Source organism: Trichosurus vulpecula, chromosome 4 (genome assembly GCF_011100635.1).
Source record: "Trichosurus vulpecula isolate mTriVul1 chromosome 4, mTriVul1.pri, whole genome shotgun sequence".
NCBI lineage: Eukaryota > Metazoa > Chordata > Mammalia > Diprotodontia > Phalangeridae > Trichosurus > Trichosurus vulpecula.
The window spans coordinates 258,666,432-258,738,520 of NC_050576.1; the positions used below are offsets into that span (position 1 = coordinate 258,666,432).

A 72,089-nucleotide genomic window follows, 5' to 3' on the forward strand; every position below is an offset into this window, starting at 1 on the left:
ATATAATTGAAGAAAAGAATAAAGTTTTTTTTTAAAGATGATGGCTTGTGACTTGATGGATAAGTCTCAGAAAATTCCCTAAGGCCCTCAGAGGTTGCCTGGACAATGCCTTGCCTAGAATCACACAAAAAGTATTAGTTCTCTAAGGCTGCCTATCAGTCTATTACATGCTTCTCTCATGTTTGCAGTGTGTCCTTGTGTACGGGTACTATGTTTTAGTATACACAAGTACAACATTCTGTCCCCTGCTCCAGAGATGTCAAACACACAGCACACTCCAAATAGGGCCTGAGCCAGGTTAAAATGTAATTGGGAAATATTTAACAAAATAAATAAAAATACGATTTTTAAAAATTAGATCATATTACATTTTAAAATTGAGCCAATATGTGACCCACATTGGTGGCCGTTGTTTTTATTTCACACCATTGCCCTACTCTATGCTGCTCCATAAAATAGCTTTCTAAAATTCTGGGATACCCACCATAGTGTGGTATGGGGAACTCTGAGGAGCTCACTTACTCCTTGTGCCCTGACCACTCAGACCTCTCTGTCCTTGCTATTCCTTCATTCCTGAGCACCAAAGGTCAAATTCTTCCTCTTCGGCGGCACTGCACAAATGAAACTGAGGATTTCACTCTGACGAATAGCATTTCATGGATTCCGTCTGTTTAGAAAGGGACAAATTGCCTGCATTGCATGTGTTTTTATCCAGGTAATCAATATTTTTTTACCATGCCTGTCACTGAAGCGATAAGTCATTCTAATGAAAGAAAAGGACTTGACCTCTTTAGAGCTCTCCATAAAACAAACTGGGTCATTTTCTCTTCCATTGATGTAGGAGGTTTTGTAGGTACTAGCCTCCATATAAAATATCTGGTGCTTCCCCAGTTCCTTCCTTGGCCTCAGTATTACTTAAAAGCACTTCATATGGATTATAGAGACCGCTCAAATGGATTTCTCTGCCTTTGAAGGAATGAAGGGAGAAAAAAGATGTTTTTAAGTCTTTACTGTGGGTTAGGCACCATGCTAAACATTGAGGAAACAAAATATAAGAACACAAGACAGTCCCTGTTTTCAAGGAGTTAATCTATTAATAAGGGAAGATGGCCCTTACAGGGGGTGATGGCCAGGGAAGAGTGTTCTAGACAGGGAAGTCAGAGGGATAGCAAGAGGAGATTCGGGGCAATGGACTGAAATGTCCATCGTGGTATCATAGGTATAATTACTGTTTTTAGAGCCAGAGTCTGATGACTCATTCTCATGCCACGTCTCCAAAGATTCATTTGAAATATTCTCCCAGATCCCCACAGCCAGAAATGACCTCTCCCTCCTCCAAATCCTGGAGGTACTGGATCTGGCAGGCTAAAGACCTGGACTCAAATCCCTGCTGTGTCCTACTGGGTTCTCCAAATAAGACAGGATTATGGATCATAGATTTAAAACTGAAAGGAACCTTAGTGGCCACTTATTCCAATTTCTCCTTATACAGATGAGAAAACTGAGTCCAAGAAAGATAAAGAGGCTTAGGCAGGATTTGAACTCAGGTGCTCTAATGTTCTTTTTCTTTCTTTCAGGGGTTAAGTGACTTGCTCAGGGTCACACAGTGTTCGAGGTCAGATTTGAACTCAGGTCCCACCTGACTCTGGGGCTGGTGCTCTATCCGTTCTCCTTTATCTCTATCACTTGTTACCTGTGTGACCTTGGGCAAATTGTTTATGCTTTCTGGGCCTCAGTTTCCCCATCTGTGAAATGATAGCATTGAGCTCTAAGGCCACTTTTGGCTCTGATTCTATAATGCTATGATTCTCTAACCCAAAAGATCCCTTCTAGCTTTTGATGCTTGCACTTTTTTTTTGATGTTTACACTTTTTGATTCTTGCACTTTGCCATTATGCTTCATAGAATTGTGATTTGTATGTTTATATACCAAGGTCTTTGAGGGCAGGCTCAGTGCCCTGTTCATTGTTGTACCTTCTACAGAGCTTGTAAATCAGCATGAGGACAGAAAGTGCTCACTTAATGTTTGTTGAATGAACTGAGTGAGGCATCAGAACCTAGGAAAATATCATTTTCCATCCATAGGGCCACCTTGAGTCAATTAGATTATGCCTTTTTCTCTGATGCAGGGAGAGCAATTGCAACCTCATTGTTTATCAATCTGGATCCTGGATTAAACATTTATGCTGTCTATGCAGTGAGCAAAACCGCACCAAGCCTTCCACCTCTAATGAAAATTTAATCAGGATCTGATAGCAGGAGCTTACAGCAAGCCCAGAGCACCAATTGTGAGAGACCTGACTAGTCAACAGTGGGGATTAGCATATTGCAAACCGCCATCTGTGCCAGCCAAATCTCTCTGCACCAGCAAGTACCTCTTGTCCCAATTTTTAACGACTTCTTTCAATTCGACTCCTTAGTCTATAAATGGACAATGAGGTTTCCCACGAGGAGCATAGTTTCCAAGAGAAGGAATTAGATGAAATAGCCAGGAAAATTTCAGACCTCGACAAATGGAGGGAAATCTTTAGTTATCACAGGTAAGTTTTTGCATTGCTCTAAAACACGGCTGACTTTGAATGTGATACTTTTCATGTACTTCAGTAATCAACTCTTATTTTCTCTCTGTGAACATTTTCCTTTACAAGCGTTCTTTGAAAACGCATCCATGTATAATCATCTTGTGGAAAGATGTTTCTATAGACCCGAAAGGTGGTTGTTTCCTTGCTCTATGAATAGGGAGAAACTCTTCACTTGATGTTTTCTCTTTCATTTACAGGTTGGAAATCAACAGTACAACCCATCAGGTAACGCTTTTCCTCCAAAGGTGGATTTTGTTCTTCTGTGATTGTCACATCAAGCAATCACACTGAAAACACAATCCAAGCATCTCCCATGCATGCCGTATCATCTACACAATGGTAGTATAGCATGTGAAAATGCAAAATGGCAAATAGGCAGTACTAAGGATCTTTTCATATGTTCCTCTTTTTTTTTTGACAAATCATTAAGCAGTCTTCCCGCCTTTAAGAGCATTTTTTCTATCACTAAAAGCAACATGTGGCTATTATTTAGAAACGATTATATTTAAAAACCAGCCCCTCTACTGTTTGTGGAAATAATGCTATATTGTCAAGACCCAGGGCTTTAGTAATTTATGTAAAGTACTTTGCAAGCTTGCCAAATCTATAGAAATCTCAGTAGTTGTGGGTCAGTTTGAAACCAAAGTACCATCTACATTATTTGCCCTTTTCATTTTATCAGAGTTTTGAAAATAATAGAGGTATGTAATTTGATTAATATTTTAAAAATTTTCAAACATTATTCCAAGGTAGAAGCTGCAAGATGGTCTCCCTGAAGCCTGGAGAGGTTAGAAAGTTATATAAAGACTTAATTTGTGTCTTCATGCAGTTCATTCAGTTAATTCACAAACAGAAGTAACCACCAAATATTAGCATTTTCCCTGCTGCTATTTGAATTCGATATTATCTGAGAAGAGTGTGTAATTAGTATTATTATTAAAAAGTATAGTTTCTAATTCATATTTTAGCTATATCCTAAGCATAGACTAAATTGAAATATAGAAGATGATGTTTGTTTGGTAATCTTAACATAATCAGATGCAAAACTAATTTAGACAGACAGGATTTGGAGGGCACCCAAGGGAACATTCAGAAGGTAGGTAAAGAAATTTTTTAAAAAACTAAATTTCCAATTACAGTTTTGCAGCAAGATGGAAAAAGTCCATTCCTGGGAGTGTAAAGATGTTGTCATTTGATTTACAAAAATAACCCGTTTGACTCCGATGATGTATCTGAGAGATAAGGAAGCCTCCTTCTACTCCCCTTGGGAATCTAGAATAACCGGGAAGGCAGGTTTCTTTTTAAAGTGTCAGCCTGAATCAGGGAAAATTCCTTTAATGCTGCCTTTTGTTTCCTGGACACAAAATGTATATTTGTTAAGAAAAAAATGAAGGAAGGTAAATGAAGGGCCAGTGCTAAACTACACTGAGTCACTGGAGGGTGAGGTCTAGGGCAGCTGGGGAGTGAATGAGTGAAAGGAAAGCTACCTGAGCTGAGAAATTCTTGCTCTCACTGAGGGGGAGCAGGACCAGGACAGAATTTGACAGGGGTGACCCAAGCACCTCACTTTGTATGGGAGCCACCAAGATAAACTGATTGTATTGAGGGAGAAAATGTAAGAGTCCTTCGCAAAGATTTACTGAATGTTACCTTTTGAAAACATTAGAAAATGATATTTCTTTTTCCCCAACATAATTTCAAGCCAAGGTCTTAAGACTAATGTTGTTTCCATAGTTACTTTTCACCTCTGTTGACAAATCAAACTTGTACAAAGTCTTCTGAGAGAAACATTTACTTTTTTCCATTTTTTTCCAATGGGTATTCATAATATGTGGAGGGAAATAAAGTGAGCATGATGAAAAGAATGGGAAGAACATAAGGACCTGAGTTTGAATCCTGACTGTCACCTGGGTCACTTTGGGCCAGCCATTTAGTTTTCCTGGGCCATGGGTTTTTCATGTGTAAAATGAAGGATGTTGAATCAGTTGACCTTTAAGATCATCCTTTGATGACAGAAGAGTGCCTATGTCTGTGGGGGGAGGGGAGAGTACTAAACCACGTGTCCTAAGCATTGGGAAACTCATAAGAGAAGAATCAGTGCCTCTCTCCCTATCCTGGATTCATTTGTATTTATTCTGTACCTGCTTTCATATGTATTTTTATTTCCCCATTTGAACATTAAGCTCTTTGGAAGAAAGGATTATTTCATTCTTTGTATTGGTATCCCCAGAGTCTGGCAAATAGTAGGCAATCAGTCAGTGTTTGTAGGCTGATTGATTCTAAGTATAGAAAATAAACTTTCATGACACATCTCTACAAAAAAAGACAAAAGAAACTTACCTTCTCCAAAAACATGTAAGGCAAAATTGACACTAGATCTTGGGGGGTTTTTTGTTTGTTTTTTGCTTTGTTTTGGGGGTGAGAGGACATTCAAGAGAAACTTCAAGACTATCACAAACCTGCTGATTATGGCAAAGCTGGTGCAGGATCACTTCAAGACAAAGGACAAGGACAGTGCCCATCAAAGGTCCTTTATTCACTTCTTGAACCCTCTATCAACTCAAAATGGGCCTGCTTTCCTGTCTCCCTAGCAATGGCCACGGTGAGTACAGCTTGTTAATTAAACATGGAGTGAAATGTAATCTCTCCAAAACAATGAGGCTGGGGAATCTTAGCTGGTGTTATGTGAGAGTATTATCGGACATGAGGCTTCAGAAGTTGTTATTGGTAAAAGGAGAACATAATTAAAATGACTTATTTGTGATTTTTTTTTCAACATCGGTACCATGGTACTGGGAATGTTTTAATCCTTCCCTCCTAAATTCTGACAGCCTCTATATTTATATACTTTCTTAATGTGCCTTTTGCAAATACAAATAAACCACATATAATTTAATATACATACTATTGTAGACTAGGCCTTTTAGGGGAATTGAATTTTTTCAATTTTACATAAATACAAATGAGCTAGAAGGAACACATCACTCCATTTTAGAGACTCATATACTTTAGAGGTCATCCAGTCTGACTCCTTACTTTTACACATGAGGAGACTGAGACCTGGAAAAGTTAAGTGATTTGCCCAAAGTCACACAAGTGGCAATGTCAGGATTCAAACCTAGGTCCTTGGATGGCAAATCTAGCACTCTTTCTACTATACCATACATTACTTCTGAATTTGTGATCTTGAAGTTCCCTGTTGAGTTGGAGTCCCATGACCCTATTTTGACACCCATAATCAGGGTTGGGAGGGCCCATTAGTGGGTACCATTCATTCACTGCTGCCTTGAATCAAAAGTCCATTAAGGTTGATCTAGGCTCTAGGTTTTTCTTAATATGTCATGGTCATGGTGAATTAGGAGTATAAGATGCTTAGGATTATACCTATGACCCTAGACTTAGAGCTGGAGGAAACTTTAGTGATCATCTAATCTGACCCCAGACAGTAGAGAAAATGAAGACCCTCTTTTTTAATTCATTGAAGTTACTTTGGAAGGTGCCTCCATACTTTTGGAGAAAATGGAAATAATGTTGAATTTACAGTCAGAAGACCTGGGTTCAAATCTTTCTTTGACCCTTACTTCCTGTGTGTCCTTAGCCAAATCATTTCCCTCTTCACTTCAGTTGCTCATTTGTTAACTAAAGGAGTTGGACTCAGTGGCTTCTACCTCAACAAGCATAATCATATGATCTTCTTCACCCATATGAAGTCACTAATGTAACCCATGAAACTCTATGTTGAGGGATATTATTTTTTGTCTCTCTATCATATCAAAAAGAGAAGCAGCATAGCAGACTTCATCTGTTGAGAACTAGCTTGGTGCCCAAGGCAACTAACTTTCTAAAACCATAAGTTAAAGATAAGTTGTCAATCTCCATTGGTGGAAGGAATTTCCACACAGAAATAATCTCTAGCCAATCAAACCATAGGCCAGAAGCAGCCTCCTATCCCCACTGAAAGAAAACCAAGTATATCCAAGAAGCAACGATATTCAAATCCCTGTATTCCATTGATCATATGGCCTGATGGATGCCACCACCCCTCAAAAAAAAACCCTAAAAATTAGAATAGCTCTGTAATTCAATCGTCTGATAAAGATCCTTAAACTATATATGTGAACAAAATTTAGTACACAGGTGAGCTCATGTCAGTTAAACTGAATTGCATTTTGATGTTATATTTTTTTAATTTCATGAATTTTATTAACCTTTGTCAAAAAGAGATGTTAGAAAAATATGAAATGGGAAAATCTATACTGAGTGCTTCCATTTGACCACAGATGAAAAAAGGATGTCACTGGGGACTTCCCCAATGACTTTGCCTAGGTCATCGTCCCCTTTAAAAATCCAGAGACAAAAGAATCCAAAGAGGGCAGTCTGAAAGCGAGCAATGGAGTGTTCAGGAAATCCCAGACATCTAAATAATTGATTTTTTCTTTTGAAATTGTATTTGGATTTATTCCCATCTTGCAAGTCTTGTGATCTAGCCTCTCTTTAACCAGCATAGTCATTAATGGCTATAAGCTCTCTGGGGATGATGAGGATATTCTAGAGTGGCTAGGTGGGGTGAGTATGGGTGGGGGGAAGAATCTTGAAGCTTGACTAGCTCAGATATTTCAGTCAGGCAAATTGTCTGGAATTGAGACAGTCACTGGACACTCACTGGAGAATTCCCCCTTGCCTCACTTGCTGCCTTGGGCTGTACTGGATGGGTTAAGAATACACATTTTTATTGAAGGTTGGATGCACTGGTCACCTGGAGATGAACAGATCAATAAAGTATTCTTCCCTCCCAAGAATGACCCCAGTCCTTTGTCCAGGGGCAACAAGCCCCTCATTTCCCCAACATTTCCACCTCTACCACCAAGCCCCAACATTCTAGTTTATTTTGTTTCCTAGCCCTGGGAAAAATTGGGAAATAGAAGTTAAGTCTTTGGTGCCTTCCTGTTCCTCCATTTTTCTTTTCCCAAAATGCATTCTTCCCTGAACTCCCATTCAGAAGTCTAGTCTGTGTTCTATTCTGATGGGATCTTATGATAACAATGGCATTTACAGACATTTGTATTGTACTTCAAGGTTTATAGAAGCACATTTACTTACGTTGTCTTGTTGAAGGAAATTTTTTTATTTATTCTGCTTGACCCCAAAGGGAACAACTAGAGCAATTAATGGAAATTGCAAAGAGATAAATTGAGGTTCGATGTTAATAGAAAAACCTTCTAATAATAAGTGGAATGGACTGACTCCAGGAGTGGATGCTTCCCCTTTCTTAGAGGTGTTATGTAGGGGGTACAGAGAGACTGCTTGTTGGGGAAATTATAAAGAGTGAGTCCTCCTGGATATGAGTTGGACTAAAATGGTGACTGAGATCCTTTCCAACTCTTAACTTCTGTGAGCAACCCTATGGAGCAGATCTTCCTGCTGTCACCATCTCCATTTTGGTGAAGGAGACAGTGGTAGAGTGGAGTCAGAGAACTCTGGAGTCAAGAGAACTTGGATTCAAATTCTGCCTGTGACACAATTATATGAATGACTATGGCCAAGTGACTCCCTGGATCTCAGTTTCCTCATCTATAAAATGGAGGGGAAGGGTTGGACTAGATGGCCTCTTAGGTCCCTTCCAACTCTAAATCTATGACTCTTTGAAAATGAGGTTCAGAGAAGTTAAGAAATCTGTCCATGGTCACAGTTAGTAAGCAATGAAGGAGGGATTCTAACCCGGATCTCTCTTGACTTCAGATCCAACACTCATAGAACTGGTAACCATCTGACAATGTAAAAAGGGTTCCTCAAGCCTCTCCTTAAGTACCTCCAATGAGAGGAAACCTACCTCTCTCCACTACTCCACAGAGATGACTGTCAATCAGCTAGATGTCACTAATAAATATGGTGTATCCTGTAGTATACTTCTCACAAGGGTCAGATAACTGACCTTCCATGTACAAGGTGCCATCTTAGAGGCAGCCAGGTGGAATAAGTGAATGCCAGGCTGGACTTTGAGTCAGGAAGGCTTCAGTTCAAATCTTGTGTCAGGCAACTACTGGCTATGTGTCCCTGAGTAAGAGCCTGGTAAAGGCTTTCTCTACCTCAGTTTTCTCTTCCATATAAAGGGGATGATAATAGTGCATATCTCACTGGGCTGTTGTAAGGATCAAATGAGATCAAACATGCAAAGTGATTTACAAACCTTATATATATCTATAAATGCTAGCTATAAATCCTATTATTATCTCAACACCTTCAACATTCTCCAAGAGTTGGGGTTCTTAACTTTTTTGTATCCTGAACCACTGCCACAGTCTCACAAAGCCTACTGGACCCCATCTCAGAATGTTATTCAATGCATAAATAAAACATATAGGATTATATTGAGATACTTAAGAAAAATTTAAAAATCAAGTTCATGGATCTCAGGTTAAGAACCTCTGACTAAAAAGAATTATTCAAAGCATGGGGAAACTCCCATGGATCATTAAATCAATAGTAAGACCTGAAGTTCTTTCTAGCTTAGGTTCAGGTCTTGTAGAATCAGTGCTAGTAGTCTATCTCTCCGGCTTTGCCATATATTTTTGCACTAAATAAACAAACAGACAATTTACTGATTAAAAGATTCATTCCTCTCTTCCTTAGGGCCTACAAAAGATCCTGTTTGGAAATATAGTACATGTCTTTAACCAGGACTGGAAAAAGTCATATTTCCAGTTCCATGAACCTTCTTCGGACCTGTCCTATGCTTTGGAAATAGGAAAGGTAACTAACTATCAACAAACCCAATAAAAAACCATTGTCCCATAAAGTGTCCCCAGGGGTACACAGCACCCATGTAACTTCATAGAGCTTACAAATACCCTTTCTATTCTTCTAAACCTCCTTATTGGGATAGCTTTTCTTGGAACAGTAACATAATATGGCCCTATATTTTGACAAGTCCTCGTAAGATTTCAGTCAATCAATAGACATTTTTAAGTATCAGCTATGTAGCAGGGTGGAGAAGGAAATGGAAAACCATTCCACTCTCTTTGCCAAGAAAACCCAATGGACAGTATTAGAAAACAACAACAACATGTGCCAGGTATTGGGCTAAGTGCTGGGGACACAAAGAAAGACAAAGACAGTGTCTGCTCTCAAAGAACTCACAGTCTAAAGGGACAGACAACATGCAAAGCAACTGTGTACAAACAAGGGATATAGTGGATAAATCAGAAGTAATCAATGTAGGGAAAGCACCAGCATTAGGGAGCTAGGGAAAGGCTTCTTGTAGAAGGTGGGACTTCAGCGGAGACTTGAAGAAAGCCAGGAGGAGTGGATGAGGAGGGACGGCATTCCAGACACAGGGGACACAGAGTATGTAAAGATGAGTAGGCTGAAAGAAGAAAGGACTTGGGTTTTGAATACCAAAGAGCAGATCTTGTATTTGATCGTAGAGAGCCCCTAGAGTTGACTGAGTCAGGAGGATTTCAGACCTGCTCCACTATCTTCAGGGGCTTGGAGGGCTGAAATGATAAGGCTTCTCTTCAGAGAACTCAAATTTCATTTCCCAACAAGAAAGGGAAAGACGACTGGAAGAACACCTATTGCTATTCCTTTTCCTTTCCACCAGGGGCAAAGTCATGGAGTGGAGACTGTACCGGGGAGGGGAGGCCGGGAGCCAGGGCCTGGCCCTGGAGGAGCAACCCACCTCTTCAGACCCAGGCTTTGTCACTTACCAAATAAAGGGGTGCCACTAAACGGCCTCCCGGCTTCCCTCCCAGCTCTAAATTACTATGACATTTACTAAAATACTATGACATTCCAGGTGGATTTGGAGGCCTCATCTGACCCCAAGAATTAGAGGTTTGGGGTTCCATCTGTAGCAGGTTTTCCCCTTTCATTGTTAAAATTCTTATCATCTATAATAATTTGCAGATAGTGTAAGAGATAAGCAACCAATTCTCCCCTACCTGTAAATGAAGGTGATTGGACAAGAACATCTTTAAGGTCCTCTGTTCTAACAGTCTGTGATTCTTATTACTCTATGATAGAGCTGTAGATATATAGATAGCTATATACATAATTGATATCTATATACAGAGAGAGGGGAAGATACACACATCTATACATATACATAAGCATATATATGTGATTTGCTATGACAACTATCATTAGTTTGGCGTCGTATCAGTTATCTAAACTTCAGTTAGACCTGGCTGAAATTAAACATTGATATATATATGAGATATATATATATATATATATTTTTCCCCATTCAAGTTCTCCACTACCCTCCCCTCCCCCCCCCAATCTATCTACAGACTTAAGAACACCTGCTCTAAGGTCCCAGTTATGAGAGTGATCCATTTGCGCTGGTGGAGGGTGTTTCCACACCAGGAAGTCCACATACCAAAGAAATTACAGGTCAAGAAAAAAAGTAATACTAGCAAAGGGGGATGATTCCATTTTATTTGTTTTTCCCCCTCTCTCTACTCCTCCCCCCAGTCACCCACACAAACTAATTCCACTGCTTTTACCCCTACATGGCCTGATTCCACTTTATTGTCACTTTAGGGTGGGTCCAGAGCAATCCAAATGGCTGTGCAGCTGAACATCCTCAAATACCTTTTATTTACAAGGAGTGAAAAAGGCAGTGACTTTTGCAGGTAAGGAGAGAAAGAGAGAGTGGGGGCAGGGGAGGGGGAGAGGGAGAGAGAGGGAGAGAGAGAGAGAGAGAGAGAGAGCGCAACAGAGAGACAGACAGAGAGAGACAGAGACAGACAAACAGACTCAGAGAGAAACAGAGAAAGACAGAGATAGAGAGAAAGACAGAGAAACAGAGACAAAGAGCAGAGACAGAGGGAGATAGAGAGAGACAGAGAGACAGAGACAGAGAGATAGAGACACAGAGTGAGAAACAGAGACAGACAGACAGAGACAGAGAGAGAAAGAGAAAGACAGAGTCAGAGACCTCATTTCACTGGGTGAGATTCCAAGTTTGTTACTTAAGCAAGTACAACCCAGAGTGTAGGGGTGGGGCAGAATATGGTGCCTGGGAGCCATGGGCACCTCTGCCTCATATCTGGATGTTCCAGCACCATCATTCAATTCCTCTTTCCCGTCTTCATCCCTTTCTACATTCTCCAAGTGACAGATGTGCTTCTCTTAGGACATGTTTCTCTCTCAAGGAAAGGAATTCCATTTCATCCTCTTTATTCCTTCCAGCTTTAGCCTCTTATAAATAGTTTTGCATGGTCTTCATGGTCTGCCGCAGAGCATCCTATCTGTCAGCTGAGATTAAAAGCCTGTGTTGCCCTTTCCCATGTCAGGTGTGCCCCTTTGACTATGGTTGATGGGAGAGACAGAATGTAAAAAGAAATACCACAACATAGCAGTGGTGTGGCCACAGCAGGGGAACAAAGGCATAGAGAGCCCAGGCAGCTTTGTAAATGAACCGTGAGGGCTGTCACTTATCTAACTTCAGGTGATAGCCCTCGGTAAGCAGCCCCTTAGTCAATCAATCCCAATTAGCTTCCCTTTAGTGAGAACAGTCAATCAGTCACATCATCTTGATTTATCGAAAGCCTTCTCTGCACCAGCCACAAAGATTCATGCTGTATGGGGCACACTGGCACACAGCAAGACTATGATCCCACCCTCCAGAAGCATAATTACAATGTGGTTGAGGAGAAAAGATATATGCATGAAAAAAATAAATATAACCAACCATTCCAGGCAGTCTGTATGATAAAGTGACAATGAAATTAGTGCCACAGAAGTTAAGTAAAAGACAACTTCACTTCTGTCTGGAGTAATTGGAAAATCTAGTCTTATAACAATGTCTTGAAGGCTTGGTAGGTTTTGGGTAAGCACAGAGGAGGGGGAAGGCATCATGGGTGGGGACCCTTGACCCAAGGTTTCATACTTACTGTATTATAAATGAAAATGATGAATTTCTGGCTCCATACTTAACGGGCCATCCTATGCTCTGTATCTTTTTTTAAAAGTCTTTTTGATATGTTTTGTTTGTATATTACAACCTTTGCAGATTATTACAGGGGTGTGCTGGAGCCAGCTCATACCTGGCTCTCAGACTGATTATTAAATTTTCAGTGGGAGTATTTACACCTTGGAAATAAGCAAATGTTACAAATCAGGGCTTGATTTTTTATTTTATTGACTGTCCAAACCTAAGAAAGTGATGGGAAAAAGTTTTTATGATGCAGACTAAAGTTAAAAGTGTATCATGGGTACTTTTTTGTGGAACTAGTTGTGTAACATTTACCAACACATTCCTGAACTATCCTTTTTTTCAATTCAATTGAACATTTATTAAGTCTTACTATGTGCCAGATACTGTGCTAAGCACTGGGGTTACAAAAAGAGGTGAAAGACAGTCCCTGCCTTCAAGGAGCTTAAAATCTAATGCATTATCCTCACTTGGGAGAAACCCATAATAAAGTGATTTTTTTAAAATAAGTAACACTAATAATACAGTGACCTTATCTGAAAATTCACACAACATTCTACATCTGTAGTACCTCTCCTCTATTAAAAAACATTAATAAAAGTGTGTTTTGTCTCTCTTTCACTCCCCACCTCATTAGGAAAACAAACAAAAACAAACAAAAAACTCCACCAAGTTTCTTGTAGCAAATATGCATGGTCAAACAAAATAAATTCCCTCAATGGCTGTATGCAAAAATATAGCTGTCTCATTCTATACACTGATTCCACCCCTCTTTCAGGACAGGATGTTTCATCTTTCATCCTCTGGCTCTATCTGTAGTGTGATGAACAGCTTCCCCCCCCAAAAAAAAAAACCCACAATTTAAAATTGCTACAGCAAGTGGATGCCCTATTTATACCCTATTTCCTTTCTTTTATTGCAAATTAATAGAATGATGGATTTGGAGTCAGGAAGACCTAGGTTTGAATGTCACCTTAGACACTTACTAGTGGTGTGATCTTAAGCAAAATCACTTCGTCTCTTTGACCCTCTGTTTCCTCAATTGTAAAAAGGGAGGGGAGTCACTATACCTAATTCACAGGGATGTGGTGAAGACCAAGTGAAATAATGTATTGTATGTAAGGCGCTTGAAATTTCACAGTACTATATAAATGTCAGCTATAATTATTGTTTACCGTACACTCGAGGCCATAAATGTGCCACTTCTAGGATTCTTATTTGCAAGGGAAAAGAGTGCTTATAGGAATCTTTATTAATAATAAGGTTGCCTCAGACACTTACTAGCTATGTGCCCTGGGCAAGTCACTTAACCTGATTGCCTCAAAAAATAATAATATGGTTCAGGTCATCAAAAGTATATCTGAAAAAAATGTCTTCAGTGCCATCATGGACAGAAGAGTTCTCAGACTTCCTAAATTTCCCTCCCTAGTGACCGTTATCCTAGGATTCCAGCACCTCCTGCTGTCATTTGACTCTATAATCCTCAGCCAATCTGAGACTGCTTCAGATCCTGACATCTTGGACAAAGTGCATTCCTTCATTCATGCAAGTTGGAATTCCAGGCTCATTCTCGTCCAATAATGGGTTTTTGGTGCCCCAACCACACTTTCCCATTTAACCGTTAATTGTCCTGTCTCTTTCTCAGGAGAGTGCATCACATGTCAGGGATAGAGAGCATATAATCTTGGAGATGGAGAGAGATACCCCAACTCCACAAGTTTTCAAAGCCACCTTTTCTCATCACAAGCCATTCAAACAAAATAGCTAATGGCCCCAACCAAATATCTGCTTCCTGCTCAGGGAGCAGTCGGGCATTCCTTGGAATGTTTTTCACCTTTTGATTTAATTGCATTGCAGTTTATGCAAAACAAGCCATCGAGAACAGAAAGAGGCCCTCTCAGCAGCTCTGGCAGATACTCTGTGGATAGCAGGAGAAAGACAAAAAGTCGTCATCTGTGTCATCACATCAGAAACTTATTTTCACTCAACGAGGGACTTCCAAGCAGATGGCTTGACTGAGCGAGTGAGTCTAGACGGCTTTCATGCCTGTGATCACACTTCTCTTACCATACACCAGTACCAGTGAGGGTGACAAAGATGCTTCACTGAATCTGTTGGCCTGGCCATTGAGATAGAGTTTAAGCCGGCCGCAGCAAGGAGGTGGAATGATGGAGACCCAAGCCACCACAATGAACAAACCTGTAATGAACTTCTGCTTTCTGGATTCACTAGCCCTAGAGCAGTGAAAGCCATAGCTTTCAGGTCTGGCCACCTCACATTCTTACTGGCTATATTTCTGTAACGATGATCTCAACGATAGCATAGCTATCCCTACTAAAAATTCTGTTCTCTTTTTCTACTTGAGATTTTGTTCTTGTTAAAAACAAGGAATGCAGAATTCATGGATTTGAGCTACCACATCTTACAGTGTGTTTTTATTCATTCATTTGACAAGCCTTTATTATGCACATACTATCAGGCCCTGTTGATTATCTCATTACTTTTGGTCCATGCCTGTGATTTTATCTGGGCAGGGACATCTCAATGCCGAAACTTCCTCAACTCTTCAGCTATTAAGAGTTGTTTTGAGGGACTAAGAGGTTAAATGACTTTTTCATGATCACACAGGCAGTGTATGTGAGAAACAGGACTTAAGCCCGGGTGTTATTGAGTCTGAGTCAGCCCTCTGTCCATTCCACCAGGTTGCCACTCATATCAAATAGGTAGCTTATCAGTTTGCTGAAATGTGTGTGTATGTTTCTTTAATCATTATGAAGTATTAACAGAGGGTTAATATACAAGAACTAGATACTTTCCACCCATTTTTAACCTCCTATTCCTGAATACAGCTGCAGCTCTTTGAATTTTTAGAAAAGGAAGATGCCAAGAAATTCATCTATGATCATTTACAGTGGGTAAGTGAAAAGAAGATCCCTTTGTGTTGAATAGTACTTTCATTAATGTCTTATTTCTTTGATAAAGTGCATTTCCAGTGAAGCTTATTAAGAGTAGTACCATGTTGTTTTGAGAGTGCCTCAGGGAAACACTTAAGAAAGGAAAAACTATTCCCTCCCTGCCCAATTCTTTGAAGAAGACTGGGCCAAGGCCTCCTTTTCCATGGGTTCACCAAAACCTGGGGCAAGGTTTTGATGGATATCTAGGAAAAAGCACAAAAACTAGGAGACCATGACAGGGCTAGGATCTATCATGTAAATGGCATGGGGCAAGTCACTTCTGAGCATGCCATCTTTGATGTAGCAGCAAGCACCCTAGCATACCCAGGATGGCCTGCTACCCCAGGTTCTCTAATCAGCTTTGCTAGGAAAGATAATTGTTAGGGGTCAACAATATTCTTTAATTACATTCATTAGTTCAGAGGAAAAGTGAGCACCCTGAACGTCAGAGAAAATATAAGCAGAGAAATTAGACCAACAGACAGGGTTCTGACTGCCTGAATCACAGCAATATTGCTATACATTTTACATACACCACTGGAGTGAGAGATCCTTTACATCTGAGCAGTTGGGGAGTCTGAACATACCGCTTCTCAGAGTCTTGACCAGGGAATCATGAGGTCCTTCTCATAAGCAAGCCCCATAGCAAAAGCTCACCTCTCAGAATATATACTCATTTGGCTAATAGGCTCAGAGCTAGAAGGCATCACATCACTGAGTCTCATGATTCAGTGCCTAATTAGCTTAGTACCAAAAGGTGTGGAAGCCTTCCTACAAACAAGCTTCCCCTAAGCAAGCTTCCATTAATGGGCTCCACCTGAGGCCTATTAATGGTTGGGGAAGATCTTATACCCCATTAACCTTACAGCTTCCCATTCTTATCTCCTCTCTAGGACTCCCCCGCCCTCTTTTTTTCTTTTTCACATCTGTCCTGGCAGTTTTCATATAGGAATTCAGGATTCCATATGGGGAGGCAGCTCAGTGAGAAGTCATGGAAGAGATATGAGAAGGTAGAATCAAGGATAGGGAAAGGAAGAAAATTAACAGTAGCAATTTCAGATTCCTCAGGGTTAGAAGAAATTGATAATCAGAGCACAACTAGAAGTGAATTCCAGCCAAAGATTGGGGAAAGGGAACATTAGGTTTAATTGTGCAATGTGAAAATGGGAACACATTAACAAAAACATAATTAAACCATCAAAACTCTAGGCATGAAAACAGGGCCAGTTCTAGGAAAAGGAAGGGAAGTCTCATCTTCCCTTTTTAAGGAATCCCTGCACCCATTGTCCTTCCACTATCAATTGACCCTCCAGAGTCCTCTCATTTTGGTGTCTTACCCAGAGCTATTCTGTAGAGGTCATAGGTCATACTCTGCCCCCCCTAAACTTCTCCAATTAATGAAACTTATTTCTCATATATTTCATTCCCTTAGTGTCCTTTTCAGTCAAGTCACAGCCACTATAGCTGATAAATTAATTTGTAAAGTGTGGGAAGGAGGGGAACATACATTATTAAACACCTACTATGTGCAGAACACTTTACGAATATCATCTCATTTAATCCTCATGACAACCCTGTGATATAATTATTGGTATCATCCTTAGAAAACCGAGGCAGATTTGCCCAGGGTCCCCCAGCTAGTAAGTTTCTGAGGCTGGATTCGAACTCAGGTCTTCAACACCCATTGTTGTATCCCCTACATGAGCTAAATGCCTAGTGTAAATTCATGGTTCCTTTCTGCTAGCATTTCAACAGAGCCCTTGTTGAGGTCCAATAAATTGTGACCATTATAGGGTGCAGGATGGAGTGATGGGCCTGGAGTCAGGAAGGCCAGAGTTCAAATCTGCCCTTAGGTACCTAATGGGCCCTTGGAGGTGGGTGACGCCAAGTCTCTCATTTTTCAGTGACCCCTAGGGGCAAGTCAGGATTCTCTCTAGCAGTTGGTAAAGGGAATACTAGAGAACAGAAGGAACAAACATTCCTTCTTCCTCCCACTCCCTTTCTTTGAAGGTGCCCTGACATCTCTAACAAGTCCTCCTTGGCTTTTTCCCTCATCATGATGAATTTTCTGGCTTGTAGACACAAGGACCTACTGCCTATTCTCCCCAATGTTTCACACTAGGCAATGGTTTGGTTCATGTCATATGAAGAAACTCTCTGTGAAATATTAAGTTGTCACTTTAAATTTTATGAAAAATATTTCCCCAGTGAGATATTTTTTCCCTGCAACAGCACATCAATTCATATTTGTTAAATCCTTACTGTGTTCCAACACCATTCTAGGTTCTATAGAGCATGTGAAAGAAATAGAAGCCTGCCCTCAAAAAGCTTGCTATCTAATTGAGCAGTCAATCCGTAGATACACAAAACAACTAAAAAAAATATAAAAGTCAATGACTAGATTGTTTGATGAATAGAACATTATGGTGTGTAATAGCCAGGAAAGGTTTGTAGAGAAGACCTTGACCTTGAAATAAACTTCAGATTTGGATTGGTGAAAAAGAAGTTGGAAGTTAATTCCCAATAAGGGGGTGAGGGGCATGAGGAAAGGCATGGACTCCAGGATGAACATGTCTTACATCAGGCATCAGAAAGGAAACCACAGGCATAATAGCAAGCTTGACTTGAGTCACCCCAAGTACTGAACCACATCCCAGGCCATCTCAAGCTTGCTCAGGTGATTTTGGCACTGATTGAATTTACCTGTATAGCAACCATGATGGAGTGTGAACCCATATAGAGGACTCTATTTTTTTGAATTCATGACTCTGTCCATGTACAACTGTAATGTGTTAGATGGTCAATCAGTGCCAGGCACTGTACTAAAGAGATAACATGGAATCAGTTGATGGTCAGTCTTAAATGTCAAGCTAAGGTATGGACTCCATACATGATCCTATAGACAAGAAGGAGCCATTGAAAGTTCTTAAGCAGAATAGTAGCAATGTGAAAGTAGTGTTTAAAAAAAGTTAATCTGATATTTTGCATAACTGCACATGTGTAAGCTGTATCTAAGTGCTTGCCTTCTCAAGGAGGGGGCAGAAGAGGGAAGGAGGGAGGGAACTGGCAACTTGAAAATAATTTTTTAAAAATGTTAAAAATTGTTCTGATAAGTAATTGAGAAAAAATAAAATAACATTATTTTTTAAAAAGAGAAAAAACAAGTGATACAATATGAGACAAAAAGTAGTTAATCTGTCATTGGTTAGGGTAGATTGTAGAATGAATAGACCAAAGACAGGGAGGCCGCTTAAAGAGGTTATTTCTGTAATACAGGTTTGTAAAGATGGTGGCCTAGATTAGAAAGATGGCGGCAGTAATAGGGAGGAAAGATGAATCTAACAGACATGTTGAAGCAAACATAACCAGGAGGACCTGGTGACTTACTGCATCTGTGAAATTAAGAGGAAAGGCCTCAAAGACCAGGAGAATGGTAGTTGCCACTAACAGAAATGAAGAAGTAGAATATAAACTGTGGAAGTTCTCTCCTGATCTCCACTCAAGCTGGCAGTTCAGGTCCCCAAAGGGATTATATTATGTCTCCCTTAATAGTCTAAAGGCAGCAGCCTTGAGGAGATATGAGGTAGCTCATGAGCCCCTATTAGTGTGCTCATATTGTAACTCATGAGCCCCATTAATGTGCTTCTTCCGCTGATGATCAGTTGATTTCAATTAGTCAGACAGACTTAATTAGCTTTTAGAAACAGGTATTTAGTATGGTGGTACAGTATCTCTCTCCCCACTCCCAACAAGTCTGTGACACCTTGTCCCACAATTCCAGGAGAAAGCAGGTTTAAGGTTAGTGTACATGCGGTAAAGCGTACAACTCACAGGTCTGTAAGTCATTTGGCTGGCATCCTCCATAGGTATGGTGTCGTTTTTCTATTTAGTATCTTGTAGAGCATTGAATCTGCCTTTGCTCATTGAGTTCAGTTTATTCTCAGCTCCCGATTCAGACACCGTTGCCAGCTGCTGTTACACTGGGGCTTCTGGTAGGGCACCAATGAAAAGCCTGAACCTTCTGGTCCTTGAGGACTCAGGTTACAGCATTCCCTTTCCTCCCAAGTAATTTTTTCTGAGGTTTAGGCAGGAGGCTTCCATCATTAACTACTAGATGTTTAAATACTCCAATTCCAGATTAGCCTCTTGACTTTTACAAACCCCACAGGGTATGACAAATCCTCCAACCAATGGGATCAAACTTACTGTTGCACCTAGCTCAAATATTCAGGCTTTGTTCACACCAAATTCACACCTCTGAGTGATTCAATTCTCACCTGATAAAGGTACCAAAGCTAAGTGGGGTGGGGTGATTATAACCCCATCTGCATGGTAGGATAGCTGATTTAATGTAGACAATGACCTAAATCTTAACCAGATTGAATTTGACAAGAGAGCAAGCCATTTAAATAGAGATACTTTGTAGGAAGCTTTTCTTCTTTCAGATTTAAAATAAATGGTTTCCTTTGAGTAACTTTTAAAATAATGTTTTCTTTTCTTTTCTCAAATAGTTCAAAGGGGAAGGAAGCCATGGAGTTATCTTATTTCTTTACAGTTTGCTCTTTTCTAGAACATTTGAAAGGTAAAATCTATAATTGGAGAACTTTTGCTCAGATCTGTGCTATATAGTTTCTTGCCACGTAAACTTAATAACATTAATTTATTCTTGTGCTAGAAAGGACCTTGTATCTCTACATGAGAAACATCAAAAAAACATGTACTGTGCAGATTTCTTTCACAGAGAATAGCTTTATCTATGTCTCAGATATTTTTACAGAAATTCTGGTCATATTCATTCATTCAACAAGCATTTATGAATTTTTAAAAATTAATTTAAAATACAAATGAACAGAAATCTATTTTCTCTCCATCTCATCTCTACCCCACGGGGGGGAAAAAGAGCAATATTAGATCCTTTTAACAAATGTCCACAGTCAACAAAATAAATTTCCTTACTGGCAGTGGCAAATAGCTAGCTACACACACACATACACACACACACACACACACAGAGTGTGTATATACGTATATATGTATGCACACACACACACACACACACACACACACACACACACACACATACACATCATTCTGTACCGTGAGTCCATCAACTTTCTAAAAGGATATAGATTTCCTGCTTCATCATTGGTCCTCTGGAATCATGGATGATCAATGAGTTGATAGAGTTCTTATAGCTTTCCAGCGTTGTTATTGCATAAGTTATTCTGCCTCTGCTCATTTCACTCTGTATCAGTTCCTACAAGCCTTTAAAATTGTTTTTGTATGTGGACGTTATGGTATAAATTATTCTGATCCTGCTCACTTCATTCTACTTCAGTTCATACACGTCTTCTCAGATTTCTCTGAAACTTTCCCTTTTATCATTTCTTATAACACAATTGTATTCTATTACATTCACATACCACAATTTATTTAAGTATTCCCCAATTGATAAATATATATGTTTTCAGTTGTTGGGCTCTTGTTGGGTTGTTTTTTTTTCACTACAAAAAGAGTTGCTATAAATATTTTTGTACACATGGACCATCTTCCTCTCTTTTGATCTCTTTGAGTCTAGTAGGTCTAGTAGCAATGATATAGCTGGATCAAGGGGCATGAACTACTTAGTAGCTTTTTGCTTATAATTCCACATTGCTTTCTGGAATGGTTGTACCCTTTCACAGGTCTACCAACAGTTCATCAATGTGTTTGTTTTCCCTTAACCCTTCTAACAGCTGTCATTTTCTCTCTTCTGTCTGTTGAAGAAAGAAATAAAAATCAGCTGGAAACTAAATAACTTCATCTTAAAGAATTGGTGGGTCCAAAATAAATCATAGAAACAATAGACAATTTCATTAAAGATAACGGCAACAATGAGATGGCATACCAAATGTTTTGGGATGCAGCCAAAGTAGTCCCTAGGTGAATATTTAATTCTCTAAGGCTTTTTATTAACAAAAAAAGGAAAAATAGATCTATGAATTGCATGAAGTCAAAAAACTAGAAAACCAAAAGGCATTTATGAAGTATCTACTACATGTTAAGAACCATACTGGGTGCTGGGGTCACAAAAATGTTAGTTGTAGACATTAGAAAAGGTTGAATATGAGATAGTAACACAACAGATTTGTCTTGAGGTGTGAAGACCAATACGTCCCCAAAAGCTTATTTGATTTGATTTAATAAATACACGACTATATTAATATCATAGCCAACAACAAGAAATACTTAATCTCGCTTACTGTCATAGGTGCTGTGAAGGATACTAGGAAGTATAACACAGCCCCTGTCTTCTAGGAGTTTACATTCTAGTTGGGAAGTTGATTCAAATACTTGAAAAGATATATGGGATGGTGCAATAGAAATAATAATACCAACTGGCATTTATGCAGTACATGGAAGTTTGCAAAGCCTTACACACATCACCTCATTGATGCCAACCTCTAGGTAGATGCTACTCTTCTCAGCACTTTATAGATGAGAAAACTGAAGCTCAGGAGTTTGAGAAGTGATCACACAGCTATTAAATATCTGAGGTATCATTGGAACCCAGGCCTTTCTAACTCCAAGTTACAATGCTATACTGCTTCTTTTTATAAAATTAATTTTTAAAAAATTTAAAAAGATTTGAATTTGCATAGCATTTTGAATTTTTACAAAGCACTTTATATGTGTATGTGCGTATGTACGTATGTGGGCATATATATGTTATATCTGTGCTATATATACACATGTCTATCTATACATATATGTAAATATAATATGTATTGATTTTATATGTATAGCCTATATCAGCTTGCATGACACCTTGGGGAGGAGGAAGGAGAAGAAAAAATTTAGAACTCAAAATCTTATAAAAGTGAATATTAAAAACTAAAAATAAATATAGGTATATAAGTATTTATATGGGCCATGTGTGTATATGTGTGTATACATACATACATTAAAAATCTTATTTAAGCCTCACAACTACTGTGAAAAGTAGGTATAACAGGCATTTATTATCTCCCAGAAAAAAAAATACAGGATTTGGTGATAGAAGATTGGTGGGTTTGAATCTTAACTCCCTTTTCTACCTGTTCAGGCTTGAATATTCATTGAACTCTTTCAGAGTTTGGTTTCCTCATCTCCAGAATGAGAGAAGAGGTCTGGATGACTATAGCACAAAGGTCCCTTCTAGACCTATGGCACTGACTGGCTCTAGGAGTCAAAGCTGAATTCAATTTAAATCCATTTCTGACTCTTTCTGTGTGACCTTGGGTGATTCACTTAACATCCCTATACCTCAGTGACCCCAACCATAAAATGAAGGGAGTAGACTGATCAGTGTCTAAGGTCCCTTCAAACTAGAACTATAATTCAATGATACTGAATAGGCTTAGCCAAAGCTAGATATACATGGTGAGTCCTAAGGAATGTTACAGACAGGGAGTACTATAGAGTTTCAGGGTAAAGAGAGATCTCTTCCTGTTGACTCCTCCATCACCAGGTAGTTTAGAGAGGAGCTTTATTAAGGCAGGCAAGAATTTGATAGGTGGAAAGGGGAGAAGGACACCATTCAAAGTAAGGAAAATACCATAAGCAAAAGCATAGGAACCAAAAAATGAGTAAAATAGATTGGCTGGCAAGGAAAATTCTTGTAGGGTAACAATGGGAGGCATGGGCAGAGGAAAGGGTCTAGACACATTTGCTCTAATCTTGGATACTCCCCTAATGGACTGTCTCGTGTCATAGGCTTCAGGAGGACCTTGATATCAGCACAACTCATCTATTACAGCCAAGTGGTGGAGATCTCATTTGCAGGCAGGTGAGTTTAGAGGGGCTTCTTCTTCCTTATTACTTTAAAGTTTTCTACACAGTTCTCATTCTCATTTAATTCTACTATTCAATAGAGTGCAAATTCCCTGTGGGCAAGAACTATACCCCCCCCCCTGCTTTTTTTTTGCTTTGTAGCCATATTAGGTGGGTAGTATAATGCCCCACACTAGGATGTAATAAACAATTTGTAATTGTAATAGTTTGTAAATCGTAACTAATATTTGTTGAATTTTAACTAATCGTAAAGAATTGGCTGTGGAAAAACCCTTTGCTAATAGCTATTGATGCAAAGATGAAAGTAAGCTTTAGCTTTAGATAAAAAAAGCCTTAGCTTTTTTTTTCTATAACAGTTGCTCTTAAGACACAAAATGCAGCAAATTATATGGAACTTAATACTTACAATTAATGTATATTATGTATATGTATATGCATAAATCTCATAAATTTTATGGAATTTATATTTGCAATTGCAAGTCTTCTGAAAATTGTGTAGAATTTATGCTTGCAATAGCATTTTTAAAAATTTCCAAATGTTTTATTTTTCCCAATTACATGTAAAAATAATTTATATACATATATATAATATATGTGTGTACACATTTTAATTTTGAGTTCCAGATTCTCTCCCTCCCTCCCTTTCCCCCTCAATTAGAAGGCGAGCAATTTGATATAGGTTATACATGTACAGTCATGACAAACATATTTTCATATTAGTCATGTTGTGAAAGAAAACACAGACCAACAACAACAACCCAACCAAAAAAAAATGAAGTAAAAAAAACTAGGTTTCAATCTGCATTCAGACTCCATCAGTTCTTTCTCTGGCAATGGACAGCACTTTTCATTATAAGTCCTTTGAAATTGTCTTGGATCATTGTATCGCTGAGAATAGCTAAGTCATTCACAGTTGATCACTGTAACAATGCAATAGGATTTTATGCACTTAACTGAATCTCTCCACTCTCCTATAGTATGTCCTGAATTCTCACTGCCAAGGCTAGTACTATAGGGGAATGGTTGAATAAATTAAGGTAGATGGATGCAATGATATATCGTTATGCACTAAGAAAAAAAAATGAAAGGGACAGATTCAGAAAATTTTGGAAAGATTTGTGTGAACTGATGCAAAGTGGAGTGAACGGGACCAAGAGAATGATTTAGACATGACTGCAATATTGCTTAAGGGGGGGAAACGCATTTTGAAAGACTTGAGAATTCAGACCAGTGCAATGACCAATCACAACTCCAGAAATCTAAGGGTGCAGATGGCTTCCCATTTCCCAGAGAAGTGACAGAATTGTAGGTGGAGAATGAGACCTTTTCAGATACAACCAATATATAAATTTGTTTTGTTCAATTATACTTAATTGTCGCAAAGGAGGGCTTTCTTTTGAGGGAGGAGGAGGGGAATAAGGAGGGCAGCGTATTGATGCCAAAAATAAGAAAGCAAAGAAATGAGTGTTTTTTAAATGCATGGAAGAGAATAGAAGGAATCTCAGAAGGGGATACAGGCAGGCACAGGACTATGGGCACCACTGTATTAAATTTAATACATATTTTAAAAAACAAGTTGTACATAAAAATAGATTCATGGTTCCATGTATAATTATCTCTTTTCATTCTCCTTTGTATATGGAAATATTCATGTTTGTTGATACTTGTCAAGTTTATAACAACTTAAAAAAATAGCTCTATAAGCTCCCCCTACCAAAAATGTTTAAGAAAGAGTTTATAACCTAATAATACAGATGAGACAGATACATAAGTACTTATAAAGCAAAGCAAAATTTAAAAACTACAATGGAACAGTCCAAATGAAATGCTAAAATAATTTTTAAAACTCGTGTTTAAATAGCCTAATTGATTATATAGTATTATATAGTATGTAAATATAATATCTCATTTGAGTTCCCAGCCTTATCGATGAGGAGATTGAGGCAAATTAATAACAAGACCAATGATAATAATATCAGCTAGTATTAATATAATGCTTCAAAGCACTTTACAAAACGTTGTGTTATTTTGTCCTCACAACAACCCTGGGAGGTAGGTGCTACTATTAGCATGCTTATTGTCCAGATAAGGAAATGGAAGCAGAGTTGAAGTGCCTTGAACAGGATCACAAAGCTACTAAGTTTTGAGGCCACATTTAAACTCAGGTCTTCCTGACCCCAGGTTCAAAGCTTATCCACCGTACCACCTAGGTGCCTACCTAATGATAGACTTTTAATGGCAGAGGTGGAGTTTGAATTGAGGTCTCTCCTGACTTCAGCTCTAGCACTCTGTCCAGGGAGACCAGAGGCAGCTTCAGGAAGGCAGTGGCCCCTGAGTTGGCCACAGCAAAGACACCAAGATGGTAGGAGGCAGAACAGAAATATGCATGGGTAAGGAGTCTAGTCTGTCTATCAGATGAAGCTGGAAACATAGTCTAGAGCTGGCTGTGGAGTGGTTTGAATGCCAGGGTAAGAGATTTTATATTTTATATGGAAGACCATGGGGAGCCACTGAGGGTTTCCAGCTGGAAGAGGAAGATGGTCTGTGAAGAGTATGGGCCACTGGAAGAAGGATGGATTGAAGAGACAAGAACACTTCTTAGGAGGCTATTAAAATAATCCAAATGAGAAGTTGAAAGGGATTGAACTAGGGGTCAGTGGGAGTGGAAAAGAGAGGCCTGGACTTGAGAGCTATTTCAGGAGCACATACTAACTCCATGACAGATTTGACTATTTATTTGATGAGGGTGGTAAGGGAGAAAGATGAGTCAAAGATAGTGCTGTAGTTTCAAGGATGACAGGGAAGTAATGATGCCATCAATGAAAATAGAAGTGAGGGGGAGGAGCAGGTGTTGGTTTTGGGGGGTGGGGATGGAAGAAGAGTGAACGGTTGAAATAGTAAAGATACTACATCCTTCATATTAGTGCTAACAACATTCTCTGGGAGGATTTGAGTGACCAAAAGTTAAGATGAGCTTGGAAGGAGGCTTGGGAGAAGTGAAAGGACAAGAGATCAGAGAAGGGCATCTCAGAGTTCTTGATTTTGAAGATGGAGTAGCTTTGAGTGATGCTTTAAGGCATTTCAGTCAACTCTGAGAACAGGCTGTTAGAAGAATGAACAACTTGGATATTAAAATCTCTGAGGTTGCTGGCAGAGAAAGCCTTCCTGGAAAAACTGTAAATCAGGTGAGGAGTCACTGAGACAGGTGGTTCACAGTAACAAGGACCAAAGATCTGAAACTCAAAAGCAAAGAGGTTGTAGAGTGATGGTATTTGAGTATTGGAAATGATGACTGGGGTCAAGAAAGTATGCTTCCTCCTCTTCCTCCTGGCCTCCTAAGCCAAGGATAACTAGCTAAATGAGTGGCCATCCATGGAGACGGTTGCCAGAGACATATAATGCTCAAGAAATGGCATTTCAGGTAATAAGAGGAAAGAAAAGGGGAGCTGTAGAGGAAAAGGAGAAGATGTAGCATTAGCAGGAACTTACCAATGGAATAGAGATCCCAAAGGGAAGAGCCATAGGAAGGGTTGCAAGGAAGAGGATAAGTATTAGGTAGCAGAAGGTTGGAGTAAGCAGAGTTGAGTGTATGGATAGGAAGAGATAACAGTAACAAGGAATTTGTGCCTAGTGGGATGTGCCTACATGGCAAGGATTAGGGGAGTTAGACACTAGAAAAGATGCAGGGAGGGCATATAGTTTAGAAAGGACTCTGACCCCATAACTAATTAGAACCTGGGGTAACTAAGTGGAGACCTAAGGCTGGGGAAGAGGGGCATTTATGTTACCTTAGTTATATGAAAGAGAGAGTACCAAGTAGGCAGAGATAATTAATGGAGGAACTTATAGAATTAATTAAGCTTGTCCTCTCAGTCTAATGGTTCCCACACCACCTCTATCATAAGAAGGAAAGTAGCAAGGTGCTGGAGGAAACATAATGGATTTCAAGTAAAAGGACCTGAATCCTGGTTTAGCACTTAATTCCTGTGTGATCTGGGCAAATCACTTTTCTCTGGGCCTCAGTCCCTCTTCTGTAAAATGAGGGGTTTAGATTAGATGGTGTCTAAAATTCTTTCTAGCTCTAAGTCCATGATACCCCAAGATACACGAGTTATTTTGAAAGTATTATAATAGCATACAATATATGATGTGGATGGAGATAACTGAGTTAAGTTCTTTTCCAATACAATAAATATGTTAAAGTTCATACTATGTGTAAGGGAATGTTTTCCTGGTTCTCTTAATGCTTTTAGTAGCCTGTATGGAAATCTCTAAGGCAGGTGGCCCAGTGGATAGAGTACTGGGTCTGGAGTTAGGAAGATCTAGGTTCAAATCCAACTTCAGACACTTACTAGCTATGTGACACTGGGTAAATTATACAACCCTGTTTGCCTCAGTTTCATCATCTGCAAAGTGAGCTGGAGAAAGAAATGGCAAATCACTGCAGTACCTTTACCAAGAAAACTTCAAATGAGGTCACAAAGAGTCAACAGGATTAAAATGAATAAACACCAACAAAACGGAAATCCCTTAGTGAGATCTTCTAGAACTCCTTGGGAACCACAAGAGTGTTTGCTTTTGTAGAGGCTAATCCTTACATGTTTTGAGTTACAACCACAGAAGCCAAAGTTATCGGAAGCAAATAAAGGTCTCCATCCTGCTGCTATCTACAAATGACAATCTATGGCATGTTTCTGTCTAGGCAGTTCTAAATCTCATATTAACAGGACGAGCAAGTCCTCATGTCTTCAACGGGAACCAGCAAGGAAGTTCTCAAGATCTGCTGCATGGAGTCTTAGCCCGCAGTGAGGTAGGCTATTTACAATGGAAGAAGGACAGCTGGGAGCAGAAAAGGCTCTCACAGGTGAGAGGGGCTTTTGGGGGTCCTTAAGCTTAATTTGAGTCGACAGCATCATAGGGCAAAACAAAAAGAGTTCATGAATTTGGGGCTGCATCAAGAGAGCCATCACTTCCAGGCAGAGATGTGCTAGAGCCCCCTGGAACTAGTTCCAGAAAGCTGATTGTTAAATTTTGAGCATGAGTATTATACCTCAGAAACTGGCAAATGTTACAGATCAGGGTTAGATTTATTATTTTGCTGATTTGCTATTCTTAAGAAAGGGTTAATGATGCAGATTCAACTTAAAAGTGTGTCTTGCATATTTTTGAGAGTTAGTTGTTAAACATTTAACAACACACCCTTGCTTCCAAAGATAAGGAGGTCATAGGTCCATTCATTCTCTGTCCTGGTCAGATAACATGTAGAATATTGTGTTCAGTTCTGGCCCCACATTCTAGTGAAAGACAATGAGGAGCTAGAACACAATCAAACAAGGGTAACCAAAAGAGAGAAAAACCTCCAATTCTTTCTACACAAGGGCTGGTTGAAAGAACTGAGGATGGAGAGCCAAAAGAGAGAGGATGAGGGGGGACATAGAGGTAGGGGCCATGATTAGTCTTTTTAAAAATAATATTTTATTTTATTCCCTTATAAAAACTTATAAAAACAAATTTTGAACTTCATCTTTTAAAATTTTAATTTTCAAATTCTCTCCCTCCTTCCCCTCCCTGCTCCCTGAGATGGTAAGCAATTTAATATAGGTTGTACATGTGCAATCATGCAAAACATATTTCCTTATTAGTCATGTTGTGAAAGAAAACACAACCAAAAAATGAAAAAATAAACAAAATGAAAAATAGAATGCTTTGATCTACATTCAGACTTTGTCAGTTCTTTTTCTGGAGAAGGATAGCATTTTTCATTATAAGTCTTTCAGCATTGTCTTAGATCATTGTATTGCTGAGAACGGCTAAGTCATTCACAGTTGTTCATCGTATAATATTGATGTTACTGAGTACAATGTTAACCTGGTTCTACTCACTTCACTTTGCATCAGTTAATGTAAGTCTTTCAAGGTTTTTCTGAAATCATTCTACTCATCATTTCTTATAGCACAAAAGTATTCCATTACAAGATGACCAGTCTTACAACATTTGAAGGGTTGTTTGTTGAAGAGGGATTAGGTTTATTATGTTTGGTCACATAGGAAAGAACCAAGAGCAAAAGATGAAAGGTGAAAAGAGGTAAAAAGGTTTGAAAAACTGGCTAATAATTAGGTCGATTCAAAAGTGGAGTCAGGAAGTACCTCAAGAAACAGTGAGTACCTCGTCCTTGGATGCCTACAAGCAGAGTCTGGGTGACTATTCATCAGCAAGGATGGATCTTGGATTTTTTTCAGGTGTGTGTTAGACTACATGGTGGCTGATGCTCACCTTATATAGCTCACCAAACAATTTCAACATTCTGTGACTCTGACAGTTTATTTGGCTTTCTCAAATATACAGGTGTCCCTAAAGTCTGGATACATAGGCAATGTGGAGTTATTGCATTGAGTTCATGTGAATCTTGCAAAGCACATCAACCTTTGCATCACAAATGATGGAAATCATTTTGAAGATGTTATTTGTTAATATTCCAATTAAACAAAATGTTGTTGAAAATTTCATTCATTTCATTTCTTGAAAATATGCATTTTTACCTATGTGTCCAGAGTTTAAGAACACTCTGTATAACCCAAACACTGATACTTTGGTACTAGTCTATCATTCCCCAAGGTGTATGATAGCTCGTATTTATGTAACACACTTCTTCAAAAAGATCTTTGTGGTTCAGCAGACAAAAATGTGTGCCTAGCTACTAGCCTATTTTTTTTAAGTCAGGGCTTTTAAAAAATCACCAAAATATGTAGCCTCCTCAGAATTCCTCATTCATCCAACTTCCTCTCCAAAGAGCTTTCCAGCTGTGGTTATTTACAACATCTGGCAAGCTAGAAACTAAAAATACAGCTAAGAAAAGTCTAACCATTGAATTAAATGAGATGTGATTCTGCAATGATGAACAGTCTCCATAGTGCGAATGTAAACACACAAATGCTAAACAACTGAGAAATGAGGCTACTCTGTTTTCACGAGAGCATCTCGTCTCAAAATTCACAGATGGTGAGCCAAGTTATTTGAAAAAGAGGGCTTCACAGAAGCCGTCCACTCATAACCAGCTGGGACAACAGAACTTAGACAAAGTATCAAACAGAATGCCTCTAGAGCTTTCCACTGGGCTCTTCCATCCCCAGCACCAAGGGAATAAATAATGAGCACTCTCTTTAGGCTAGGACCATAGAAATGCATCTGAATCCAAAGTGGGCCATCAGCGTGTCACCTGCTCTGATGGCCGTGTGTGATGCAGAATTGACTATAGCGTGAGGAATTTCCGGTTTAAGCTTGCTTACAGAGACGTAAATTAGAGGTATTCAGCTTAGTCACCATTCCACCCCCATAGCTTAATGCACAAGTTTGACTTCCATCTCAGTTTATTTCCTCCGCTTCTTTTCTAAACCCAAGCTTCTTCCTGGATACCATCTTTAGCCTTGATCTTCGAGGGACTGGTGTCCTTTCTGGCTAGCCTTTCTGCACAATCCCTAGTTCCAAGTCACAACTTTATCTTCTACCATCACTGTCCATTACTGGACAGATCCCTTTTCCAGCCTCTGGTTAAATTCTAATTAAGGTTTAATCTCAGACATAAATATTTTTTTAAAATAAATAGAATATGTAAAAAAAATTCTTGCCGTTATTCAGTCATTTCAGTCATGTTCAAATCTTTATGACCCTGTTTGGGGGTTTTCTTGGAAAAGATACTGGAGTAGTTTGTCATTTCCTTCTCCAGCTCATTTTACAGATGAGGAAACTGAGGCAAACAGGGTTAGGTGATTTGCCCAGGGTCACACAGGGTAACTGTCTGAGGCCTGATTCTGAATTCAAGAAGATGTCTATCTACTATCTACTAAAAAAAAAAATAACAAATTTAAGACATTTTTAAAAATCTCATTATCCTCTTTCCCATGAGAGGGGAAAAAAACCAAACCAGTATATCAGGAGTCAAAGTCATAACTAGGAATTATAGCACCTGAGACAAATTTAGTTTTCTGTTTGTTTTTAGTTGGGGGGGAGGTTAAAAAGCAGTGTTGTCTAAGGAATAAGCACTCCATGGATGGTTGAAATACACTGGAAAAAACAATCATGAGAATTAAGGAAAGTGAGGAGTGGAAAGCCAGAATATTCTAAGGGGAGCATAGAAGAAGACTCTAGAGAGGAAGAAGAATGATTTAAATGGTCTATAGATGACAGCAATAAGGCTCTAAAAGGGATAAAGTAAATTTTAGAGGGTGAGAGATTATAGTCACTCATACTTTCTTCCGTTGCAAAATAGCTGAAGTCTATAGTTTTCTATAATATATATAATACATATATAGTATATGTTATATAGTATAGATGATCATATGTTGTATATATTACATAATATATAATTTTTATTTTATATACAGTCTACATTTCTATGTTTTTCAACTGTCACCAGCCGTTGCCTGAGTCCCTGCTGAGTGATTGTAGAGAGGGAGGGTCTGAAAATGAGTGACATGCCAAGTCTTCCTCTTGGTCCCGAGTTAGGGTGTGCAAGATAAGGAGAAACCAGCTTTTTGAAAGGGCGCCAAGCAACGTGGTGTCTCCAGGGGAAAGCTGAGTTTTGAGGAACACTTGAAAAGAGAAGGAATTGTAAAGAGGAAATCTGGGATCGTGGAATCATCAATGTTGAGCTGGGATGAAGGTCCCATACTTATTTTACAGATGAGAAAACTGAGGCCCCAAGAAGTGAGTTGCAGAAAGTAACAGAACCAAGATTTTAAACCTCTGATTTTAATCAAAATCAAAATTTAATGCAAAAATACAGAAAAAGTTTCTCAGAAGGCATAGAATGAGAGGAGAAAAAAGAGAGTGACCAGAAGAAGGGGAGGCAAGGCTTGTGTCTAGTTTTGGGGGGCCATTCCAGGGATGGCCACACTCACTGTGGACTGCAGGGACCTGAATGTGTCAATGATGCTCTCAGCTGATTCTGAACTTTTCCTGGGCATCCAATATACAACTGGTTATGGTGTACTGGTGCTGGAAGGGATGTGGTCTGGAGTAGGGTTCATCAGGTCCCCTGCCCTGGAAAGGGAACCCTCCCCAGGAGTGTGTCAAGCGGGGCTCAGCTTGGTTGTCTTATCCAATTTTCAGCTCTTCTAAAAACCAATAAAAGTGACAGACAAGGATCCATCCAGCCCAAAGGGACATTGCAGAGCCTTTCTTTATGAAGGGAGAGTGTGCCCTATGTTGAGAAAGCAGGCTGGATTCGGCATTAAAGGACTCAATCCCGACTCTGCTACCTTTAGCGATTAGACTTTTGGGGGCCTCATCTGACAGTCGACTGGTGGGACTCTGATCCCCAGGATCCTTCCAGCTCAAAATCTATGATCTCCCTTGTCCTTCACCTGCTGGAAGAGTGTTTGGAATGGATCCAACTCCCTTCTGCAGCTTTCGGCTTCTGCCGCCAGCCCTTGCCTGATTCAGCCTCCATGGTCCCTACCTTCTTCCTACAGAGATACAGTGGAGGCTTTACTAGCATACTATAGATTGGGGGGGGGGGGTGAGGGAAGGTAAAGGTCAAATAAAAATAATGACAAATACAAATTTTATTGAACTCCAGGGTTACAATGTCTCAGAAAGTCAATACAAACTTCAGGGGTTAATGAACCTGCTCTGCCTCATCTAACCAACATATTGCTTGTAATCTTACCTCTGGAGAACATAATGATATTAACATAATAACTAACATCTATATAGGTCTACAAAGCACATTAGATATGTACACATACGATATAGATGCGCAGTGTATGTGTATATATGCATACATATACTTATGTGTGTAAATTCATGCGTGTGTGTACTGTGTGTGTGTGTATGATATTATTTGATCCTCATAACAATCCTGTGAAGTAGTTGCCATTTTTACTCTCACTTTACAAATGGAAAGACTGAAGCTGACAGATGCGCCGAATCACGAAGCTAGTAAGCATCCGAGAGAGGATTCAAACTTGGGTCTCCCCGACTCTGTTTCCAGTGTTCTCTCTACTCCAAATGGCCCTTAATTTTGAAGGGTCACGCGCCTCCTAAGCTGTTTTTCCCGCTCAGAGCTCTTGAACCTGCAGCTCCTCCCACCACCATTTTCTAGGGGGCAGCACTCCCTGCTGTCTTCACTTCTCCACTCCCCCCGAGCGTCTCCTTCAGTTCTACAATTATCTCATGCTCCTGCGGACTGTGCGCTGTGTTGAGGATAAAGATACTGAATGACCGGACCAGTCGCTGCTCCCCCGAGAGGCTGACAATCTAATTTGGGGTGGATAGGCTAGGATAAGTGCTTAAATATATATAGAGACAGAAGGTGATAAGCACAAAGATGCTAAGACAATGTTATGAGAAATCTGAGAAGGGGGAAATCGTAGTACCAGCGATCTAGCCAACCGCCAATTTTAGAAAGAAGGAAACTGAAGTCCAGAGAACCGAAGTGACCTGAACAAAGTCTCACAGTTAGGAAGTGGGAGAGGGAGATTTGAATACAGCTGCTCTGAGTCCAAGGCCAGAGCTCTTTCCACTTTTCTTGCTGGGAAAATGTCCTAATTCACTTCCCTCGATCCCCACCTACACCCTTCTTCAATGAGGATTTTTTTTTTTACAGGATTGCAATATCACACACAGAAATTAAAACTTACCTTTTCCACCAACAGGAAGGAAAGTTACAGTTCTTCAGAGGCTGATGTAGTGGTTCTCACTTCAACTTCCTCAACTCTTCTACTAATTGCCTGAGCCTGCTAAGCAGGTGTTGCTCATTATAATACCAGCGTTCTCCAAACCCATACTTATATACCACAGGCCAAGTCACATTGGATCAAATAATCCTTTGTCTCTAACAGAAAGGCAGGAAACTTTTAACAAATATATATATAATATACTTAATATGTATTTCTATATTTGTTTTAAAATATATTTCTATATTTATAAATATATTTAATAAATATTATATATATAATAAATATAAATGAGACCTTTCATAGCTCTTGGCACAATGTGGGCAATTAATAAATGCTAGTTGACTGATGGATGGTGATAATAAAAAAACAATCACAGTATTCATAATAATTTGTAAATATATAGCACGTTAAGATGTGTGAAGCACTTTACACACATTATCTCAATAATAACTTAAGCAGGGGTTTTTCACCATTGTTGTGTCGTGGACCCCTTGGGCATTCCGGCAAAAATTATGCTCCCTTCTCAGAATAAGGTTTTTAAAAGCATAAAATAAAATATATAGTATTACAAAGGAAATACTTCTATTGAAATACAGTTATCAGTTGTTTTTTTTTTTTTAAGTTCACAGGCTACAGGCTAAAAACTCCTAACCAAATCAATTATTTTGGAATACTTACCAATTGTATCCTAGAAGAAAAGTTAGGAAAATAGCATCTATTGAGAATGTGTGTTTCTTCCTTCCTTCATCACTTACTGAGCCTCAACTACACAGCAGATATGTTATATGTATGTACTGCGTGACGCACTGAGGTAGATTCACAGTTTGACCCACGGAACTCTCAGCTAGCATACAGTGTAGTAGTGGCTGCTTGAGTGTCTTTCTTCCTTCTCTTTTTATCCCCAAGATACCATATTAGGTACCAAGGAGATCAACACAAACCAGAAAGCATAGAGGTTGAGTGGCATTGTGGAAAGGAAGCTTGCTTTGTAGTCAAAGGACCTGGGCTCCTAATCCTAGCTCTGCCGTTATCACCTGAGCAACTTTGGGCAAATCATATTACCTCTTTCCTCCTCAGCTTACTCATCTGTAAAATGGGGGGGGGGGAGTGGACTAAGTGAATGCCAGGGTCTCTCTGTCTCTAAATCTATGATCTCTCAAGGAATGTGCATTTCCCTTGGGGGGATATTCAGCACTTTCGTGGTTTCTTGGATGATTTTTTCACCTTTTTGTTGTTGTTTAGTTCTTCCAGTTGTGTCTAACACTTAATGACCCCATTTGGGGTTCCCTTGGCAAAGATAATGGAGAAGTTTGCCGTTTTCTTCTCTAGCTCATTTTAGAGGTGAGGAAACTGAGGAAAACAGGGTTAAGTGACTTTCCCAGAGTCACATAGCTAGTAATTCTCTGAGGCTAGATTTGAACTCAGGAAGATGAGTCTTCCTGACTTCAGGCACACCACTCTATTCACTGCACCACTTAGCTGCGCATTTCTGACCTTACCTCAAATTTAAATGGAACAATTGTAATTAAAAATGATTGAATTCTTCTATGTGTCTGCATAGTGACTACCACAGCACCTTGAGCATGCAGGAAGTGGTCCACAAATATTTATTGTGAAAGAAAGAAAGAAAGAAAGAAAGAAAGAAAGAAAGAAAGAAAGAAAGAAAGAAAGAAAGAAAGAAAGAAAGAAAGAAAGAAAGAAAGAAAGAAAGAAAGAAAGAAGGAAAGAAAGAAGGAAAGAAAGAAGGAAAGAAAGAAGGAAGGAAGGAAGGAAAGAAGGAAGGGAGGGAGGGAGGAAGGAAGGGAGGGAGGGAGGAGGAAACGAAGGAACGAAGGAAGGAAGAATGCTATTCTCTGACTGTCACAGCTGAGGAAAGAGGAGAGTTTTAGAATTCAAAAGGTAAGACTAACAATGAGATAGAGTGATCAGATGGGAATTTGTCAGGTTCCTAAACAATTACTGGTACAAATTTCTCAAAATGGGCCCACTTATATTAATAAAGTGGCCACATAATTTCCTGGGTAATTTTACCTACAAAATCTAAGCTATCCAGCACAGAGGGCACATTCTGGCAACTTGTCTAGTTGGCCCCAGAATAAGGTTAGAAAAAAAAAAGAGACTTCTTCAATGTGAAGATGGTGAGGCTCTGCAGAGACCTTGAACCAGACCCAAATATCCCCTCATGAAGAGGAAGTGGGTCAAAAGACATAAATAACTCATGCTGATCTTCAAATCTCCATAGAAATGAGCACTACAATGGCTTGAGCCTTCTGGAAAATTTCTAATGCAGTTTCACCGACTTCCCTCTTGGGCTTAGTGCTTTCTCTCCCTCTCTCCGGGGAGACTCCAAGGAAGGCAGCTCTAGTGAAAATGGCCTGAAATTGTACTCTAATGGCTTGAGCCCCAAGGGGGCTTATTATGTTGTCTCTGTCATACACCCGGAGGACGGTTTGACAGCAAATGCATGAAATAGCAAATAAATTCCTGGTGCCCTTGAATTTTCTTACCTGAACTGCATGAATATAAGAGATAGATATGTAGTCATTTGATAGTGAGATGGATAATAAATGATGGATGATGGATCATAAATAGATAGATGATAGAGACAGCAGTAGAGATAATTGATAGCTAGATAGTGAAAATGATGGCTAGAAAGACAATTGATAGCTAGATAGTGACAAAAATAGAAAATTAATAGCTAGATAAGTGACAAATGATAGAAAGCAATTGATAGTGATAAATAATAGACAATTGATGCTAGATAAGTGATAAACGGCAGACAATTGATGGCTAGTGATAAATGGCAGATAGTTGATAGATAGGTGATAGATAATAGATTAGATAGAGATAAATATTGATAGCTATATATAGGTAGATGGGCAGGTAGGTGGCATAGATTATAGAGTGCCAGGCCTGGGGGCAGGAAGACCTCAGTTCAAATCAGGCCTCACACACTTCCTAGCTGTGTGACCCTGGGCAAGTCACTTAACCCTGTTTGCCTCAGTTTCTTCCACTATGAAATAAGCTGAAGAAGGAAATGGCAAACCCCTCCAGTATCTTTGCCAAGAAAACCCCGAATGGGGTCATGAAGGGTTGACATGACTGGAACAACTGAACAATAACCTATGCAGGTAAAGGACAGATATTGATAGGGAATTATAGATAGGTGATGGAGAGGCACATACACAGGTATCACATATAGTAGATTATTGCTAATATTCATATATTAACATATATTGCTAATTGTCACAAAACTTGAATTAGGACTGTCTGGAGACTGAACTCTTTCCCAAGAGGTTTCACAACTTCATTTGCCAATTTGGCACAGCTAACTTGAATGGCAGGGAGCATGAAAGTCATCAACCCTATCAGCAGAATCATAGAATCTCAGATTTGAAAGAGATCTCAGAGTCTGGACCAAGAATCTCCACCACAGGTGGACCATAGAGTTGAAATATTGTATTTACAGTCAGATGGTGTCACCATGTCAGTGGGGTTTTTATTGTTATAAAGGAAGACTCATTGGTGGTCAAGCAGGGAGTATATCTGGAAGTGACTATGATCAAACAAAATGTATCCAAAAAAATTAATTTTTTAAAGGAAAAGACAGAATACTCTGCAAATTCTCTAACAAAATTCACTTCCTTTTGATGTCTTCCATTGAAGGGAAAATGACTGCCCCTAAAGGTTGACTCATTCCACTTTAGGGGAATTGTTATTATAAGGAAGTTTTTCCTTACCCCAAACCTAAATCCATTCTCTGAAACTTTCACCCACTGTTTCAATGTCTGCCCTCTTGGGTCAAGAAGAGTAGATCTACTCTCTATTCCACATGACATCCCTTAAAACAGTTGACAATATTTCCCCCCAAGTCTTCTCTTCTTCATGCTCAACATTCTCCATTCCTTCAACTGATCCTTTCATGACATAAGAATAGAGACCATATTTTCCAGATTAAAAGTGCAGATACATGATTTGACAAAGATTACTCCTTCTGCAAAGCCTTGACATAAGTGTACTTCTCTTAGTTCAAAATGGGACCGGCCTGTATATACAACCATTATATTTATTCAGTCAAACTTTTGGACAGTGTACTCAGTTCTCTGGCTGGAGCCACATTTCATGGCCAACTTTACCAAAAAGAACAAGGTTGATGTATGTTCAATAACAATCTGCCTTATATAAAACTACTTGTCTGCTAGATGCTGCCATTCTGATCCTGGGTAAATATCCTCTTCTGATCTTGAACCAATGAAGCCATATTAATCTCTTTTTTTTTATCTCATAGTCACCCTTAGAAAGGCATTGAGAAAGTGTTGTGCTATTATAGTGATGAAAAATTCTGTTAAGCAAAAAAACTATGAAATTCCTGAGGTTGGTTCTCAGTCCGTCTTTAGAATCCACTGTGCTGAAGTGGAAATTAGAAGGCTTGAGGAAATGAAGGATATACATAAAACAGTTATATTTGACTTAGGGAGAGTATCGTGAGGTCATCCCCATTTTTTGCCAGAGGTGGAGGACTATGAGTGCAGAATATTACATGTATTGTCAGGTATGGTTGATTCTTTGGTTGGTTTGATGAACTACTTTTTTCGGCCTTTTTACTTTTGTTATGACTGATGACTTGTTGAAGAGGAAGAAGTGTATGTTCAGAGACGAAGATGATATCATCAATCAGCTAATAAGCATTTATTATGCACCTATAATGTGTCACAATAGATAGATAGATAGATGAATAAAGATATCAATAAAAATTTGTACATTTTAAAATATATATATATATATATATATATATATACATATGTTTATAAGAATAGTAGCCTGAGAATAACTATTCTAGTGGAACAAGACCAGCAGAGTCACAAATCTTCTCTACTTTGAGATGCTTAGTGGAATTAATCTAATTAAAGAATTAGGTGATTATCAACAAGTATTTAACCTTTTGTGCACTAGGCTCTGTGCTAAGTGCTAATGATGAAAAGAAAGACAAAAAAAAATAGTCCCTGCCCTCAAGGAGTTTACATTCTAATGAGAAAGACAACATGCATATACATAGGTACATACAAGGCATGTACAAATCAAGAAATATAAAAATATGCTCCCTTGGAATTCCCCATCTTTCCAGCCATAGTCGATTCAATAAATTTGAAGAATAAGCAGAGTAGTATATACTTATTACAGAACTCTAGAGTTCTGGCTTCAAAAAATATAGCACTGCCCATTAGCCAGACTCTGCCATCAAGGTGAAATCCATCTTGTCATCTGGGCCCCTAAGTCAGTTTCCCCTTAAACTATGCAAGGTTTGCAGAGATGGCACAAAAAAAAAACCACACACATCCAACCAGTCCCAGAGTCAGATCTTGAAGGGGGAGGTCTCTTTAGAAAAAAAGAAAATGAAAATGAAAATCTTTTCTCATCGAGTGACATTCAGAAAAATAATATTCTCATTAGAAGAGACTATAATCCCTTTTCATTCCCCTTGACCCTCCCAGGACGCCCTATTAGATTGGTGGGTCCCTGCAGGTTGTTTTGAGGTACACGCAAGATGAAGATGCTCTGGAACAAGAGTCCCCATCACTTTTCTATTCGAAGGCACAGGTTTGAGTGGGAGATTCCAATACTTGAGTGTGAACATAAAGTAGCGCTGCTCACATCATCTGCAAAGCCTCAGGGGATTCCCACCTGCTACTGAGAAGAAAAATCAACTTTCATTTTTAAAAGAGGTTGAATTCACTTAGGCTTTGTCTGAAGCACCACCACCTCCTTCCCTTGCCCAACACATCACCATCTCTGTCCCTCCCTCTCTCTTCTCTCTTTTTTTCTCTCTTTAGAGTGTTTGATACAAGAATATCCAACTGCTTAATCATCAAATAGATCTCCTGGGAAAATGGTGACTCATTTGTCCCTTCTCCCAGCTCTTTTAGGGAGGACATTTTGGCCCTGCATTAAATATTTAACCAAAGGAGTGAAGAACTCACACAAGCAAGCAGAAATTAATAATCCCCAGGTCCTTGTTCATATTATCTCAGCGAGATGGCAAGTAAACTGAGCCCCGGGCAGGAGTCAGGAGGACATGAGTTCTAATTCAACCTCAGACACTTACTAGCTGTGTGACCTTGGAAAAGTCACTGTACTTCTGTTTGTCTCCATTTCCTCCTGTATAAATTAACAGTACCTATAGTGCAGGGTTGTTGTGAGGATCAAGGATGAGGGGGATGAGGAGGAGGGGGGTGAGGAGGAAGAAGATGAGGAGGAGGAAGAGCCGAAGGAGAAGGAGAAAAAGGATGAGAAGAATGCAATAAAAAACTATTGTGTCATGAGAATCAACAAATATGAGGAATTAAGACAAATAATGAGAAGATGAAGCAAAGGCCAGAAAATGGCATGTACGATGACTAAAACTATATAAATTTTTCCTTTCAGTGTAGTTTTCAAATTTTGACATAATCGTAATGTTCAATATCAGTCCCAGAAAATGAAAATAGACTTTCTCCCTCTCAGTAGAGGCAGGGGAGACCACAGACACAGAATGTTGCATACCCTGTCATATAAAGTCACCATGAGGCCTATTCTTTGCCGAACTATTTTTGTTGTTACAAGAAAGGTTTTAATAGTGGGGCGGGGCAGGGTATGGGGAGAGATAGATAGGGAAATAGCTGTGGTGTGAAAAACAAAATTTAGTAATCAGACTTTTACAAAATAAATAAAATGCTGCCTTAAAAAGCATCAGAACTGAAATAAGTCCTATTCTACCCCATAAAATGTATTGTCCCTAAATACAAAGACACTGTACACTACTAATATAACCCCTCCTCTATACACACACACACACACACACACACACACACACACACACACGGGGAGAGGAAGGGGAGGGAGAGAGAGAGAGAGAGAGAGAGAGCAATTAAGCGATTAATGAGAGGCAGCATATTCTAGTGGATACTGAGTTCAAATCCCACTTAATACACTAGCTGTCCAATCCTGACAAATCACTTAAACTGAGTGTCTCAGCTTTAGCATCTGTAAAATGATGGTCATCTCATCGGTTTCCAAGATCCTCTTTAGCTCTATATCTATATGTGACTTTTCTGTTTGCATTCCCAGTACCTGGAATATAGGAGGTGCTTTAAAAGATCATTAGTCAAGATTAACCTCATTGGAGGCATATTCATTCACTGGTTGAGTCCTTATTTAAGAGAAGACTCTCTTTGTATATTACCTGGCATAGCAACATTGTGAGCTCAGGTGTTTCATAAGTACTTTCTCATAATGATGAGATGAAGTAAAATCTATATTTAATGTAGTGAAACCAAAGCAACTTCAAAAGTAAGAAAGTACATTTTGAATTCTTGCTTCCCCATCCCAGGTTGGAAGTATGCTGAAAACTCCAAAATTCCCCATCTGGCTGTGTAGCATCAATGGAACATATAGCATCCTTTTTAGTGACAACAAGCAACTCTTATCTGACTGGAAGATGGAACATCTCTTTGGTCTTTATTTTTATACTGGTCATCCCTCTCAGAAAAAGGCAGCCTATCTCACAGTAGGTAAGTACATGCAATTCCCAGTGATGGATGTTCTCAAGTGTTCCAATAGGACTTTCTCTTTAACATGGCATCTCAACAAAATTTTTAGGGTGGATTGCTAAAAAGGGAGTCCACAAATTCAGCCTTTAGTCCCCAAACAAAAGTACTATGGTGTGGTAATCCTCGATTTGATTCACATAAAACCCAGGGCATTTTGGAACATTGTAAAGAAAACATGGACCTTTGGGGGAGACCACAAGTGGAAAGTGAATGCTCAGAGTTTCTCTGATGCTTAGAATAAACTGTTTTTTAAGCCTAGAAAAGGGGGCAATAAAAAAACGCATAGCCCTAACCTCACAATTAGCCAATTCTGCTCCCATATTTTATTCTAAATGGTCAGCCTAAGGCAGAAACAGCACAAGTAGTAGAACATATCAGTTATTGACAAAGGTGGTCTCTCCTAGCGATTGGTCTGGTGGTAACAGTAATAAAAATGTAGTGCCTCTTTGCATTACCTCTCTGACTGGCACTCTTAGACTGGGTCTCTCAGGGACAACTACTCCAAGTAACAAATACTTCAGGTTCAAGTTACTGTGGGTCTGCATTCTCAAAATTATATCTCAGAAGCCCCCACCAACATGTGCCCTTTTCAATAGTCAGCAAGAGGATGCAATTAACTCAAAGCAAAGGCATTTACTGAAATGGCATAGTTAAAATATAGAAATATTTCCTTTATAATCCTACCACAGATATACATGGTATAGGTAGCAATCAATCTATGAAGAAGCATTTATTAAGCACTTTTTGTGTACCAGATACTATGCTAAGTACCAAGGATAAAAAGAAAAGCTTAAAAACAATCTGCCCTCCCAGAACCCATTCCTTATTGGGGATGACAACACATACATATGAGTATGTTTAATATATAAAATGAATACAAGGTGATTTGGGGAAAGTGGGAAGATAGCAGTTGGGGGTGCAGTTATCTGCAGGGAAACTCATGGGAGCTGATGAGATCACCAAGTGAGACAGTATGGAGAGATAAAAGAAACTTGGAGAGAGGCAGGGGGGAAACATCCAGACTCTAGGAGGCGTGGACATACAGAAAGGAAAGAAGTAGAGAGGACTCATAACTACGCATCTCCTACAGACAATGCCAGATGCTATGAACTCTTCCACCAGGGTATTGTTATGCTCTCCTACTTAAGTCTCCTGGGGAAAAAAAGCAGAAGTAGACACCCTTCCATTAGGGTTCATAGAAGCCTCCCCTGTTTTGCTCTCTTTGTGTTTCATCTGGAAAGTCCTACCATTTTCTGAGCAGAAGACCCTTAGCCCCAGGTGTTGAGCTCTTTTAAAAAGAGGAGGAGCCAGACAGCAAACTGACTTAGGCTTAGCTTTTCTTCCCTCCATCCCATTTTCTGATGGAAGATGCTGCACCCCGCTCAGTCAGAGACCTCTAGGTTATGAGGATTATTCAACATGCTTCCTACATTTGCATCTCTGTCAGTCAATAGCCCAAGCAATGGTCACTTTCCCAATGATTGTTAAACATCTCTGGCATTAAGGGTTCCCTGAATTTTTGCTTCTAAGTTTCTTCCATTAGCTGTATGACCCTTGGTCAGTCACTTAACCTCTCCTGGCTTCAGTTTCCTCATCTGTAAAACAGAGATAATCATAGCAACTACCTCACAAGGTTTTCTTAGGGATCAAATAAGAAAATACTCTGAAAACCTTATTATTATTAACCTCATTATTATTATTAGCAAGTGTTTATATACAATTAATTATATAACAGCTAATACAAAATTGTTATATAGTAATTAATCAAAATTGTTATTATTGCCTCCTGGAATTTTCTCCTAATATTAATGTTCTTCCCTTTGCCCTGGCATAGCTATCCTTGGACAGCTGTTCTGCTGGTCAGTCTTCTCTGTCTCTTACAGTATAGCTATAGAGTGGGCTCCATACTAGTCTCAAAGTAGTAAGAGTTTAGCTGAGGATGGTGTAATTAACTATGATTAACTCCTGGTTCTTTCTCCTTCAGACACTCATTCTCACCACTGGGAAGAAGTCCAACAGAATGAAAACCATGTCCCAGAACGACCAGTGGAGATGGTGATAAGGACAAAATGGAAGGGGGCTTCCGTCAACTGGAATGGAACTCTTCCATTCTTCTGAAGAGAAAGACTTGGTTTCTCTGAAGTATTTGACACTGGAGACTAATGCTTTCTTCCTAATACTCTTTGCCCCCCTTAGCTTCCTTGGCATCAAACTCTCATATTTCTTATCCTATATCTCTGACCATGTGTCCTCTCTATTCTTTGCTGGCTCTTTATCCTCCTTATGGCCCTTAAATCTTCAAGGCTCTGTCCTAGGTACTCTTTTCTTCCTGCATCCTTTCCTTTGGCAAGTTCATCTGCTCCCATGGTTTCAATTATTATCTATGACTACAAAATCTGTATCTGTACTCCCATCTCTCCCCAGAACTTCAGCCCTATATTTTCAACTTTATATCGGCTTTCTCCACTAGATAGTCCACTGGCACCTCATCTGCCCCTCCTCCAACTTTTCAATCTTTGATAATGGTGGCACTATCCAACCTTCACCTTTGGATCCTTCCTCTCCCTTGCCTCAGAAATCCAAGCCATTAGCCAAGTATTACCAGCCTTAGATCCACAGTATCTCTCATGTAGGTTTTGAGAAGGGGGTGAGAAAGGAAATTGTCAAGTCCTTTTAATGACATCAAGCTTCCCACGAAGCCAATCTTTTTAATACCAACAACTATTTAATACCAACATTGCTATGTTGCAGCAGGACATATAATACAACAATCTCTGAAGAATTTGACATGAATATCATACAGAGGGCAATGGAGAAGTATGAGAAGGCTACAACACATAGTCAATGAGAACCTGTAAAGAGATGCATCATCGATAGTAGATAAAGCATTGGACTAAGAATTAGGCACACCTGGGTTAATTCCTGCCTTAAATTCTTATTAGCTGTGTGACCCTGGGCAAATCACCAAAAGCTCTCTGGAACTCAATTTCCTTATTTGTAAAATGTGAGATGTTAAACACAAAGACCTCTAAGGTTCGCTCCAGTGCTAAATCTATGATCTAAGAAATGGAATAAAAAATGTCATCAAAGAATTCTCTGATGGGAAAATATGTCTCATGGCCTTTGTGAGAGATGACAGGTGGATGGCAGTCAGAATGCTCCACCAGTAATAATGATAGCTATCATCCTATAGTACTTTAAGGTTTGCAAAACATACATACATAACCTTGTGATGTAGATGCTATTAAACCCATTTTATAGTTGGAGAAATTGAGGTGAAATGACTTGCCCAACATCATACAGCTAGTAAATGCCAAAAGCAGGATGTGAATTCATGGTCTTGCTGCCCCCAGGCTCAGTGCTCTATCCACTGCCCCACCCAGCCACCCTGTGTATTTGTCATCTGAAGCAAAAGGAACCCCAGAGGCCCAACACCCTCATTTTTGAAGTAGGGAAGGGCATATAGTGCCTACCATGTTCCAGGCACTGTGCTAAGCACTCTTTACAAATATTATCTCATTTTATTCTCACAACAAACCTGGGAGGTGGGTGCTGTTATCACCCCATTTTGTAGTTGAGGAAATTGAGGCAAACAGAGTTTCAGTGACTCACCCAGGGTCACAGAGCTAGTAAATATCTGAGGTCATATTTTTAACTTTCTGACTCTAGTCCCAATACTCTGTCAACTGGGCCACTAATTGCCTCTGAGGCGGAATAGGAAATTGAGGCACAAATTGACCCGTTGAATTGAACTGAATTGATAGGGAAGATCATTGCCTGAGAGCTAGAAGGATCTTTTAGACACCATCAAACCCAACTCCCTCATTTTACCATTGAAGAAAGTAAAGCACAGAGGTTTTAGTGACTTGCCCAGAGTCACACAGCTGGTAAGTGTCTGAGGTAGGATTTGAAGCTAAGTCTTCCTGACCTTCAGTCTGATGCCCTGTTCCTTTCTCCATGATCCCTGTCCCAAGTCCCAAATGTCAAAGTCCCAAGAACTTTGACACGAGACAAAACCCACCTAATTTACGGCTTATTCCTTCACAATTTCCACCCACTTACAATGTACTTCTCATTTTCTTTTTAATTAACCTACTTACAGTTGCTTAATGATTTACCACCCTGTGTTGTAATGGAAATATGAGCACCCACCTGGGTTTCCTGAAGTGGGCAGAAAATATTAACCATTGACCATGAGAATAACAAAATCTTAAAGGCGTATGTTGGAAAACCAATGTCAAACTATCAGTGGTGAGGATATTACACCTTCAGCTCTAATTTCTAAAAAGTACAAGTTGTTCACTCAAATACATTTCATAGGAAAAGTAGGGGAACAAATCTATCTCTTTTAAGTGTGTCTTCAGGAAAAATTAAGTCCTTTAGTAAAAATACAACCAGGACCGCACAGCTGCTACTTTGAAGTCAGCTATACCAGCTCATCTGTTTGATCAAAAATGTAGATTAAAATTCCCTCATGTCCTAGTATTTTGCAATTCATACTTCCTTGATAAAATGCTACCCTTGGATCATAGGTCTAAGGCAATAAACTTTTATTGAAGAATGAATTCAAATGTAAGGTTAGACCAGAGTTCCAGTTACAGCATAAACGCAAGTCAGCATCTCTGTGCTGGAAGGGACCTCAGAGTTCAATCCATACCTGGATAGGGGGGTTACTCTAATCCAGTCCCTACACTCTGAGCAGCTTCCAGTCTCTCTTCCTGGTTCATAAGATTATTAGATTTTTATCTCTAAGAATCTGCCTTTTCATTTTGCAAATGAGTGGAAATGAGGCCAAAGGGTTAAACTAACTTGACTATGGTCCTCTAGCTAGTAGGACTCAAAGTCAGATCCATTGGTGCGAAACCAATTAGTCTTTCAATTCTATTATGTTGTATCCAGTATTCTGCACCTTAGGACCAAGCAAAAACAGTGTAATCCCTCCTCTGTGTATCAGTCTTTCAAATACTTGAAGACATGTGCCCCTCTTCTCTTCTTTTCTCTCTTCTCCTCTCCTCTCCCCTCTCCTCCCCTCCCCTGCCCTCTCCTGCCCTTCCCTCCCCTTCCCTCTCCTCTCCTCCCCTCCCCTCCATTTTCCTCCCCTCCCTTCTCCTCTGCTCTCCTCTCCTCTTCTCTGCCCTCCTCTTTCCGTTCTCCCTCCTAAACATGCCAGTCCCTTCAATCAATCCTCCTGTTGATATATTCTCAAGACCTTTCACATCCTAGTCACCCTCCTCTAGATACACCCAAGCTTGTCAATGTCCTACTCAAATACGGTGTTTGGAACAGAATACAACCTCCAGATGGCCTCCCTTATTTTCAAAACCCTACCAAGATCACATTGGCTATTTTGACCCCTGATTCATATGAAGCTAGCAGCCTACTAAAACCTGAAATTTCTTCCTCATAAGTTACTGCTTTGCCAGACCTCCCCTCTCCTGTACTTTGTGAAGCTGCTATTTGGAACCTAAGTGTGAACTTGTCAAGAAGCCTCCCACTTGTGATGGGATTCATGGGCAGCAATCACAACAATATTAGTCCTGGCCATAATGATAGGAGTAATAAATCATCACTTATGGGATTGATGTATAACTGGGCTTGTTTCTAGAAAGCATTCCATCACCAGGGCAAAGCTAAAAGCAGCATGCAGCTTTAGCAATGGCACAGCCTAGCAACCTTGGTGTCCGGTCAACAGGCCATGTGACAGTGGCATAGGCTAAAATGGCAGGAAGCCCTAGAAGGTCCAATGCCAGATTTCCTAGCCCTCATCTGGCTTGCACCTCTGTCATTGTGACTTGCATTTTCTTTACAAGTCCTTCTAAATGTGATGATGATATACACACTTTTCTCTCTTCCATGGTCATTCAATGGCCTTCCCCCACCCCACACTTCAGTTTCTACTGAAGAGAAATGGTTTGCTATCTCTTTAAAGGCAAGATTTCCTCCCAATCCTCATCTCTAGGCCAGCATCATTAGTTACTCCAGTCAGAATTTGGTGGCTGTGGGCTTTTCTTTTATATTAGTTGGAATAAATTTACAAGCAGTGAAAAAAAAGTAAAAAACGGGGAGAGTTCACTTAGAATGTTGGCTTTGGGGAAAATAAGGGGTATATTTCTCTTAATACCTCCCCTCTTCTAGAGGGGAAAACAAACAAGTCAATAGTTAGATAGTTATCACGAAGTCCTTTGCCCTTCAGGAATGGAAGAGAGAGAACAAAGGGTCTTAAGGTGCCTGGTATATATGCGGTCCTGGCTTACCATCCTGCCTGGTGTGACTCAGTGGTATGTATCTTGTCTCACCAACCCACCCAGTCAGGCATCAGCCATCTCCCATCACCTGCAACCCCCAAGATTCAGTGGGAAAGGGGAGGGTGGGGGCTTGGGGTCAAGGACATCATCTAACTCCCCAGTCCTCTCACTCCTCCACATAGCTCAGTCAAGACGGATTCTTCATTCTTCCTAGCTTCCTCTCCCAGTATCAAGTTCAAACATCAGAGTCCTTTGTGAACTCCAGATAAAAGTCTGCTTGGTTGGCATGGTTACTTCCAGTATCACATGTTCCTGGGACAATGCTAACTAAATTGGCAGGCTGAGGGGGGTTACAGACTACATCTAACCCTACTAAATTTCATCTTATTAAATGTGCTCCATCATTCTAGGCTGCTGAGATATTTTTGGATCCTGTCATTCACCTTTTTTTCAAAGAATTAATTCAGTACTCTGCATTTTTCTGACTTAGCCATTACATTTTTTTTTATTTCTTGTGTGTGTGCACAAGGGAAGAACTGGACAGTGGACACATTAGCAGGTCTCACCAGCAATGACTTCCAAACACACGAAGTATGGCTGACCAATTTATATTTTTACAAGTGTGAGTTGAGAAGACAAAGGATAAATTGGGCACGGTACAGAATTGGAAGACAAACAGAAGTAGTACAATGCTGGTAGAGGTCAAATACAAAGTTAGGAGATTGGCAAAGGCATTGTTAGTGGGGTAAATTGAATGACTGAGTGGTGACTGGAACATTCTAGAAACATTCACTGAAAACTTAGTGCCATCGTTCTGCCAAAAGACAGTCTTCTGTGCCATTGGAAAACATTGCCCACAGTTTCTTCAGGCTTGCAATGCCAAGTCTATCCACAGCCTTTGTAATGATATCAACCTCTCTAGAATCCCAACATAAGACAAAACCAGGGTCCCAATTACACACTGTTAACTACTCTACCAGCTTTAAACAACACACTAGGGTTCCAAAATAATTGACAAGTATGATTGCTAAGCTATTGGGATTTATCTCTGAAAGATCATGGAGAACCTAGAAGGTACAATTAAGTCCAGACCAAAAAGGTGAGGAAATAAAGTCTGCAAATTGAAGAATGCTGAATCTGACACTGATTCCTGGCAAAATGATTAAATAGTATTAAACCAATGGTTAGTGAAGACCTAGACAGAAGAAGAATTGATCACAAAAAGCAGGCCAATATATTTCTTCAGTGATAAGAAATTCTCTTAAGCCAGGAAGCTGCCAAGCTCCTCAGATCTGCAAATGATAAGGAATTCTGATTTGTTCAGTACACTGGACTCCTCTCTTCACAGCAAAGTACAGCTCACAGCAAAATAGAGGCAAAACCTGTCTTCCTTTCTCTGTCTCTGTCTCTCTGTCTTGTATCTGTCAGTCTCTGTCTCTCTATGTCTCTCTCTGTCTCTCTTTCTCTGTGTCTCTGTCTCTCTCTGTGACTCTCTCTGTGTCTCTCTGTCTGTCTCTCTGTCTGTCTCTCTGTCTCTCTCTGTGTGTGTCTCTGTGTGTGTCTCTCTCTCTGCGCCTCTCTCTGTGTCTCTATGTCTGTCTCTGTGTCTGTCTGTCTCTGTCTCTCTGTCTCTGTCTCTCTCTCTTTCTCTCTCTCTTTCTCACCAGAGAAAGATAGAAAAGGAAACACACTCTCCTGGGAGGTTTTCTCTTTCTCAGCCTTGATAGCTCTAAATGACAATAAGCCCCAATGGTTCTTTCGCATAGCAGCGCACTTAGCTATCTTCCAGTTTCCTCTTTCTAGACAGTCAACAAGAGAGTATGCCTCTTCTAATCAGCAAGACAAATGAATAGTCAATTGCCTCAGCTGGAAGCCTTCTGTGTCTTATGACATTCGGCCTCTTGTGGCTCCTTCTGCACTCAACTTACCCTCCTGGTTCTTTTATCTCTTCCTATAGCTTCTGGAACCTTCTTCTTTGCCTTCTTATATCTTCCAGAGCTTCAAGTCAAAGTCTCCTAGTGGTCAGTGACTCATCTTTCTTTCATGAGGTAAAACTTAAGAAACCTACCTTTCTGTCAAATCCTTATGATATTTCCCTAGTCCCCAAAGAGTTAATTTATAACTTCTCAGTTATAAACTTCAAAATTCTATTTAAAAAACACCAGTCACATGCAAAGGAGCTGGTGGATCACAACTGTCACCATCTGTGGTATTACCCTTTCCTTCAAGCAGATCTGCTCAGTACATTCATCTGAGGGGTAGGTCTCCACCTGGTCCTCAGAACAGCTTCTGTGTCACTTCTCAACATTTTATCTGAGATTGTTATTTCTTTCACAAATTGATTTTAGCAGTTTTCCTCACACCAATGTTCTTTTTTTTGTCCCTTTCAGCCATTAAACCGTTCATGTGTAAAAGGGTCAGGACCTAATAGGTCGAGTCAATAAGCATTTATTAAGTGCCTACTATGTGCCAGGCACTGTGCTAAGTTCTGAGAAACAAAAAGAACCCAGGACAATCCTTGCTTTCAAGGTGCCCATAGTCTAGTAAGGGAGATAATATGCAAATAACTATGTATAAACAAGACAGACACAAGATAAATTTGACCTAATTGATGTGGGGGAGGTATTAGTATTAAGGGGGAATGGGAAAGGCTTCCCACAGAAGGTGAAATTTTAGGTGATACTTGAAGCAAGTCAGGGAAGCCGGAGAGCAGAGTTGAGGAGAGAGAGCATTCCGGGCATGGGGACATTCAGTGACACTGTCCACAGTTGGAAGGTAGAATGTCTTGTTTGAGGAAGAGCAAAGATGCCAGAGTCAATGGATCCCAGATGGTGGAATGAAGTAAGCTGTAAGAAAACTGGAAAAATAGGAAGGAACCGGGTTATGTAGGACTTTAAAAGCCAAACAAAGGGTTTTCTTTTTGATCCTCAAGGTGATAAGGAGCCATTGGAGTTTATTGAGTAGGGAGGGTGACATGGCCAGACCTGCCATTTAGGACGATTAATCTGACAGCTGAGTGGAGGATGGACTAGAAGGGGGAGAGGCTTGAGGTAAGGAGACCAACCAGCAGCTATTGGAATAGTCCAGATAGGAGACGATGACTTACACCAGGCTGGTGGCAGTGTCAGAGAAGAATAGGGGGCCATACGCAAGAGCTATCATGAAGGTAGAATTGAGGACCTGGTAATGGACTGGATATGGGGAATTGAGAGAGAAATGAGTTGAGGATAACACTTAGATTGCAACCCCTCAATGAATAAAAGGATGATGGTGTCCTCAGTAGTAATACTCATAGTTAGCATTTATATAGGAGTTTAAGGTTTGCAAGGCGCTATAGAAATCTTATCTCATTTGATCCTCACAACAACCCTTGGAGGTAGGTGCTATTACTATCCCCATTTTATGGATGTGCAAACTGAGACAAACAGAGGTTAAGTGATTTCCCCAGGGTCGTAAGTGTCTGAGGTGGAATTGAACTCAGGTCTTCCTGACTGCAGGTTCAGCACCATATTCATTTGACCATCTAGCTGCCTCACAGGGAAATTAGAAGAGAGGAGTTTGGTGTGGGAAAATGAGTTTCATTTTGGACAAGGCATGTATAGGACATCCACTATATTTTATGTTATTTTGTGTTTTAACATCACCATTTCTCTTTTTATCTGAACGGACCAAACATCGACTGAATGAACACTTCCATCAACACAATAAAACAGAAAAAGAAGATTGCACATGAAACTATGAATCTCTATTATGTAAAGTTTACTTTTTCTTTTTAAGAATATAATACATTCAACATTTAAATCTCAAAGCTGCCCTGTTCGTCTGTGATTCCTTCTGGCCTTCCTTCTGTTTTTGTCTGTGTATTTTAAGCAAATGATTCAATGACCCCCTTTTTGTTAATCTTTCTTTTCCTTCCTTTCTTCTTTCCTTCCTTCCTTCTTTCCTTCCTTCTTTCCTTCCTTCCTTCTGTCCTTTCTTTTGCAATCCTATTTCTAGCCTCCCTTTCATCTCCATCCTCCCACACACAAAAAAAAATTAAAAAAAGAAAAAAAACTTTTGTAACAAATATGCATAGTTAAGCAAAACAAATTCCTACATTGAGTATGTCCAGAAATGTATGTCTCATTCTGCACCTCTCTGTTGGGTGGAGAGTTGAGGGTGGTTAGCGGGGTGTAGCATGATTCCAGTAGATGTACAGGCTGTTGCCTTACTCATTCTATGAGAGTCTAAGCAGAACTAACTGTGGTTTTTAGAAAATAGAAGTGGATGTGATTCTCCCACAACCCGTTTACATTATTTTTTCAATATATAACTTGGGAACTTTCCATTATCAGGGACAAAGTTAGGTTCCCACTTACCCCCATCCCCACCCCCACAAGAGATACACCCATTCCAAGTTCCTAACCTCATTTCATGGTCCATCAGAGAGAGCTGGGATTTAGAGTCACAGGTCCTGTTTAAAATCATCATTCTACCACTTGGCTGAGTGACCCTGGCCAAGTCACTTAATCTCCATCTGCCCCACTTTCCCCACTTGTAAAATAGGGATAATAGTATCACCTATCTCCCAGAGTTGGTGTGAGATAATATTTGTAATGCACTTTGCACAGTGCCTGGCACATAGTAGGGATTTAATAAATGCTCATTCCCTTGACACTCTCTCTTCAGCTCTAAAGCTATAATCTTAAGATTTGCAATGCATGTTTCTACTTGAATTTAAAAGCTTAAAATTCTACACACACACACACACACACACACACACACACACACACACACACATATTTTTAAATGAACAGTTAGGGAACAAACTCTGAAGTGATTGATAATATAATGTTCTTATATACATCTTTTATGGGAAAACAGAAAACAGATTGGGGTGTAATCCTAGATTACAATGCCTTTATTATCAACAATATCACTACCAGGAGGTTTAGTGGGTATCTATATAAAAAGCATAAATTTAGCATGTTATACACATGAATGATCTGTGATTACATCAATGTAAGGACTTCCTATTTGGGAACTCCCTTCACCATAGGCATGTTGCAGTTCCTCAAGACTTAGGAGCTAAGACCTAGGGAATTGCCTGAGGCTTCTAGGGGTTAAGTAAGTTTCCCAGGGTCATACAACAAAAAGATGTGTCAAAAGTCAGATTTTAACCTACCTCTTCACTTGACCATTGTGGGATTCAGTTTCTCCATCAGTAAAACAAGAACTGAACGAGACAGCATATTTAGAATGACATAGTTCATTTTTTAAAATTTCTTATGTTATCACTCACTACAGGAAGTTTATTAGGATAGTCACCTTTAAGAGTATGTATAGACTAGTATAATGGTATAGTATAACGGGGCACCTGGCTTGGAGTCAAGAAGACTCATCTTCTTGAGTTCAAATCTGGCTTCAGGCACTTAACTGGCTGTATGAACCTGGCCAAGTCACTTAACCCCGTTTGCCTCAGTTTCCTCATCTGTAAAATGAGCTGGAGGAAGAAATAGCAAACCACTCCAGTATCTTTACCAAAAAAACACCAAATGTAGTCAAGAAGAGTTGGACAGGAATGAAACAATAGAAAACAAGAGCAACAACAAATAACCAGTATACAAAATATTAATAAATGGAGGTATCCCTTATATACCAGAATAGAAGCATTTCAGTAAAGTCAACTGTAAAATGAATTTCTATTGAATGGATCCTATTTTGCCTTTGGTTTCTATCACAAAATCAAATATGTGTGCTACTGGAAGAGTCTGCCTCCTGAGCAAAATAATTTCACACTAGAACTTTTAAAAATCACATTTGTAACAAAAAATAATTTATTGATTTTTTGTATGAAGGAGAATTTGGGTTCTCAGAGGCTTCCCTAGTGGAACATTTGTTGACAAGAATGGGATCGTTTTGTGGTAATGTTCGACATCTCCCTATTCCCTTCACTCCCTGCCACAGTAAAAGGCAACCCAGGCTTGATAACAGGAATGCTCTTTGGTCCTCAATAGTTATCTTAACAATGTGGTCTGTTTCAAAAAGCTTGCTATTTTCTGTTTTCCACAAAAATAAGTGAGTAGCAGTTTGGGCAGCAACTCCCAGTAATTTATAGACATTGTAGAGTGTCTGATAGCTGTATGCCTCCTTGGTAAAATACATGTTGGAATCTGGGCAACATATTTTTCATCTTCTTGGCTTTATCTGTCTAAATAGTCAGATTTAGGGGCAGCTAGGTGGGGGAGTGAATACAGCATCAGCCCTGGAGTCAAGAGGACCTGAGTTCAAATCCAGCATCAGACACTTGACACTTTCTAGACTGTGACCTTGGGCAAGTCACTTAACCCCAACTGCCTTGCCTTCCACCTCCAAAAAAAATAGTCAGGAAAAATTCCTCTGGGTGCTTCTAGACTTCTTGCAGGGGGGTTTCCAGGGTTCTGGGGCTTGTTGCCATCAAAACAATGTCATATGGAAATGGGAATATTTAGAGGACCTCACTATCCCCAGGAAATCCCTTTTCAACCAGGACTCCCATGGAAGTCATCTTGCTTACTCCCTTTTATGAAATAAATGTTTATGAAGTGCCTACCATATGCCAAGCTCTTCCATCTTTCCATTCCCATGTGATGAACTTTTATTGGGTATGGCATAATGGAGATTCCTTTTTATATGGACTGGACTAGATGCCTGCTAAGACCCTTCCAACTCTCAAATCCAATGTTTCTTTCATATATTCCCATATAAACCATAGCTCAGTGCTTACCTCTCTCTGACCCACATTGTTATGTTTTACCTTCATCAGTCTGTGATAGCCTTCTTCTTTCTGCTTTTCTAGCTCTCTGAGAAAGGAGGTGTTGTATAGTGAATAGTAGACTTAGAATTGAGAAGCCCTACGTTTGAATCTGAATCTTGCCTGTGATCCTGGACACATAACTGCTTTTCGACTTGGTTTCCTTATCTGTAAAATGAGAGGGTGTGCTTAATGACCTGTAAGATCCCTCCCTAAATGTATGATCACACAGTACATCCATACCTAGCATGATTTCCAAGGTTCCATTTCCTTATACTGAGTCCTTGGTCCCCTTCTATCTTCTAAATTTTTCCCTGGGCACACTATGACTCCTTTCTTTGCATGATAGCTACAAATTTGCCTATTTTCATTGCGTCATGGCTATTCATAATGTTGGATCGCAATATATTTCTGCAATCCTAGAGTAGTACCAATAACTTGGACCATTTTTCTCATATCACGAAAGTCTGTGAACATATAATTCAAGAATTGAAGTGCAGAGTAAAACCTTATGAGTGCAATCTATCAAAGAACATTTTCTATTGTAGTTCAATTCGGTGAATAAAACACACTGCCGTGAGTACTTGTCAGAGTAGAGACGAGAGAGTGTACTTTTATCTAAAATGAGTTGGCACAACTTTCGAAGCTATTCAGGAGTCTATTTACTTTCTGAATTGGCTCCTTTCTTGTTGAGCATGCCCAATACTACTTCTCATAGTAGATTTGGATAAGAGGAAACAGTGCTATATAAAACTAAAGTCAGTTCCCAGGGAGGCATTTTGGTGTCATAGAAAGTGCCCTAGACTTGGAACCACAAGACCCGGACTCATGTCCCAGCTGTACCCGTAGCTGGGTAACTCTGGGCAAATCACTCAACTGTTCATTTTTAAAAGGAAGATAATGCTTTGGCTACCTTGCTTTATAGGACTGTTGTGAGAAAAGTGCTTATATAACCATAAAGTGCTGTGTAAATGTCAGCTGTTAATTATTATGAGAGATTCACCCTAGTGTCTGCTGGGAAATATAACTTTTTACTGTTAGAGCTATAACCAGGAATTCTTGTACTCAAGACAGATTCAGTAAATGGGACCTACCACCAGCTAGGCCCACTGTTCAGCAGAGAGTGACACAATAATTAGCATTATATTTAACTCTATAATCAGACTTTAAAAAAGAACTATCAACAAGGGCTACATTTAAAATCTCAAGCAGTTGGGAAGCCTACATGCCTACTTCTCAGGACAGAGGAGGCTGTTTTCTTGGCTGCTCTACTATCTCCCAATCAAGGGTCCCAGACTTGGGGGTCACCCATAGTTAGTGTCATACTCTGGGTAAAAATCTAGCAAAGGAGAAGAATACTGGCCAGACAGGTAAGAAGTGAACTAAGAGAGAATAGGGTGCCATTTTATAGTGACAACCTACTTCCTAAGCTAAGGAATTAGAAAACTAAGTGAATTTCAGTTGACAGTGATAGCTGTACAAGATTGTACTGAATGAAATGGTATATACAACAAACACCTTTTAGAAGAAAAAGATTTTTCCCATAGTCATGGTAATAGTCAAGCAATACTTGAAGAAAGGTCAACCCAAACTCACTCAAATGTCCAAATCAATTGGTGACCTCCTTCCAACAATGTACACATTCCCTCTAATAACACAGATCATAGCCCATCCATGTCATCCTTTCCCAAATGACTCTGATCTATGTTTTTTTCCCATAACTTGCCTATGTGGGTTCTACCTAATGCTCTCCTCGATTTCTCAAGACATCTTGAGGCTACCTCCCAGGGAAGTGCCGTCATCTCTTGTGTTTACTGGGTGGCCACTCCACCATCTCTTCTAAGCATTTGTATCAACTCAACCAATTACTTTTAAAATAAATGGGGAAGTAATATGTATGACTGAGTCCAACAAGTTGTTTTCAAAATAACCCACTGATTGAATGAAATCTACCTTTGAGAAAACAAATAGATACAGATATGTATGTATGTTGTGTGTATTTTTTCTAAATTATTTTCTATTTAACATTAAATTTTCCTATATTTGCCCACAAGGTGGCACTGGTAATCTTCCTTAATGGCAGCAACTGTCAAACTAAAGGCGGAATTTCACCAGGGATGCACAAAAATCTCTCTCTCTCTCTCTCTCTCTCTCTCTCTCTCTCTCTCTCTCTCTCTGTATAAACACATATACACACATACATACATATAGGTCTACATGTATATGTGTATATATGTGTATGTATATATGCACATACATATACACACATACGTGTGCGTATCTGCATGCACACATACATAGATATAGGATTAATGTGACAAATATTTAGTGTTTGAGATGTAGAAATATTGATCTCACCAATCATTGAACAGAGAAGTTTAAATCGTCTAACTCTGTCCAACCCAACTTGAGTTGTGCCCATATGTCTTAAGCCTAGCCTACCAGTCAGTCCCTCTTGTACTCACCCCCTCCAGCTCTCGCGCGCAGGACCCTCGTTGTGATTTATTATTTCCTTATCAAGTTACAATCACAAAGGAGGCAGTTCAGGGCAATCGAGTAAAATTGGGTTTGAAATTTTGGGTTCTGGCTTTCTGCCACTTCCTAGAAGATCTCCGGCAAACCCTTCCCCCTGTGCCTTATTTCCTCATCTGTAAAACGAGGATGTTGTACTAGATGGCCCCTAAGGTCCCTTCCCAATCTAAGTCTGTGAGCCTATGCCCTCAGAAACCCAAAGGTCCATCTCCATCTTCAGATCATTTTCCATCTAGGCAAGAAGTATAAAGATAGCAAAGGGAAACCAGCCTTTGTCCAAAGCTTGCTAGCTCTGCCCTTGGATGAGATGTTTTCTGCTTGTTGAGGAGCCTTTTACTTTCTGTTCTGAGCTCTGAAACTGGGTTACTCCTTCTCTCTCCATGACTTCTTTGTTCTTAGACTGTCAGCTTACTACTGACCTTCTAGAGTCCCTGAATCCTGCCTTCTTCTTTAAGCTTTTAGACACTTGTCTTATATCATACCCTGATGTCAACCTAGAGCTTTCCTCCCTCCCCCCCCTCCATCCCTTCTCCCCCTGGTCCTGGTATAGCAACCTCTGTCGATTGGTTATGAGACTTGGCCCCATATTTCACATGTCTCACACTGGTCTCAGCTTGGGTAGCCTGAGGAAGGACAGGTTCATTGTACTCAGCCTCTTTCAGATTAAAAAAAAATTAGATCATTCAGTGCTGAAGGCAAGAGGTATCCTACATGAGCCATCAGTCTTTATCACTTAATGGCTTCTTGAAAAATCCAGGCACACTGAGTGAGTTAATGAGATCTGACCAGCCAGAAGGATAGTGGAACTCTTTATAAACAAAATGAGAGTGACAGGTATGCACTTGACTTCCATTAAGAAAGCAGACAGATGCCCTAAATGAGCAGTTGAAGACCACAGCAGGGTGAAAGATCAAGGGAAGAGGTAGGTAAATGAACTGAGCACGTGATCTCTGTATGACACAACATTCCCCTTTGTTTAATTAGGGTAGCAGTGAGCTACAACAGAAGGATGGCTGGATTTAGAGTTTGAGGACCAAAGGTCAAATCTCAACCTTCTAACTTACTACTTGGGCAGCCTTGGGCAAAGCATTAATCTCTGTCCTGATTTCCTTAGCTCTTAAATGAGTGGATTTGACTAAATGCCCTCTGAGGTTTCCTATGATCCTTTCCCATTTCTATGAGTCCACTTCAATATATCAGAAAGTGCCTTAAGGAGTATTGGACTTGATCATTCCGCATTTGATAAATGGCCAAAGGATCTGAACAGGCAGTTTTCTGAGAAAGAAATTAAAGATATCTATAGGCATATGAAAAAATGCTCTAAAGCACTACTGATTAGATAGATGCAAATTAAAACCACTCTGAGGTAGCACATCACACCTACCAGATTGGCTAACATGACAAAACAGGAAAGTAGAGATGATGTGGGAAAGTTGGAACACTAATTCATTGTTGGTGGAGCTGTGAGCTGATCCAATCATTCTAGAGAGCAATTTGGAACTACGCCCAAAGGGCTATAAAAATGTGCATACCCTTTGACCCAGCATTACAGCTTCTAGGGCTGTATCCTAAAGAGATCATAAAAATGGGAAAATGTCCCACATGTACAAAAATATTTATAGCAGCTCTTTTTGTGGTGGCCAAGCACTGGAAATCAAGGGGATGCCCATCAATTGGGGAATGACTGAACAAATTGTGGTATGTGAATGTAATGGAATACTATTGTGCTATAAGAAATGATGAGCAGGAAGACCAGAAAAACCTTGAAAAGCATATGAACTGATGCTGAACATTGTATACACTAACAGCCACACTGTGCAAGAACTGATTTTGATACACTTAGTCCTTCTCAGCAATTCAAGGACCTAAAACTTTTCCAAAGGACTCCTGATGGAAAATGCCATCCACATCCAGAGAAAGAAGTATGGAGTCAGAATGCAGAGTGAAGCAGACTCTTTTCTCTTTTGTTTTGTTTTGTTTTCTTTCTCATGGTTTCCCCCATTCATTATAATTCTTCTATGCAATATGACTAATGTGAAATTGTGTTTAATAGGAATGTATGTGTAGAGCATATATCAGATTGCAAACCATCTTGGGATGGGAAGAGGGGGAGAAAATTTAAAACTTATGGAAATGAATGTTGAAAACTGAAAATAAATAAATTAAATATTAAAAAAAGAAAAAGAATTTTAAAAAAGAGTATTGGGCTTAGAATCAGTGAGTCCTTGGTTTAAATCCTGCCAATGACACCTACTAGCTGTGTGACCATGGGTAAATCAACTGACTTCTCTGAACCTTGAAAAATGAGGATAAGAATATTTATAATATCTATCTTGAAGGTTTATTTCAAGGTTCAAATGAAATAATGTATGTAAACCACTTTCCAAACTTTAAAGCAATATACAAATACTGGTTATTTTTGGATGGATTAGAATCTCTCTATATGGATCTGTCATTTCATTGGTAAAAGGAGCACTATGGTGAATGTCAGTACAGTTTAGCGCCAAGATTCTTGAACCACATCTTGGTTCTGAGTGCAGTTCTCTACCCATGATTCCATGCTGCCTTTCTTTGAATGGGTACATATTATAAATTGATTCATCTCACTCAAAATAATTTAAAAGGAACTGTGACTCCAGAATAAGGAGGCTACTTAGTTCTATCTTTGTACATAGCACCTAGCACATAGTAGATGCTTAATAAATGGTCCATTGGGCTAAATTAAAAGGAACTATGGGCAATAAAAGCTTTAAGAAATATAGAGCCAGGTCTATGCCAACTGCTTAATAAATGCCCACACATTGACACACAGTGTAAATAAAGCCCCAATCTGGAATCATTCCCTTGGATTTAGACATTCCACATCATCGGAGAAATGAGAGATAAAAAGAAGGCATTTTAGGATGATGATTACCTGCCTCTTGTGGTGTGTGTCACTTGGCTCCTCATCACGTGCGTTAGTGCTCCCTCCAGGAGACAAGCTGAATAACAGCTCTGGAACTGTATGGCTCCCAGTGATGCTCTCACCTGCCTCCAAATGTGAAACCCAGCCAGACTCCTTGAGGAAATTTGTGGAAACTACTTACGTTCCCACTTTTAGTAGATGTCCCAGATTGTTTTATTTTCTGCCTTCTCCCCTTAAGCTGGTCAGTAGACATTTATTACACTTTATGTCCACAGAGTCACCTAACCACCTCAATAAGCCTTTGAAATAGTTTGACCCTTTCTCTGGCTTCCCTCCTCTTTTCACAAACTGCTTCATGAGTCATCCTTCAGTCTGGGAAACAAGAGGAAATCAGACCTTTAAGTAGCCAGGAGAGTCTTATGGGGTGATCTAATCTCAATTAAGAGAATGAGAGCTTTCCTAATATCCTGTCTCTACAATTTAAAATAAAACCCAGGTCATTCCCCCCAACCAATGAGTCATATAATGCCTTGGTTGCTAGTAATGGACTGCTTGATGTTCTGGGTTTGATCATCACACGCCACACCAATTTTTTTTTTACCAGGAGGGTAAAGAATGAAGGTGAACAGTGGTGGTAGTGATGGCATGTCTCTGATGATGGAATGGAGGAGGAAGAGGAGGGGAGGGAGAGAGGGACAGAGAGAGAGAGAGAGAGAAAGAGGACGAGAGTGAGACAGAGAAAGAGAGAGAGAGAGAGAGGGAGAGAGGGAGGGAGGGAGGAAGAGGAAGGGGAGGAGGAGGAGGAGGAAGAGGAGGAGGAGGATTTTCATAAGAGAATCAATAACTCATGAAAACATGTATTTTACTTACTCTTTAAAGTTTTCCTGAGTAAAGTGCACAAAAATATCACATAAAGTCTTTTTAAGGATGAGGAGAAGGGAGTGAGAGAAAGGAAGAAAGAGAGGAAAGGAGGGGGAGGGAAAGACAAAGATGTGGAGGGAGGAAAAGAGGGAGAGAGAGACAGAGAAGGAGATAGGGAGGGAGAGAGGGAGACAGAGACAGACAGAGATAAAAAGGAGAGAGGGATTAATATGGCTCAAGATTTTAAGGTGCAGAGACAGGATACTATTACCAGTTAAATCTAACCATGTGGTTTATTATAGTGCACAAATGAGATTGAGGATAAGTGTGCCCAAACTGTCTTGCTATCACCCTGAATCAATAGATTCAATTTCTGGTTTTAAATAATGTTTAATAAATGCCCTGACCATTAACACACAAAGAAAAATGCAGTCTGGAACCGTGCCCTTTAATTCAGACATTCTATTTCACAGGAGGGATAGACCACATTTCTGGAGGATTATTACCTGCATCACATGATGTATGTCACTGAACAGTAACTCATAGTGGTCTCATGCAACTAGCCCTGCCAAAAAAAAAAAATGGAGGCTGATTTGGAGTGGCCCAACAGAGTCAGGGTTGATGAGGGGATGGATGAAGGAAGATGGATGCATTTACAAATGCAATCCATGACATAATCCATGCATCGATGTACAAATGCACCTGGGTGTCTGCTCCTCCCATTCTCTTCTCCCAAGTTGTATCATTCATGAGCAATCCAGGTAAGGACAAACATAAGAGATTATAGAATTCCTTTGGTACCAGAGGTTATACTTATGGGCTCATGTATAAGCTGTTTCTGTTTATATGTTCTACCCTTCCTCCCTCTAGGAAGAGTTCAGTATAACTTGACTGTGTCACATTCACCCAACCTACTATACAAAATTAGTGAAGACAACATCTAGATACTATAATTGATTAGATGGTGAGACTATAGTGTATAAGGGGAAAAAAATCCTGACTTAGATTACAAGGAAAGCCATTAGGTGTGTGCTAGCCAGAATGCAGGAAGGTAACGACCCAAATTCCTTCAACTGGGCTCTTGCTTTTTTCCCTAGCTTCAACTGCATATCAGTCATGGAGGATCTTGGAATCAAGGGAGCCTCATTGCCCCAGCCCCCAAATTGTTTCTGTGGAGTTTGAGGGAGGGAGACAGAAGCCTTAAATGGTTTTGAAAGGATGTAGATTCATAATCAAGTATTTAAGAAGAGTTAAAAGGGATTTTCTAACCTCAAGTCACATAATTGTCTAGAACCAAGGACCTTTAATTGCACTAGGCAAAAGATAGTCAAAAGAAAAGATTTGATCTTAGTATGAGGTATTCTGCAGGCTTTTATCAGTTTTCTGTTTGGGTATAGTGGTTCATAGCCTTCATCTATCCACTAAAAGAACTGTCAGACTACCTACCCCCTTACTCCCTTCCAGGAAGAGGCTTTCCAGTTCTTGACCCACAGTAGCTATAGGGCAGAGAATAGGAAGGATTAAACAACTGAAGCCCAGAGAGCAGCTGAGAAACCAGGAGACTACTTGAGATGCATAACAGGGAGCAGTATAATTATGTCACCAGAGATATAATTGCTTGTACCCTGCCTACATGTGTCCCAACATGTGGCCCTTCCATGGATACACTCTAGCAGCAAAGCTTCTGGCGTGTGTTCCTTCACATCTGTTCCCAAGCAACTCATGTTCAATATATGTGTTCCATGCACATTCCCTGGTCATATATTCTCTGCATTGGTAACTTAGGGAAGAGTGTAACATATGGTGGAATCTTATGACTTTGTTATGGCATTTGATTAACTGAATTAATGTGTTCTCTGGTTGTCTGGTGAAAAGTAAACACATGAGTTAGGGCTTATTAGCTATGACTGAGTATTTGCTAACCCACGAGGATTGCTTACCCTTATGGTGACATGATTTTCTAGGAGCCCTAAGTGAGAGTTTCAAGTGCTACAGTTCAATATTAGGAGTTAAAGACTAGCGAGGCATGAGGCTATCTTTTAAATACAAGGCACCAAGGCACTAGTCAGGCATGCTCCAAAAGAATGTTGATGACTTCTCTTTCTGGCAAGTGTGATTTCCATTTTGAAAACTGCCACTCCCATTCTCCTCTCCCAAGTTGTAAAGATAAGAAAACAAAATTCCAAAGTTAAACTTGGCTATTTGGCACTTGTAAATGTCATAATATAAATTCAGCAGGGGTTTTCAAAGCAGTAAAACTATATAGGGTGGGTGAATGACTAAAAATCAGAACAGCTGTATCTGAGAGAATAGTAACAGCTCAGGACCGTGCCAAAGAGGTGTTGGAATGGCTCCAGCTAGAATTAGCTTCTTATGTCAGAACTCCAAGGTACACTTTGCAAATCCAGTTTAGAATTTGCTGTTCTGATTTTTTTATTTTTGTAGTCTCTTCCTAGAACCTTCATCTCCTCCCAGAAGCTTTTTTTAAACAGGATGCCCAGATCAGCCATATCTTCATTTTCCACCTAGCTGTGTTCCTCTGGACTTGACATTATATCCCCAGGCTGGGTACTTACTCCTCTCCACCTTTTCAGCTTCTTTTTGTATGTTGCCTTCTCCCATTAGATTGTAAGATCCTGGAGGGCAGGGGTATATGCACGTGTGATTGTGTATGCATACATACACACACACATATATATGCACATGTATTATATAATAGTCACTCATGTGTGCACATGTATGCACATGTGCAAATACATGCACGTACACATATACATATACATATACCTAGACATATACATATACATATACATCCCTAAACCATATAATTGTCTTGGACCAAAGACCTTGAGTTGTACTGGGAAAATGATGATCAAAAGAAAAGACTTAATCTTAGTCCGAGGCACTCTGCAGGCTTCTGTCAGCTTTCTGGTTGGATGTGATGGTTCTCATCTGTCCACTAAAAGAACTGTCGGGCTCCCTACTCCCTTGCTCCCTTCCAGGAAAAAGTTTTCCAGTTACTGCCCCCCAGTAGCTGCTGGGCAGACAACAGGCAGCCTAGGAAGGTTTAAACAACTGAAGTTCAGAGAGCAGCTTAGAAACCAGGAGACTACTTGAGATGTATAGAAGATCTGCAGATATAAAATATATTTTTACACATATATACATACACACACCTGTGTCTGTGTCTGTGTGTGTCTGTGGGTGTGTGTGTCTGTGAGTGTGTATTCCCAGCACTTAACACTGTGCTTGGAACATAGTAGGTACTTAGTCAATGTTTATTGACTGACATACCCATTCTTTTAGAAATCGTTACCTAACCGTAGAAAGAAGATATTTCCACTGCACAAAACCTTGTGTCACTTTGCCAAGTGAATCAAAAGTGCGTCTCTCTTGCAGACCCTTCAAGGATCACACTTAGGGCTCCACACAAAAATTCCACCTCAGCAATACCAAGCTTGCTCATTTCTGTGCCCTTGTTAGTTTCTCCCAGAAGTCATGGGAGCAGCCATGTCAGTCTTGGGTTGAGTCAGAGAGAGTGAGGTTACAAAGCCTTCTTCATAATATTAGAAAAGACCGAGACTTAAACAGTAACAAAAAAAAGGTATTAAATGTTAATTTTAAGCTATGTTACCACTTTAATTTCTATTTTGAATCCCCATAGTGATAGTCCTTCATCCATCTGCCCATCCATCCAACCACCCACCCATCCATCCACCCATCCATCCATCCATTTAGGCAATATGGACTAGCGAAAATACAGTGGATTGGGAGTCAGAAGATCGGGGTTCCAGTCCCTGCTTTATCACTTTTGAGCTGTGACCTGAGCAAGTCAAATCCTCTCCAAGCATTAGTTTCTGCATCTTTAACATGGTGGTGAAAATATTTACCCTCCATATCTCACAACGATGTAGTGAGGAAAGCATCCCCAAAATCTTAAAACATTATAGAAAAGAGAGTTTAAAGTGTCACCAGAGCAACCAGTTAAGCAGCCATGGACAAATCATGAAGATCCCTGAGACTTAATTACCTCATCCACTGAAGACATGTAAAACTGGGATAGGAAACTCTGTAATACCTCCTTCATTGAGTTGTGAAATACAAATGAGTTAACTTATCGAAAGTACTTTGCATACTTTAAAGCCCACCAACAGTCATTGTTATTATTCTTAAACAAAATACATGTTTAATGATTACTATCAATGAATTAAAAAGCACTTATTAAATGCCTACTATGTGCCAGATACTGTGCAAGATACTGTTAGACAGTAGATGGAACAAGAAGCTGATTCCTGTTTTCACAGGGCTTACAGTCTTAGTTGAGATAAAACATAGTCACAAAGGTATAATGAAAAATTGTTCAGAAGACGAGAGAGGGGTGGCTATGTAGTGCAGTGGATAGGGAGGGGGCCCACTCTGGAGTGAGGAGGAGCTGAATTCAAATCCAACCTCAGACATTTACTAGCTGTGTGACCCTGGGCAAGTCACTTAACCCCAATTGCCTCCCCCACCCCTCCAAAAAGGGAAAGAGAGATGACTGCTAGCTGGAGGGGCCCAAGGAAAGCTTCATGGAGGAGATTACTGTTAAGCAGAGCCTTGAAGTAAAGGGTACCAGCATAGGGGAGAGACAAGGAGACTATGGCAGGGCAAAGAGAAATAGAGAAAGTTTTCCTTCCGAAGACAATGATTTCCATTTTGAAAGTTCTCCTCCTCCCCACTTCAGGTTATAACGATAATAAAATAAAATTTTAAAGTATTAAAATTAGCCATTTCACACATGTAAATCTCATAATATAAATTTAGTGCCATTTTTCAGAGGGAGCTATGAATTACACCAAATGGGAAGCCAGCTGTTTTTGTATATCATCACCTGCGAAGAATATTGACATTCCTTGAAAAGATGTCCATTTCCCAATATTTTATTGGAAAAAGACTTTTCTCAGCAAGAAAATAAGAGTCCCACAAAAAGCAGTTGGCAATCTCTTATTGGTGAATCGTTTTTAGTTTGTGACTGTTTCTTCATGACTCCACTTGGGGTTTGCTTAGCAAAGATGCTGGAGTAGTTTGCCATTTCCTTTTCTAGATCATTTTAACTGATGAGGAAACTGAGGCAAACAGGGTTAATGACTTGCCCAGGATCACACATTCAATATGGCAGTCTCTAGTGTAACTAATCTCTTTTAGGATCACTTGTGTTTCCATATATCTGTAGCTGTGGCCAGAAAAAAACATTACGTAACCAGGGCTTTTGCCCCAGGATGTTAACATGGGTGTAGGGGTGGGGAATGAGCTTCTCTCCATAGAGGAGAGAACTAAGAGGCTAGGGGGATCCTATCAGGAGATGGCAAACCTTTCCCTCCCTATGTCACAGCCCCGAGAGGAGGAAGCATATCTCGCTTTTCTCCTAACAGGTCTCCATCCCCAGAAAGTTCTGGATGCCTTCACACAATTAAAAAAAATTTTAAATAGCTTAACAATCTTAAAAATTCTCCACAAACACAAACATTCCAAAATAAAAGGAAGAAGAAAGAGAATTGTATACAACTGTGAAGTTCCCTTATGAGGAAAGGCTTCTATTCGGTGGGTGGAATGGTTAGTGGGTGGTGATAAGCAAAAAAAAAAGAGCCTCAATAAAACCTTTTTCCCCCAATGCTCAGAAGAATTAGAAGACACAAATGGAACACTTTAGTTACTGCCTTGTTAAATTATACGGATTGATAGATGAAGCACATATACATATCTATATTGTGTGTGTGTGATGATGACTCAGAAGGAAGTGTCAGAATTGAATAACTAAATTATATGACTTTTGTTGAAATTCCTAAATCTTCATTCAAATCATGTCATGTCTAGAGACATGAGCCCAGAGTTCAAAATTCCTGAAAGAAAAGTTAAGTGACTTGTCCACAGCCATACAGTCGGTAAATGTTGGGTACAGAATTTAAAATAGTGCTTTAAGGTTTTATAATTTTAAAAACAGTGCTTTAAGGTTTATAAAATGCTTTTCTTACAATAATCCTATGAGTTGTGTGTATATACAGATATACACACATGTGCTTATATAGTATACCCATGTATATAAATATATGCTTGTGTGTATGGGTGTGTGGCTGCACACACATGCGCACACACACACACACACACACACACTCACACACTACCAGTGCAACTGTAACTGACCATGGTGGATTTCCTGGACTGGAGTCCCAAAACCAAGATCAGTGTTGATGTAGTATGTACCTGCTTTGGGGTTTCCTTCTCATTCACTGAATTTGCCTTGGTCACCGGCCATCACCAGTTGTGACTCTAGTTACATTGACTTCCCAGAGTATCACACATTCCCTTGAAGGAAACAAGGAGCCCCTGGGCTTTGGTTGGCTTTGGGCTGATGGGACCCAATAAACTTTCAAAGCCTCTGGCTCCATTTCAGAGCACTGAAGACATGGAAGTCCAGGTCTGGGAATCAGGGTGCTTTGCCAAAGTCTCTCTCTGGGTGGAAGCATCAGTTCTTCAAGAGAAGGGAGTGGGGTAAATCATTTCAGAGCCTTTCTAAGTGATGCGGAGCCTCCTCTCATCCCCAACTGTGAAAATAAAATGGACACTGTGAGACCATTTCTCTGAGGGATTTTTGAACTCTCTGAACTCATGCCCCCAGACACAATTTGAATGAACACCTAGTGCTTTCTCTGAAAATCACACTATTTGATTACTCAACTGTAATACTTCTCTCTGAGTCATTATCCAGAGGTTCTGATTCTACCAAGACAACAACACATGAATTTTAAAACGTTAGTGACAGTTCACACCCTTGAGCTTTCTGAGGGCAGAGTATAAAATCTTCAGTGATACTCCCTACATAGCACAAAATGGGAGTACCACTGAAGTGCTGATGAGAAGCTTTAATGTTCTAAGAGGGATAGTGAGCTAGGCTCAAAGCATCCTTTCCCAGGGGTTCTGTGGAGGATTTTTGACAAGTGACCTCACCGCTCTTAATTCAATCCAATTCAAGTCAACAGGTGTGTGCCAGGCTCTCTACTAAGTACAGAAAAAATAAATGAAACAAAGCCAGCCCACCAGGAGCTTGTACTCTGGGAGAAAGAAACAACATAAGTATGGATGAATAGATACAAAATATGTATGAAGTAAAAATAAGGGAATGGTGGGGGGAGGAAATCATCAACAGCTGAGGGAAATAAGAAAGGCTGGAAGGAAAGAAGGAAGGAAAGGAGAGAGAGGGAGGGAGGAAAGAAGAAAGGAAGGAGCTAAGGAAGGAAAGAATGGAGGGAAGGAAAGAGGAAGGGAGGGAGGGAGAGAGGGAAGGCAGGAAGGAATGGAAGGGAAGAGAGAAAGGGAAGAAGGGAAGAAAGGAAGAAAGGGAAGTGAGAGAGGGAGGAAGGGAAGGAGGAAAGAAGGAAGGAAGGGGCTAAAGAAGGAAAGAATGGAGGGAGAAGGGAAGGAAGGATGAAAGGAAAGAGAGAGAGAGGGAAGGCAGGATGGAAAGAAGAAAGGAAAGGAGGAAGGGAGGAAGGAGGAAAGATTTATTAAATGCTTACTATGTGCCAAGCATTGCATTAAGCACTAGGGATATAAATATAAACAAAAAGAGTCCCTGTCCTGAAGGAGTCCTGAAGGTGGCAGGAATTAGTGGAATACAAATGGGGGGGGGTGGGCAGGTAGATTCTTTTATGTCATGGAATTCAGAGCAGGTCACCTTGCTAAGTTGGCATGGTGTAATAAAGACAGGTCTGAATCTGGAGGCAGAAGGCTTGGGTTTGAATCCTAGCTGTGGGACCTTGAGCAAATCACTTAACCATCAGCCTCAGTTATCTCATATATAAAATGGGGATAGTAACACTTCCTCTGACTACCTCACAGATTTCCTAGGGGAAATAAAAATGTATTTTCTAAGTTCTAATTTATAAATGTGAACTACTTATCATAGAGATGCACAAAGAGCCTGTATCAGTAAGGCAAGTGTCACAATATCGATGGTGACCATGAATATGCCTGTATAGTTCTGTATCACAGAATATAAGAGACTCTCCATATAGAAGGCAGAAGAAGTAAAACATGTATTCAGACACCAGAGAATCAAACCCCCAAACCAATAACTACAATTCAACATAGCAGCAATTATATACCAAAACCAGTAAGCTCACTTTATCATAACAGCAAGGAACTTAAAACAGAATATCACAGCAGGGAGCCAAACCATTCCATAACCTCCCCCTCTGCTGGTGCCTTCCTGTAACTCACTCACAAATCCTAGCTGTCTCCTGCCTGCATCCTCTCCTTCCACAGTTCTGAGAGAGAGTTTAATGGTTACCTTCAGAGTATACGTATGTGTGTGTGTGTGTATATGTGTGTGTATATATATATATATGTATATATATATATATATGTGTGTGTGTGTATATGTATATATATATATACATCTATGTGTGTGTGTGTATACACATATATACATATACACATAGATGTATATATATATATATATTATATATATAAATATAAATATATACATATATACCCTTTTTAGAGCCTGAGGGCTTCAAACCCTTGAGACCTAATTAGCAAAAGAGTGTAGGCCTTCCTACAAACCAGCCTGTCCTAATCAAGCTTCCCTTAACTAGCTGCACCTGAGACCTGTTAATGAGATTAATGGGTGGGGAAGACCTTTAATCACATTAACACCACAAGGCCCAAATCTAAAAAAGCCCCAAATTTAACATCAAGAGACTGTCTGTATGACTATGGAACTGTATGACCTTTCTGGACCTTATTGTTCTTCCTCATAAAAAGGGGAAAATAATGCTTTCTCTACCTTCCTCACAGAGCTACTGTAAAGAAAGCACTTGGTGAACCCTAGCAGACTATTTCAGTGCAAGCTGCCATTATTACTATTTGGGAATTGGGAAAGGAAAATAAATTTAGTATCTAAAGAGAGCAGCAAGCTGCCTGTGATTAGAAGAACTCTCCTAGCTGTTTCTTGGAGCCTCAGTCTGCCAAAATTATCTCTGAGGCCCTCCCAGTTCTTCATCCTAGAATCCCACCCATAGTCCTTCAGATCTCCCATTACCAAGAGGCTCTTAACGAGGGTGTGTCAAATTCAAGCAAATTGGTGACAATGTGCAACATCATTTCCCATGGAGGAAAAGATTGAATGAAGGCCAAGGACACATCCAATAGCTATTTTGTTAGAGAGTTATTTTATATAAGTTTCCTTTGTTCCCAGAATATTTATACACCTTAAGAAACACACATCACTGACGTTTCTCAGGTGCTTTAAACTCTACAAAGTGTTTATTTCATCTTATACTTATTGTCAGTATTATTATCAACCCCATGTTCTAGATGAGTCGACAAATTAGTCAACAAGCATTTATTAAGTGCCTACTATGAGCCAGGCACTGTGCTAATCAATGAGGAACTGAGGCAAAGGGAGGCTAAATACCTTGCCCATGGGGGCAGCTAGGTGGCATAGTGAGTAGAGCACAAACCCTGGAGTCAGGAGGACCTGAGTTCAAATCTGGCCTCAGACACTTGACACACTTACTAGCTGTGTGACCTTTGGCAAGTCACTTAACCCCAATTGCCTTGCCAAAAATAAATAGATGGATAGATAGATAAATGAATGAATGAATAAATAAATGGATGGATGGATGAATGAATGAATAAGTAGATAGATATAGATAGATAGATAGATAGATAGATAGATAGATAGATAGATAGATAGATAGATAGATAGATACATGCCTTGCCCAGGTTCACACAACTAATAGGAGTCTGACATGGAATCCAAAGTCAGGTCTCTGTTGATTCCCGGTCTAACTGCCTCTCCCACATATCATGTTGCCCCTCTGGTCAGCTCAAGAAAGGAAAAATAAATAAACAAGCTGTTCTGAATTAGACGGTTTCTAGATGTTGACATAGGGATATTTCTATTTTAGCAAGCACTGTGGCAGGATGAGTACGGTTCACCACCATGTTTGTTTACAGAAGATGGGAGGAGGTCCTCCTGGGTCAGAAAACCATTAACTGTAGTCATAACTCTTGGAATCCTAATAGAAGAAAAACTCATTTGGGAAGGTGTTTCTCTCTCCATTATTTCTGCCTTAAGCATAACTGTCTATCATTCATTTTAAAAAAAAATTTTCAGTTCCAAATTCTCTCCTCTCCACCTCCTCCTCCACCCAATGAGAAGGCAAGAAATGTGATTGTGTGTGTGTGTGTGTGTGTATACATGCACACATAGGTAGGTAGTCATGCAAAATATATTCCCACATTAGCCATGTTGTGGGGGGAAAGGAACCAAGAAAATTAAAGAGAGAAAAAATCTAACATTCATTTTTCAAAATGTGTTTTAAATAAGTGTTCTTAACCTGGGATATGCTAATTTTTTTATATTTTGATAACTGTATTTCAATGTAATTGTTTTCCTTTGTAATTCCATGTTTTTTATTTATTCCTTTAGAAAAAATGTTCTGAAAAGTAGTCCATTGGTTTTATTGTTTCTTGATATCTCTTGGAATCATTAACTTCCATTTGCCCAATTCTAATTTTTAAGGAATTATTTTCTTCAGTGAGCTTTTGTGCCTCCTTTTCCATTTGGCCTATTACACTTTTTAAGCAGTTCTCTTCAGCGAATTTGTGTGCCTTTTTTTTTTTTAACCATAAGGCCAATTCTGTTTTTAAGGTATTACTTCCTTTAGTGTTTCTGTGCCTCATTTTCCAAACTGTTAATAGTCTTTTCATAATTTTCTTGAATCTTTAATTCTTATTATTTTCCCGAATTTTTCCTCTACCACTCATCTCTTTCTTTAAATCTTCCAGGAATTCTTATTGGGCTTGGGTCCAATTAGCATTTTCTTTGAGGCTTTGCTTGTAGTTGTTTTCATATTGTTGGCTTCTGTTGTAATGCCTTAGTCTCCCCTGCCACTTTATTTTTATGTTTTTTGTGGTCCAGTTCTTTTTGGCTGTTGTTGTTTGCTAATTTTACCAGCCTATTTCTTGAATTTTAATTTTATGTTAAAGGGGAGCTCTACTCCTGGAGTGGAGGGGCACTGTCTCGAACTTCATGCTGCTGTTTTCAGAACTAATTCTGGGGCTCTGTAAGTTTTCAGTTCTTCCAAGGTAGTGTGATTTAAGGAGAGATGTGGTCATTGTTCTCCTGACCTGTGTTCTGCTCTGTGAGTGACCACAAAAATTTTATGCCAGGAAA

The 72,089-nt window shown here is 39.7% G+C and overlaps 1 protein-coding gene across 1 annotated transcript; it reads left to right on the top strand.

Annotated features, from left to right (window-relative positions):
• Positions 1 to 2,427: 2,427 nt before the first annotated feature.
• Positions 2,428 to 43,671, top strand: MINDY4B (MINDY family member 4B). The gene is made up of 12 exons (XM_036754248.1): positions 2,428 to 2,540; positions 2,780 to 2,807; positions 5,020 to 5,184; positions 9,213 to 9,332; positions 11,127 to 11,218; positions 14,380 to 14,545; positions 15,372 to 15,437; positions 19,988 to 20,058; positions 23,211 to 23,283; positions 27,991 to 28,152; positions 41,334 to 41,514; positions 43,538 to 43,671. Exons 1-12 carry the CDS (start codon positions 2,428 to 2,430, stop codon positions 43,669 to 43,671), a joined length of 1,371 nt encoding a protein of 456 aa, XP_036610143.1.
• Positions 43,672 to 72,089: the final 28,418 nt, after the last annotated feature.

Excerpts from the sequence above, each read along its gene's own strand:
- MINDY4B (XM_036754248.1), top strand. The coding sequence starts at position 2,428 with ATGGACAATGAGGTTTCCCACGAGGAGCATAGTTTCCAAGAGAAGGAA. Across the intron at positions 15,438-19,987 it reads TCTATGATCATTTACAGTGG|TTCAAAGGGGAAGGAAGCCA; the intron begins GTAAGTGAAAAG and ends TTTCTCAAATAG. Across the intron at positions 41,515-43,537 it reads GGCAGCCTATCTCACAGTAG|ACACTCATTCTCACCACTGG; the intron begins GTAAGTACATGC and ends TTTCTCCTTCAG.